The sequence below is a fragment of the Helianthus annuus genome, chromosome 9 (assembly GCF_002127325.2).
Source record: "Helianthus annuus cultivar XRQ/B chromosome 9, HanXRQr2.0-SUNRISE, whole genome shotgun sequence".
Taxonomy (NCBI): Eukaryota; Viridiplantae; Streptophyta; class Magnoliopsida; order Asterales; family Asteraceae; genus Helianthus; species Helianthus annuus.
The window spans coordinates 13,269,474-13,341,562 of record NC_035441.2 but is presented as its reverse complement, the minus strand read 5'-3'; the positions used below and the strand labels follow the sequence as shown (position 1 = coordinate 13,341,562).

Here is a 72,089-nt window from a genome sequence, read left to right as displayed (position 1 = left end):
TAAGAGTGTGTATGAAATGAATGGAGTGACTGTATGTAAAGGATGCACATGTATGTATGTAACATAAATCAGTAAGCAGTTTAAAACGTCATATGAAATCAAGCACAGTCATTAAGCACATAATTAGGGTTAATTAATTTTACAGTACCTGTAATTATGAGGGCTGTCACATTACGGGTGTGGGTGACATTGTTTCAAAGACTTGGGTTGGTTTGTGGACTTTAAGAGATGTCAGGGTTATTCAAGTTCTGAAGAGGTTGTTGATTTCAGTTGGCCAGTTGGATGATCAGGGACGTGAAGTTAAGTTCGGAATGGACAGTGGAAGGTTGCCAAAGGGAATATGGTCATGGCTCGTGGAAACAAAAGATGCTCCTTGTACATGGTTAATCAGAAGGAAGTGGTGTTCCAGTTGTAAAGAAAAAACAAAGTCGAGTTCAAAGAATCTCAGGAACAAATGCGGGTTTCCTTTGCAAGAGAGAAACCTAGAGTCACAAGGAAGATTCAGGATGAACGAGTTTTGAAGGTCAAACGAGTTAGGGGACATCGTGACTGTGGGAGCACAAGGCGTGTTTCAGGACGACAGTGGGTTAAAAAGACAAGAATTCCAAATTGAAAAGTCTCTCCAGTAAATCTCTTGCCAGTATTGGAGAGTGTGTGTTCTCGGGATTTCTCAGGATTCAACAATTCTTTTTAGTGGGAGCCGGAAGGATGTGGTATGTTGAATTGCAATGAAGTAGGACACTTTAGGAATAAGTGTTCGAAACAGAAGAAAGAATTAAACTCTGCAGGAGACCATAGTGATGATGATGATGATGATGATGATGATGATGATGATGATGATGATGATGTATTAGTCTGTAGTGTAGAGAACAGTGTGGATTCTTGGGTCATGGATTTTAGTGCTTCATTTCATGCTACCCATAACAGTGAAGCACTTCAGAATTTGAAAGAAGACGACTTTGGAAAGGTAAAATGGTGAATGATAGGATACTTGATGTTATGGGTGTGGGTGACATTGTTTTGAAGAGTTGAGTTGGTTTGTGGACTTTAAGAGATGTGGTTATTCAAGGTCTGAAGAGGTTGTTGATTTCAGTTGGCCAGTTGGATGATCAGGGACATGAAGTTAAGTTTGGAATGGACAGTGGAAGGTTGCCAAAGGGAATATGGTCATGGCTCGTGGAAACAAAAGAGGCTCCTTATACATGGTCAATCAGAAGGAAGTTGTGTTCCAGTTGTAAAGAAAAACAAAGTCGAGTTCAAAGAATCTCAGGAACAAAAGCGGGTATCCTTTGCAAGAGAGAAACCTAGAGTCACAAGGAAGATTAAGGATGAACGAGTTTTGATGGTCAAACGAGTTAGGGGACATGGTGACTGTGGGAGCACAAAGCGTGTTTCAGGACGACAGTGGGTTAAAAAGATAAGAGAATTCCAAATGGAAAAGTCTCTCCAGAAAATCTTTTGCCAGTATTTGAGAGTGTGTGTTCTTAGAATTTCTCAGGATTCAACAGTTCTTTTTAGTTCTTTTTAGTGGGAGCCGGCAGGGACAGAAACGAGTCACAGGTTGTGACTGATGAGTTGAGGCTCAGTGGCAGCTTCAACTTGCCTTCAGGTTAATTGTTGGGAAGGCTGCTGCAACTGGGTGGTAAAGGAAGATTATGAGATGTACTGTTCTTGAAGACTATTGGGCATTGTTCGAGCCTCCAATTGGGAGATTGTTAGGCGAATTGTTGGGCAGTTAAATTAGAGTTTTAATTTAGCCAGCCCTGTCTCTATGTGGGCTTGGGCCTAACTTGGGGATCAAGTTTTCTAACCCTATATTAGTCTCTATATATTGATATCATTGTACTTGTAATTCCTATAGCACCTAAATAATAAAGAAACCCTAGTTGCAGCATTGTCAGCTGACCGAACCACTTTAAATATTCGTGTCGTTTATTGCTTTCATGTGCGTGTTCAGTTTCGTGTGTGTGTTCAATCCTAGTGATCCTAACAGCATTGACCCATTTTATATTCCTGGGGATCTTTGGCAGTTAGAAAGTCTAGAAAAGCTTTCTTTGAATGATGCAGAGATTCCGCATCTTCCGGATGACATTTGGATGATGAAACATCTGAAATCACTTAAATTTTTACGTGTACGGATATTGAGTAGTTACCAGAAGATATATGCAGATTAGAGTGTTTAGAGGAGTTAGTCCTAGAGAATTGCACATCCTTACGGAGGGGGGGGGGGGGCTGAACTTTTCGTTCAGAAGTGTTAAATATGTAGTTTTCGTCGAAAACGTCAAGCTTCGCCACTGTTTACATCCTTCATAAAAACAACCTCAGTATTTGTTAAAAGCTACTACGTAGAGCTGTGAATGAGACAGGCACTCACAACATGGAGTATCCTTAAGGGGTGATTTGGATTCATAAACAAGTATCCAAGGTCCAGTCATAGAGTAAGTATTGAAGTTTGTTGTTTATAAGATGTATCACGACTTTCTTTCTGTTTGTAGTTTTACATCCATTTGTATTTTTTATTGTTTTCTTAGCCAAAACTTCTGGATCCTTATTGGAGTCAAGGCCAGCTATGACTTTGACGTTGTGTTCTCTTAATTTGAGCAGTTAGGTTTCTTTGTGATGTTTTAGGACTTAGACATTTACTTTCATCTTTTAAAGAACTAATTTTGGATTCCTTGCTGGTTTGGGTGTTCCCAGTTCCAAACTGAACCGCCCTTTTGACGTCCGTTTGAGAGATCTTCCATTAAAACCAGACCGGTTAAAACCTAACGGACACTTAAAAATCGGTTTAAAATTAAACTGATCCTATTTCAAATCATAAACCGGTTCCAAACCCGAACCAGTTTGACCATTATTGACCCAAACCGAACCGGTTTGAAAAGAAAAAGAAAACAAAGATGTGCACCTCTATTAATAACGCATCAAATTATCTAAGCTTAAAAAGAAATATGCACAATATCGTTAGATACTTTCTAGCAGAAAAACATGGGAATGATGTTGTGCAGCACCGGAACCTAACCAAACGTGTGAACTTGAAAACTTGGGAACTGAGAACTGAACCTCATTTGATACATGGGTCCTAACAGGTGTAGAGAATAGTTGTAGTCTCTATGTTTATTTTATATTAGCAACGCAAGTTGCATAAAAGTAATGCTTTTGTTGGATTTCTATTTGGGGTACCACACTTTTTGTGGTGATTTGGTTTTTGAATCGTGTTCAAAAGTTTCAACAGGTCCGACCCCGTGAACCAGTAGTGAACCTTGTTTGATAACCGGTCAGTTTTAAAGCATTGGTGTAGAACACAATCATGGAACTCGCAATGGTATTATCAGACAAGTTGTATGAGGAATAGTGTAAAGGTTTGAAGATGGAAGCTGTGCAGATCTTGAAAATGGGTTGTGTTGACGTTTGACATATTTCTGAGAAAAAAGATGAGAGAATTCTTATGCCCAATTTCTCATTAACCAAAGACTGAATTGTTTTGACTGTAAAATAAGAAAAGAAAGGTCAGGCTTTGACTCAATTATGACTTGAGAGTCAAAATTAACTAACTAGCAAACTAAAGAACTAATTAATATCAAAGAAATTAATTTAACTAACTGTGCAAGTTAACTTTGATCTATAATTTCAACACGGATATCCCCTTCGAGTTGGTGGTAGAAAAACCCCAACTTGCATAACAAAAAATGATAAACATGTCAGCAACTTGATCAAGAGTACGAATATGACAATGAGATAAATGGGCAAGACCTTCTTGTAACTTTTTAACGAACAAAGTAACAATTATCTCAATGTGCTTTTTGACTTCATGAAAAAAAAAAAACCTGTACATAGTTTTTATAACAGTTTAGAATATGATTAATATACTTATGCAATATAACACGACTTTAGTAAATTAAAAGAAATTAATTTTATATATGGATTTTAAATTCCTATTATATATATTGGTAAACTCGTAGGCCCAGCTTCACTATTCACGTCGTCGCATCAATATTTGTATACTATAAACAACATCCACCTTTCACTCGATTAATTTTAACAAATTTGATTTTTTAAAATAAAATGTAGGTTCGGCCTAAAATTTGGACCGTTGTCGACTACCTTCATTTACCTCGTGAACTGTAATGTCACTCAGGGCCCGATGTTTTCTTTAAACCAATTAGGGGCTAAATTATATGAGTGCAACTCACATAAAAACCTAGATAACAACTCTCAAAATCGATGTTTTCTTTATACCAATTCAAAGGGTCTCGACTTTGTTGTTCGCTTAGGGCCTCCAAAAATGTAGGAACGGCCCTGGGTAGAGCTCGTAAAGTAGCCTTAGTAAGCCATGCAAATTATGCGGTAACACAAAGAATGGAACGATACTCGGCTTCCACAATACTTTGGGACACTGTATTGTGGCTTCCTTCGTGGATTTTCAAGAAATGGGACTACCACCAAAAGAAATGAAATAACCACTAACCGATCTTCCTGATTGAAATTCAAATATTCATATAAAAACAAGCATTGGTAAGAAGTCCCTTTAGCATATATTTTTAGGCTATTGACATCATGAACAATGCGGTATTGATTAGACAACATCGTGTTCCGAAGCTGGTTCTTAAAGGTCTTGGGTGAGGTGTAAAATATATTTGTGTTATTTATGTTTATAAGATAATAATTTTCTAAATGAATTGTCTTGTATATTTCTCTTCCATTTATAATAAAAGATACAACGAATATATGGAAAACGAATAATTCTATTCCTAAATTAACGCTATACAATAATACAATTATATACGCTATTACACCCCCGCAGTCTTGACGTTCGGTGGACGAATGTTGAGACTGTTTAGAAAGTCATCAAAGAGAACGCGAGGGAGACCTTTAGTGAAGATATCTGCAATCTGGAACCGAGAGGGTACGTGTAAGATTCGAACGCACCCCCGTTGTACCTGCTCACGAATGAAATGGATGTCTAGCACAATGTTTTTAGTTCGTTTACCGGACAAATATATGGCGCTGACATTGTCACAGTAGACCAAGGTGGTAGGAGACATGGGACGGTTGAGCTCCAATAGAAGGTTGCGAAGCCAACAAATCTCAGCAACTACGTTAGCAACGCCTCGATATTCAGCTTCAGCACTTGATCGAAAGATAGTGGGCTGGCGTTTCGACGACCAAGAGAGAGGAGTGTCCCCAAGATAAACACAGTAACCAGAGGTGGAGCGTCTGGTGTCTGGATACAAATTTGCTGAACTGCATAGGAGATATTAGGACGGGTGAAAGTGAGGAACTGAAGAGCACCCGCTAAACTGCGATATGTAGTGGGGTCACTAAAGGGAGGCGCAGAAGTAGCACCTAATTTGGAATTTGTGTCAACAGGGGTAGCCACAGGTTTGCATGAATCCATAGCTGCCCGATGTATGATGTCTTTGGCATATGCTTGCTGAGACAGGAACATGCGGTTACCTGTGCGAGTGACAGAAATTCCCAGAAAATAAGTGAGAGGACCCAAGTCTTTCATAGCAAATTCTCCAGCAAGAGAAGTAATGAGGCGTTGGCGCAGGGAATCAGATGAGGTGGCCAGGATGATATCATCAACATAAATGAGAAGAAAAGTTGTATCCGCTCCTTGCCGATAAATAAACAAAGATGTGTCAGACTTACTTTGGAAGAACCCCTACAACAAGACAAAGTCAGTAAAACGTTGGACCACGCGTGTGGTGCCTGTTTAAGTCCATAGAGAGACTTTTTTCAGACGACACATGTGATCAGGGAACTTTGGGTTGCGAAACCCCATGGGCTGGTACATGTAAACGGCCTCAGCCACGTGCCCATGAAGAAATGCGTTAGCAGGGGCGGATCTAGAAGGGTGTGAGGGGTTGCACGGGATACCCCTCAACTTTCTTGGCGAAGTATAATTTTCTCTTTGATCTTCGTTTTATTTATCGGGGGTACATCTAAACAAATATTAGAATACCCCTTAGTGTAGATGAAGATGAAATGAAATGAAATTTTCTGGACGGAAACGGAAATTCCCCATTAACGGAAAGTTGCAGCGGAGCCGCACTGATAATATATTGTAGAAGATGATCTTATATTAATTAATATAAGCATCGGAAACAGAAACATGAGTGTAAAAGAAAACACACTTCTCCAAAAGTAAAAAGTAAGATCTGTCAATAGTCAAACTTTATATAATATATAATCGTTTATTTCATTTAATAGATTGTAAGTTTTTTTGTTTGTTTTATTGTTTTGATACTTTGTTTTGTTTGCTTATCATTTTATTAAATTCTTAATAACTTTTTGTTTTTTTTTCGTTGAAGATAATTTTTATTATAAACTAAGGGTGGAGATACAATAGGAAGTTTATTTGGCTAGGAAGGATAGGAAGTGATCTTGACCATCCATTAAGTTAATCAAGGGCTAAGATTAAATCAGGGAAATCGAAACGAAAAAAAGAGGCGCGTGAGTTTGTTCAAGGGCATTCTAGTCAATCCAAGTCAATAGTTTCTCTCTCCTCCAATTCCCCCCATCTTTTTAACGTTAATAACTCTTTCATACGACATTATTTTTTTATAAAAATTGCACAAAAAAAACAAGCGTTTTTTTATCTTTAAAACGAGTATACTATTGCTATATTTAAAAAAAAAATTAAAACCCAGTTGCGTAAAACGCAATAGAAAAACCACCAGCTACGTAAAACGCAATGAAAAAAAAAACCTAAAAAATGGCATTTTTCTAAAACGCAATGCACTAAAAACACAAAGAAATGACTTATTTGTAAAACGCAATGGCCAGAAAACACATAGAAATGTCTTATTTGTAAAACGCAATGGCCAGAAAACACATAAAATGTGTTTTACCTAAAACGCAATGCACCAAAAACACAAATAAAAATGACTTATTTGTAAAACGCAATGGCCAGAATAGACTTAAAATGTCTGTTTTCTAAAACGCAATGGACTGAAAACACATAAAAAAGTGTTTTACCTAAAACGCAATGCACCAAAAACACAAAGAAATGTCTTATATGTAAAACGCAATGGCCAGAAAATACTTAAAAATGACTCATTCTAAAACGCAATGGACTGAAAACACCTAAAAAATGTGTTTTACCTAAATGAGCCAATTTATGGAAAATTAATTTTTCTGATGCGTTTTTAGTACAACAATTCAACCCCAGCCAGGGGCTCTGCCCCGTGGACCCCGCCAGGGGCTGCCGCCCCTGGGACCCCGCTACCGGCGGCTGCCGCCCTCGGACCCCCGCAAAGATCGTAAAACGCAATGACTAAATCAAAAACCCAGATCATGAAAATGAAATTAAAGAATTTCTTACATGGATCGAAGCCGATTTCTTTATCAATTGACAAAAATTGAATGATAGAAACACTTATCAACGCTCGAATCGAACAAATCGAGTGATTATCTCCAAAGTCACTGGAAAAAACGAGATTTTTTTATGAAATTAAACTGGGTTTTCTTCAAAAAAAAAAAAAAGCTGAAGAACACGTTGATCTGGTTCTGAATCATTGATTGGTGATGAAAATCGCACTATAATGTAGTGATTATTGAGATAGAAAGTGAAGAAATAGTTGAAGATGGTGGGTTTTGAAAATGGTAGGTTTTTGAATTTACTGGGTTTTGAAAAAGGAAGAAGAAGGAGTTGGATTGACTAAAATACATTTTCTCTTTATTTTAAAATTTGCCACATGTTATAATCCTATGACTTCCTATCCTTCCTAGCGAAAATTAACTTTCTATTTGATCTTTTCCCTATAAACTAATATTAAGTTCTTAATAACTTTTTGGTTCTTTTTTTCGTTGAAGATATTTTTTATTATAAATTAATATTAAGTTCTTAATAACTATTTGATTCTTTTTTTCGTTGAAGATAAATTTTATTATAAACTAATTATTATTTACAAAACTTTTAAATAATAGTTAAATTTTTATAGAGAACTATTTGATAAGGTTCACGTGTGTGGTATGTCCATTAATAAAAAATAATAAGTAACAACACTTTAGAATTTAATAAATGAATTCATATTTGGATCCTATAATTAAGTTGTTATTACTCTCTAATTTTATTAAAAAGTGATACTATATTAAAAGTAGGACTTAAGGAAGGTTAATTAACAATTTTCCTTTTAAAATAGTTTCACAACACACACATATGTACAATTATTACTTAATTTCAATTATATGTTATCTCAAAATATCATGTATAATTTCTAAATCTTATTACTAATTGTTTAATATTTTTTTATTCAACCCGTGTAATACACATGTCTGTAAGTCTGTAACCTAGTAATAATATATATATATATAGTAGGCATACGGGGCTCCTAATGGCACTCGAATTCTCAAAGATGACCGTAGGTAAAAGAAAATTATTAGGGCCCATTTTTTACTAGCCGCACAGGGCCCTAAGTGCCCTCGAATTCTTAGTGGCGGTCATAGATAAAAAAGTTTGGGATACCCCTAAATTTTTCTTCTAGTTCTGCCACTGTGCGTTAGTGTCATCCAACTGGTGAATTGACCATGACTGAGAGAGAGCCAAGGTGAGAACCAAGCGTATGGTAGCCTGTTTAACAACTGGACTGAAGGTGTCACCACAATCTATGCCAGCCTACTGACTTCGGCCATCACAGACCAAACATGCCTTGTACCGTTCTAGAGGGCCGTCAGACTGAAACTTATGTTTAAACAACCACATACAATGAATAATATTGGGCGGAAGACAGAGGGAGGAGAACTAGGGCTGGCTAGATCAAAGGAAAAAACTTGATACCATATAAGATAATAATTTTTTGAATGAATTGTCTTGTATATTTCTCCTTCATTTATAATACAAGATACAACGAATATATGGAAAGCGAATAATTCTATTCCTAACTTAACGCTATACAATAATACAAATATATACGCTATTAGTGTTTATTTTATTCTAAAGGAAAATTGCATAACTTTGTTGTTCCACATTGGAAATAGATGAAAGAACTGAAAAGGGAATGAGAAAAAAAAAAAAAAAAACTACACACATATATATATATCAGTCATTAAGGTTTTTCCTCCATTCCCTATTAGACAAAAGTAGCTTTCACTTAGTTTTGCTTGTTTGGCTAATTGGCATTTCAACGATTTAACTATCCAATCGGTTGGAAAATCCACATAACCTACACCTTTGTCCATGGTTCGGTTGGAGTGGGTAAAACTAATACTTCACACCCGATGAGTCCCAATAGTATGTTCATACATACAACGATTATTTTATGATATGATAACAAACATATTGTCAAGCACCAGGGCCGTCTCTGAAAATCAAAAAAAAAAAAAAAAAAAAAAAAAACTAATTGGGCCCTGTGCGAGATAAAAAAGAATTGGAAGTAATGTCCTCGTTCAAGCATTTATAGTCCATACCGATTCTTCTCTATATTTCAATATATCACAATTATCCATGTTCATATATAGACTGACTACACAACTCAAATAAGTATCGATTAAAAACAATAAATCTTAGTTTTATGGTACAAATAAATTAATACACCTAGCATTAGTTTTAACACCCTCTAAACAAGCAAAAATAATTAACACTTAAATTCTTTCGTAAATATATGTAAACATATCCAAATTAGTTTTACAACACGAACCTTTTTATACAAATAAAATAAATAGAACTAGAAATTGAGTTCTACTAGGTTTATATTATAAATGGTTAAATAAGAAATAATAAACAAAAATTTACAAATTAAAACAAGATAATATAAAGTTTTTTTTTATGTAAATAGTTAAATGAGAAAAAAAAAATAACTTACAAATACATGGATTGTGAAAAATCAAATTTAAAGAAAAAATGTGAAAAAATAAATTTAAAGACTAAAAATAAGCTTGTCATTCGTGTGTGTGTGTGAGAATACAGGTCTTTCAATGAATAAGCCCCTTAGGCCCAATCCAAAACAAAGGATACGAAAAAAAAAAAAAAAAAAAACCGAATGTGAGAGTCGAACACGGAATAATTAGTTACATAATAAGTTCAACAGCCATTGAGGCAAAGAGTGAATCTGAATGTATTTTTCTACGATACGTTTATATAATACTCTACATTTTTTAAACAACTTTGGGCCTCTTGATCTTTTGGGCCCTATGCGGTTGCACCTCTCGCATAGGCCCAAGGCCGGCCCTGTCAAGCACCTTCTCAAGGAGGTAGGCTATTTGACAATTTTGTTGTATATACCAATTAGTAGAGGTGGTAAATGGTAGCAGGTTAGCTAATGAGCTAATATGGAATATTTCTTACCAGTCAAAACCGAGCTTATTTTTTTTTTTTCCTTTGGGAAAAGGATGTTGCCTTGGCAAATTCTATTAAAAAGAATAAAAAATACAAACAAGCTCACTAAAGGGGTCGAATACACAATCTAAGAAACATACTGACTCGTTCCCCAGCAGTACTAGCCGTCAACCCAATCTCATAATTGGGTTTATTTCCTCCACATTTCTAGAGTTCAAGGAACTAAGCAAGAACCTAGATGCATATATGTGATGTTCAACAAGCCCAACACAAAGCCTAACAATCTCACAATAATTCAATCTAATCCCTAATATCAACCTCACACCCAAGTCATCCATACACGCAAACAATATTACATCCCCAAATGAGTGATCCATACCATCAAATAAAGTTCACGGCTACACTTATGTCACCATAGGTCTCACATAAGCCCAATAGATAAATGAAACAAGTCCAACAGTTGGTTTACTCAAGAAAGATCTAATGCCCATTTAGCTCCCCACTTAAAGCAGGCCCAACCCAAAACATTAAAATAGAACTGGAAGCCCAAATTCCTTGTTGGACCCAAAATGAGAAGTTAACATAGGCCTCATTATTCCATTCCCTCACTTTGGATTCCCATGCAACATTAATCACCAAGCCCATGCAACCTACGGCCTCACCATGAAGGCGCATTACCCAACAACCACATACCAATCCCAAGGCAAACATATGGTTATTTCAAAGCCCTACTATAAAAATCCATGCAAACCCAACACCAAAATTAAATCAATCAATCTTTTTTTAAAAAAACAATCCCAAGAACACTAACCATGAACGTTGGCGAAGATTGAGATTTCCGACCGGGGGGTCGAAAACGTATATACCCAGAAATTTCTATACGAAAACTACATACTCCCCACTGAGCGAAAAGTTCGGGGAGTCGGCCGCCCCCTCCCGCCCCTACTATGTTGCGCCCCTGACCATCAATCAAGAACGTCAACCCAGTTTAAACCGCATGAACGAATCAGGACTTGGATAACCAAACAACCTAATCGGAAACATGATTAGTCTTGGAGTGTGATCTAATGCCTCAGGGGCTACGGACCTCCAATCCTTATGCCCCGATGAACTCGAACATGGATTCAAATCGTATGTTTCAAAGAACAAACCAAATGTTATCATCCAAGATTCCTACCAACTGTTGGCCAACCAAAACTACAAACAAAACACGCGAACAACACAAGTAACTATCGACCGAAAAACATATGTCTAATCTAGCCGATCAGAAGGTCCGTCAAAAAAGTTCCAACTGTTTTGGCAAAAACAAATGAGTATATATCATTTTATGGCCTCGGGACATATGGCAAACTTGGTGATGATGGTCCCATTGCTACTGTTAGTTAATCTTGACGGTTCAAAGCGGGTTTTAATTCGGGTTTTCAGGTATAGAAAATGGAGCTACGGGATAGGAAACGGATCAATAGAAAAGTTGGTATTTAGTCACATGTTTTATGTGTTTGAATGAGTCTAGGTAGTGGAGCCCAAATTTTTAGGATTAGTTATTTTATAGTGGGTCAAAACATGGGTGTATTTCCTTCATTTACGTTGCATGAGTTTGTATATATATGAAACTTTCAGAATGAAGAAAGTGTGGATATTGAAGCAGTAAACAAAAGTCTCTTCGTGAGTTTATCTTTGAGTGTCTTGTGAGTGTTATAAGCTTTGAAATCCCAACAATTGGTATCAGAGCCTAGGGCTCGTACCGTGAGTTTGAGAGTCGTCTTTCCAAGAAGGGAGCAGTCCCTCTAAACTACGGGGGTCAGAAGATAGAGAGATCGAGAGCAGCGGGTTTTGTGGCAGTGATTACCGTCGACAGAAAGAAGGAGAGGAGAGGTTCTTAGTGAACCGAGTATGGTTCTGAGTGAGCCGCGTGGAGACAATGAAGAAGACGATATTAGTGATCGAAGAAGGGTTCTTTGTGAGCCGTATGAAGAAGAGTTCTGCGTGAACCAATCGGTTCTTAGTGAGCCGGTAGAAGACGAGAAAACAAAGAAGATGATCTGTATGATCAAGATTGTTCTATGTGAACCGAGATTAGCGAGATCTGTGTGATCGGAGAGGAAACGAAATCGAGCCAGAAAGGGTTCTGGGTGAACTGGCAGGAGTGGTGATCTGTGTGACCAGGAAGAAATCTTTGTGAGTAGTGCAACGGTTCTGAGTGAATCGACTGAGAGGTGTTCTACGTGAACAATTTCTGTGTGAAAAAAGGGAGAAGAATTTGAGTGATTCATGGTGGTGATTCTTTGTGAGTCTAATCAAGAACGAAATCTATGTGATTTTATGGTTCAGCCGAAAAATGTGTGGAGACATGTGGCGAACAGAAAGACATGTGTGGTTCAGTGATTGGAGTCGAGAAAGACATGTGTGGTTCAGTGATTGGAGTCGAGAAAGACATGTGTGGTTCAGCGATTCAAGTAGGGAAAAATGTGTGTGGTGCGACTATGTGGAAGAAACCCGATTATAACCTACTGTGTGTGGGTGTTGTATGTTTTTTTCGAAAAAAAAGCAAGAAAAAGAGGCGCTGACATAGAAGATATGGAATGTGAGGATGTTTGTTTTTTTTGTGGCTGAAAAGTCAAAGGAACTTTTTGGCTGTGAAGAACTATACAAGAAAAAAAAAACAAGGGAAACATTGTTTGTGCTATTTTGTCTCTTTGTTTTTGGCAGGTGTGAGTAAACACATAATATGTCGGAATCGAAAACCGGGAGAAGGTAATGCAATATTGAGTAGCATGGTTACCAAGAGGCAAGCAAGAAGCAATATTATGTGTGAATCTAAATGCAAGACAGAAAGTGCGGTTCATAGCAAGAAGCAAGATGAAAGATTCTGGATAGCATGTGACGGAAACAAGAGCAAGAGTCGAATCAGATCTTTGTGAACCGATCTAGCAAGAGGGCGGGAAAGAAAGGAGAAACGGGTCAAGATTAAGGGGGTGAATGTTAGTTAATCTTGACGGTTCAAAGCGGGTTTTAATTCGGGTTTTCAGGTATAGAAAATGGAGCTACGGGATAGGAAACGGATCAATAGAAAAGTTGGTATTTAGTCACATGTTTTATGTGTTTGAATGAGTCTAGGTAGTGGAGCCCAAATTTTTAGGATTAGTTATTTTATAGTGGGTCAAAACATGGGTGTATTTCCTTCATTTACGTTGCATGAGTTTGTATATATATGAAACTTTCAGAATGAAGAAAGTGTGGATATTGAAGCAGTAAACAAAAGTCTCTTCGTGAGTTTATCTTTGAGTGTCTTGTGAGTGTTATAAGCTTTGAAATCCCAACAGCTACAACTCAGGTAATGCAGTGTTTTTTTTTTTTTTTTTTTTGTTGTTTAGTAATTAATTCATGCAGCGTGGATGAAATAACAATATCTTCCATTTTTTTGCATGCAGGTGTATGTGCATAGTAAAGTGATGATAGTTGATGACCGTATCATCTTGGAATTCAAATCTGGGCTTTATCAAAGTTTTGAATTCATGCAATTGGTACAGAAAACATGTTTATTACTTGTAAGAAAAAATGGAACCAAAAGCCAGCCAAGTATAGTGGTTCAAAATGTAAATTACTCGATGAATTTAAGTAACTGACTTGAGTGTTTTTACTTTACACAGGCTCCACAAGTAGATGACAAAAAATACACAACCACAGGGAGTGGACGATTTTTCTTTTATTTTACACAGGCAACACAAGTAGAAGACTGAAACACAACCAAAGTGTGTAAACGATTTTCCAAGTGCTAAAAGATTGCTGAAAAAGTCGACTTTACTTCTGTTTTTATTTCACACGAAGGTGGAAATTTGGACCCGCTTAGACCAGACGGTATGGGGGCCGGTTGAGGCCCGGCTTGGCCCGGCGCCGGTCCCCCACACCACCCCTATAGGGTCGGCCCGTCAACTTCGTACTCCACCAGCCGATCTCAATGCCCTTCTCTCCTCTCTCCTAACACACACACACACACATCTATATATATATATATATATATATATATAGGGGAAGTATCTATGCAGAACACTAAATATCACGAGAACACGCAGAACAAAATGAATCACTCATATTTTGAATCCTAAAAACCTAAAAATTAAATGAAAATGTTATAAATGTAAGATTTATTGTTTCTCACACTAGAATTTAAAACAATAAATGAAAAATCTTCAATTTTTATATAACCTACACACATGTAGGTTATGTGTAGGCTAAATTACCTACATGTATGTAGACTATGTGTAGGGAAAAATATATGATTTTTTTATATTTATATAATACACATATAAATGTAAGAAACATAAAATTCAAAAAATATGAACCTTAAATCCTAAAATTTAGTGATTTAGAGTTGTTCTTTTTGTTCTCGCAATAACTAGTGTTCTGTAATGATCCTTATCCTATATATATATATATATTTATATATATATATATATATATATATATATATATATATATATATATATAGAGTAGGGTTCGCACGGAAAGTGTGTTTTTCCTAGAAAGTCTAGGAAGTGATCTGGTCCATCCGATTGGTGTGTTTAAGGGTTGAGATTAAATCAATGGCAATCTTGTAATATTTGAGTTTAATTAATTGATTGTTTTAAATGAGTAGGGGCAATTTTATCAATGGCCGTGTTTTAAATCAATTAGATAACCGCCCAGTTCCTAAATTCAAGCGATTTTCCCTCTCTCTCTCTCTCTCTCCAAACCCATCTTGGAAACCCCAATCCCTACCAAAAATAACTACAATCATGGAAGAAGATAACTTTAGAAACGATGGAGACACCGGATCAAATTAAAACACTTCTCCATCTCCACCATCTCCGACTTCATCATCACCATTTAAATATTGTTCTTATCATCTCCGTTTTCTTGACGATGTGTTTTAACAACAAGCAAATTAATACAGTTGTGTTTTAGCAGTAAGCGGATTCATACAGTTGTGGTTTAGCATCCAGATTCATACAGATGTGTTTTAACAGCAACCAGATTCATACAGTTGTGTTTTAGCATTCAGATTCATACAGATGTGTTTTAACAGCAAACAGATTCATACAGTTGTGTTTTAACAGCAAACAGATTCATACAGATGTGTTTTAACAGCAAACAGATTCATACAGTTGTGTTTTAGCATTCAGATTCATAAAGTTGTGTTTTAGCATCCAGATTCATACAGATGTGTTTTAACAGCAAGCAGATTCATACAGTTGTGTTTTAACAGCAAACAGATTCATACAGTTATGTTTTAACAGCAAGCAGATTCATACACTTGTGTTTTAGCATTCAGATTCATACAGTTGTGTTTTAACATCAATCAGATTCATACAGTTGTGTTTTAGCATTCAGATTCATACAGTTGTGTTTAACAGCAATCAGATTCATACACTGTGTTTTACCATCTTTATATTGTGGGATCTATAAAAAAATTGACTTTAGCCCTGTAAACTGTTAAAACACAGCACCAAGAACATGCTGATAAATTCCAGTAATCTTCTGAACAATGGAATATGCGATGTAATGTGACATGGAATTTTAGTTAATGAACACATTGACTTTCGGATTTGAATTCGAAAATAATAAAAATTCCGAAAATCATGGAATTTTAGTTAATGAAGATACATTCCAAAAATAAAATTAAAATGTGAAATTACATGATAGCCCTTCTACTTAAAATCCCTCAATGACACATGTCCAATTCTTATTCCTTCCTAGACTTTCTAGGAAAAATAGACTTTTCACCCAACTCCTACTATATATATATATATATATATATATATATATAAAGCGGTTCATCCCCCACCCCCTAGGTCCATCCCCTCCAAGCCGAGTCTACGTGGCGGCCCATCCCCTTGGGGATGAGGCTCTCCATACCCACTAGCCTTAATGTTTATCCAGGGTTTTACATTGTCTCTAAAATGGGTCAAACCCTTTTTGTATTATTATTATTATTACTGTGATAATGGTAAAACCTTGATGATTACTATGGAACATTGTACAAGGTTATATACAAGAAGATGTTACAACATAGATGGAGAGAATATCTCTCTTTACTAAAATTATACAAATCACAATAAATGAAAATGAAGGAGGCAATTGACTAGGAGGGAATCAAGGAGAAGAGATGATTCTAAGGCTTGTGTTATGGGATATGTTGACACCACCCGTCAATGCGAGATGGCGGTTGTCCTAAACGAAGCATTGTGCGAAATCGCTCAAATAAAGGTTTTGGAAGACTTTTTGTGAAGATATCCGCAACTTGCTTGTCGGTGGAGATAAACTTGGTGTGAAGACGACCCGCGGCAACTAGTTCCCGAACGAAATGATAGTCTATGTCGATGTGCTTAGCTCTTTTGTGAGAGATCGGATTTTGAGTTAGGAACAAAGCACTCTTGTTATCACACAATAATGTCGGACGTCCTTGTGGTAAAGCTTTAAGTTCCTGTAGGAGATTTGTGAGCCAAATGATTTCTGCTGCCGTGTTTGCCATAGCCCTATATTCGGATTCACAACTAGACCGTGAGACTGTAGGTTGCTTCTTTGCACTCCAAGAGACCAAGTTTCTACCTAAGTAGATACAGTAGCCATAGGTGGATCTTCTAGTGTCGATACATCAAGCCCAATCTGCATCTGAAAAACCTAGTAAAGTAGTGTTAGGAGGTTATCAAAATGTAAACCATGAGTCAAAGTGCCTTTAACATATCTAAGAATTCGCTTAACCAACTGAAAATGGGTGGTGGTGGGTTGTTGAAGGAATTGACTGGCTTGGTTTACGGCATAGGAAAGGTCGGGTCGAGTGATAGTGAGGTATTGAAGGGCACCGACAAGATAGCGATAGAGAGTAGGATCATGAAAGGGGTGACCCTGTGAGTGGAACACATCTTTAGATGTGAGAGGAGTAGCAACGGGTTTGGAATCAAGAAGACCGGCTCGAGTTAATATGTCATGGGCATATTTGGATTGATTTAGGAATAAACCCGAGTCAGTGTGCGTCACCTCCAAGCCGAGAAAAAATTGAAGGAATCCAAGGCCTTTAATTTTGAATTCCTTGTCAAGACGTGTGGTGAAGTTGGTAATAAATGTGTCATTATTACCGGTGATAATGATGTCGTCCATATAAACAAGGAGATAAATTAAAATACCGTTGGTAGGTGAATAGAGAAGGGTCGGATCTACTATTTTCAAATCTGAGAGTAAGCAAGAAGTTGCTTAGGCGTTGAAACTATTGATGCATTTTTGTGTCTTTCACTAGTCTTGTACGTTACGTTGTATTATGTACGGTCTTTTATCAATTATCGTGTCTGTATTCGCAGTCGACCAAGTCGAATATCCTCCTATCCGCTTGTGTCCGACTTATTTGTCTCCTTTGTTATGTAATGGTCGTAAAACAATGCATGTTGCATGTTAAGGGTAATTCTGTCATTATGTAAATGTTGTTTGTGCCTTTCTGTTTGCTGTCTGTTTGCAGCAAACAGATCATCTTTTGCAGCCTTCGACGAAACAAGTCTGTTTCGTCGAACTCATGTCGACGAAACAGACCTTTGATAGTTTGTTTCTGTTTCGTCAAAGTCAACGACGAATCATATGTGATTCGTCGACTGTTGGGCTTAATTCTTGGGCTTTGTTCTGTTTCGTCGGCCCAAGACTTGTTTCGTTGAGATCTTAGCCCAGCTGCTATAAATAGGCACATTCTGTCACAAGTTAGAACTTAGAGATGAGAGAATACCCTGCAAGTCTGTGAACTGTGTTTGTATCAGTTTGTTCATTCTCATCCAGTTAATCAAACGAGTGTGTTTCTTTGGTTAACCATTGTGTGTTACTTTATTCTATGTTTGATTTGGCTTAGTTAAGTGGATTCCGCACACTTAACTTTGTTTGTTATAAAAAAGGCTTTGGTAGTGAAAATAGATCCTTCGATTTCGGGACCTACAAGTGGTATCAGAGCAGTGGCTCTTATCCTTGTTTAAAATCAAACATAGTTCGGTTGTTTAACTAGTGTTTGTGTGTTTTTCTCAGAAATTTGTTCTTAAAAGTTAATATTTTTCTGGAAAAAGGCTCTTAAAACTGTTGAATGTTGTGTGTTTATTAAAAGTTTTACCAACCATGCTTGTTTAAGTGTTTACATGCAAACAGTTGGTTTTTGTTGAAAATTTTAGACAAAAGTGTGTTCGGAGATTTGTTAGGTTCACCGGTTGTTCTTGTGTTCTTCATATCTTCATACAATATTCAAACTTGTTCTTGAAAAGTACACTTTTTAATCCTTATCATTCAAACAGATAAGGTGTTGTTGCTTTGAAATTTGTAATAAATTAATCTATTATCCACCATACTTTTAAGTTGGTAGAAGCATGGGTTAAAAGTCGTGTTGAGTTGACAGCTTGGGTATAAACAATTCACCTACTTTACCAACCCCTGACAACCTTTTTGACGAATCAGACCTCCACGAATCAAACTTCCGACGAAACAAAAGTGAACGAAACAGAAAAGCATTTCGCCAAAGGTCTCTTCGACGAAACAGAAAAGTGTTTCGCCAAAGATCCCTTCGACGAATCAAAAGCATTTCGCCAAAGGTCCCTTCGACGAATCAAAGGTTGTTTCGCCAAAGGTCCCTTTGACAAATCAGAAATCTGTTTCACCAAACTACTTTGACGAAACGAAATCTGTTTCGTCATCAGTCGTTTCGTCAAAACAACATTCTGTTTCGTAGAAAGTGTTTCGTCGTAAGTGTTGTCATTTTTCAACAGAAGGTTTGCAAGTTCATCATAACAGTGTGTTTTCAAGTGTTTGATCAGGTATTCCACCAGTATACATAAAAAATGAGTTGCACGAGTCCATGGGACTGGAGTACGGACCCACAGCCCGGTCAAGATCAAACTTCCGCAGCCACATGGGCAAGAAGTATGTTTCCTCAGCCAGCGATCAGTGCAAGTCAATGGGCGTTGGTATCCAATCAGAATCAGAGTATTCAAAATCTTCTACTCAGCGAAAGTGAAACGGGCAGCAACAATCGCCCACCAAAGTTGAATCATATGAACGATTTTCCATCATGGAAAAGCCGCTTTCACACATATGTTCAAGGGCAAAGCACTGAACTTTGGACGTGTTTCATCAATGCATTCAACTCTAATCTCGAAGTTGCAGCATCCACTTCAGCGGGTTATGCTAGTATGCTTGAAGATGACAAGAAAGCCTATGACTTGGAGAAAAAGGCTTTTGCTATTCTCGCCTTGGTAGCGAGAGGAGAAGGCAATGCAGCTACTCGAAAGTCTCGCCATGATCTGTTGAAGAAAGAGTTTGAATCTTTTCAGTTTTTGAAAAATGAAACCCTTAATGATATGACTACACGTTTTTATCATTTGATTAGTGAAATGTTTGCTTATGGGGTTTTGGCCACTCAACAGGATATGGTGAATAGGTTTGCTGATGCTTTACCTCCAAAGTGGAGTTCGTTTATTAAGTTGTTGAAACATACGGGTACTCTAGATACAGTTAACATCTATGAGTTCATTCAGAAGCCGGAACACAAGAATGATGAAGAAATCAGGAAAGCTAAACGAGTTCCCGCACCTCAAAATACAGAAATGTACCTTCTAGGTTTCGACTCGTTGGCTAGATCCAGTGCAGCTCAGCAACCAAAATTGCAAACTGCATTTGTGTCCAATACAAGTTCCTTTCCGTTTCCTCAGTCAGCTACTGCTCCAGCTTTCGATCCAAGGGCTTATATTCCAACACCACAACCCCCACCTCAAGTTAATTCTGCACAACCTCAATTCGATCCGAGGGCTTACATTCCTGTTCCATCACAACCACAAGTCCAACCACAACAACAAGCTCATTATACCAACAATCCTCAACCTCAAAACCCTAACACTGTCCGAGTCAGCACTTCAAACCTTTCACAAGTTAGCATTGAAGTAGCAAAGGAGCATATGGAACTTATCAATACAATGGTCAGTGCTTACTGCGGTTTGGTAGCAGGTCATATTGGAAACATCAACATGACCCACGAAGATTATCAACAGATCGACAAAGATGAAATGGAGTTGATGGATATCAAATGGGCTTTTGCTAGTGCAGTTAGAAGGGCAAAAGACTTCATGGCTCGAATTGGAAGAACTTCGTTGGAAGGCAAGAAGGATACGAAGTACGGGTTTGATATAAATGCTGTCACATGCTTCAATTGTGGCGAGAAGGGTCACTTCAAACGTGAGTGCACCCGACCAACCAAACAAGGAAATCATAACCCATTCAGAAACCAGACGAGTACTTCAAATGTGAATGCCCAGCAAGAGAATCGTGACAGGAGGATTGTAGCAGTCAACAACAATCAGAGCCAGTCTGGACCATCAAATCCCAATCGGGCTTTGACTGTTCAAGCTAATGAAGGATGTGACTGGTCTGTACAGTTTGGGGAAGGTGATCAAGGAGGAGGAACAGCATGTTATGCAAAGATCATCAATCACATTAAGCATGTTCATAAGGAAGAGTTTTCTGAAAGTGATGACAGTTCTGGTTATTCTAGGAGTTCTGATGAAGAAGGTTCTATTTCTGGGGATAATCACTCTGAATCTAAGTCTGATGTGAAGGAGGAAGCAAGTTCTGATGTTGAAGACTTGTTAAATGAAGCTGAGGACTTAAAATGTCAGAAACCAGTTCTGATCAAGAAGGCTGCTGCTGCATCTAGGGAAATGGAGAAGTTCTTTTCTGAAGATGGATCTTTTTCTTTTCAAACTACCTTTATGGCAAATGTCTCAGCCTCTTCGAGTCAGGTAAATTCTGAAACTCCTGCTCCTAGTGTTTGTAAATCTTGTGCAGATATGAAGCTTGAATCAGAAAAGCTTCATAGTCATAACCAAAGTTTGGTTATTGAACTATCAAAGTGCAAAGAGGCTAATATGGCTTTAGTTCGAAACGAAAAAGAATTTAAATCTGTAATTGAAACCCTAAAGAAAAGTGTTTCCGAAGTTAACAAAGTGGTTTATCACAAACAAGTTAGCATAAACGATTACATAAATATTGTTGAGGAAACCAAAAAGGAACTAGCCATAGCCAAATGCGAGCATGATGCTATCAAGCAAAAGTTGGGAAGTTATTCTAACTCCCGATTTGTGCTTGATCACATCATTGATGTTCAACAACTGAAGGGAAACAAGAAAGGCGTAGGGTATGAGAAATGTCCGCCCCCTTTGAGACATAACTATACCAAAATGCCTGATGAAGAAGATATGCCACGGTATGAACCCAGTGTGCCTCTTGATTATGAAGAATTTTCCACTGGCCTAGGGTTCAAACCGGACAGTTCTTCAAACACATCATCTGAACAACCAGAAGCCTCGACATGTACGAAACAAAGTCCTCCGATCATTGAGGACTATGAGTCGTCAGATGATGAATCAGAAACAGATGTAATTGATCAGGATAAATCACTCAACAAGATGAAAGGAGTAGAAATTCCACTTGAAAATCATATTCTTTGTAATCCTGATACTCCTGTGGTCAAACAAGTGATAGATCCTGTCAAGAATGACAAGACATCTGTGTCTACCATTAAGAGCAGTAATGTGTTGTACACTTTGGTTGGTGATTCAAGAATCTATTCAGACCATGATTTTCCAATTAAAAATGTCAAACCATCTTTGATTGATAAAGTTTTTGAAGATAACACCAACAAGTTTTTGGGAAAAACACTCCCAGGAGTTGTTGTAACTCAATGTGATCCAGTTCCTAAGGCTGAAATTAGAAAACAATTTGGAAATCAAAAACCACCAACAAAACAACAACCTATTGCTTCTAAGGGTAAACAACCAGAAAGGCGAGCTCAAAAGCCTAATGTATCTCAATCAAAATCTGAAACAAAAGGAGCTCGTTTTCAAAAGAAAGCGAAAGATGTCAAATTCGTGTCATCAAAGGGTACTGATAAGATTGAGACTTTTGAGAACAAATCAAACACCGATTTTGTACAACAAGTCACGATCTTAAAACGTAACAGTGATAACAATTACACTCAACATACAAACGGTTGTGATGAAAAGGCAAGTACCTCAGGCTCCACGGGTTCGACATCTGTTGGTCAATCGAATTCTCCTAAGTTTGTGGAAAGGAGAACATGCTTTAAATGTGGGGAGTTTGGGCATATCTAAAAATTGCCCAAACGCTCCAAAGGATAAATTCGTTGAAAAAGCACCACCTGAAAAGGTTCACCCTCAACGTCGTTCAGTTTCACCAAAACATGATAAAAGAACAATTAAAGAACAAGAAACGAAACAACGACGTAAGAACATAAAAACTGTTGAAAAAGCTTTAAAACCTGAAGTTAAAACAGTTAAAAGGGAACCAAGTGTTTCACAACCAGTAAAACCAGAAGCTTCAAAAGTTGTTTACAACACTCAATCTGGTAGGCAAAAACAAACTTGGAAACCTAAGACGGGTGATAGTTCAGGGGGAGCTACTGTTTTTGAGAATTATCAACAAATTGAGATCACTTTTCGTGATGCTCAGGGACGACCCAAGACCACTAAGGCTTGGGTCCCCATCCTCAACTGATCTTTGAACGACATGTGCAGGGTGTTCCAGGAGGAACTATTAATAGTCATTGGATTGCTGATAGTGGAGCATCCAGGCACATGACTGGTGACTTACGGCTTCTATATGACGTGAGAAATATTAGAGGAGGCTATGTCGCATTTGCGGGAGACAAAGGCGGATACATCACTGGAGAGGGAAGTATCTCCAATGGTATTGTGTGCTTCGATAAGATCAATTATGTTCGTCAAATTGATCATAATCTTCTCAGTGTGTCGCAAATCTGCGATAAAAAGTTCACCGTGCATTTTGATGATGCCGGTTGTTATGTGCTTAAACCTGGTTTCAAGATTCCTAAAGAATGGATTCTCTTATCGGCTCCAAGAGTTAATGATCTTTATATTCTTGATATGAGCCATGCGATTACAACATCTGCACAAGTCACTTGCTTTGTCTCTAAAGCCATAGAAAAGGAGTCTATATCTTGGCACAGAAGAATGGGGCACATTCACTTGAGGAAAATGAACCATTTGGTGAAAAACAATCTTGTGAATGGTGTGCCTGTGAGAAGTTTTCACTTACAAGATATCTGTGTTTCGTGTCAGAAAGGGAAGCAAACATAGAAGTCTCACCCTTTGAAGAAAATCAATACTGTTAGCATGCCTCTCGAACGTCTTCATATGGACCTATTTGGACCGATGAAACACAAGACAACTTTCGAGGATGCTTACTGTCTGGTGGTTACTGACGACTATTCTAGATTTTCTTGGGTATCTTTTATGGCACACAAGAGTGATACTCCTGGCATCCTCAAAGATCTTCTTACAATGTTGGAGAATCTCTACACGTTGGAAGTTAAGAGGATCAGAAGCGACAATGGAACGGAGTTCAAGAATCAAGTGATGGATGAGTTCTGTACTTCGAAAGGCATCCTTCATGAATACAGTTCTCGTTACACTCCACAACAAAATGGTGTCGCGGAGAGGAAGAATCGGACGATAATTGAAACTGCAAGAACAATGTTAGTAGAGTCGGAACTCCCTGTTCAATTCTGGGGGGAGGCTGTGTCGACTGCGTGCTACACATTAAACCGAGTTCTTACAGTTAAGAGACATGGCAAAACTTATTTCGAACTTCTGCAGAAAAGGAAACCGGATCTTTCTTACTTAGAACCGTTTAGCGCTCCATGTACTATGATTGAGCCGGATGGAAAGCTTGGCGCGAAAGCTATCGATGGTTTCTTCCTTGGATATGCAACTCCAAATTTTCGTGTATGGAATCTCTCAACCAAAAAGATTGAACTATGGATTGAAGTAAGGGTTCAAAGATACACAAGTCCTGTTAGGGCTCCGGGTGATCCTTGGATGTTCGATTACGATGGACTGTTTGACTCCTTTAATCTGCCAACCTTTGACGAGGAATCTGCAGCCGCTAGAATGTTATTTGACAGTGACAACGCTGCTGTCTCGCCATTGGTGAGACCTGTTATTGTTAACCCACAAGGTTCTTCATCGGTTAGCAATGCGGTACAAAATGAGGTATTTGAAGATGCGGCTGATTACAATGAGTCCTCGGAAGATGATGAATATCATGATGCAGCAGAAGGATCTTCAGCTCCAGTTGCTCCTGTTCAAGGTGCCTCTGTTGATACATCTTATGTGCAGAATGTAGATACTGCTGAAGAGAATGCATCCACCTCTACACACATTCCTGGTGTGGATCTGGTTGTTGATCTTAATCTTAACAATTTGGGTATCAATACTCGTGTTTCTGAAAATCCTAAAATGAGGATTCACGATATCCATCCACAGCAGAACATTATAGGAGATGTCCAACGCGGTGTGCAGACGCGTAATCAGCTGAGAAACAACCAGAATGCTGGTTTGTATTCAGCCATTAGAGAATCTGGTCTTCAAAATGATTGGTCCTTCGCGTGTTACGTTTCACAAGAAGAACCAAAATCGTGGAAAGAAGCTTTAAAGGATAATGCTTGGGTTGAAGCCATGCAAGAGGAACTGCAGCAATTTCAAAAGCTTGGTGTTTGGAAGCTTGTTGAAAGACCGGAGAACTACAAGAAAATTGGCACTCGATGGGTTTTCAAATGCAAGAAGGACGATCGTGGAGTGGTTATACGTAACAAGGCAAGATTGGTCATTCAGGGATTCCGTCAGATCGAGGGGATTGACTACAATGAAGTTTATGCACCAGTTGCACGTCTAGAAGCTATTCGGAGCTTTCTTGCTTGTGCTTCATTTAAAGGATTCAAAGTCTACCAGATGGATGTCAAAAGTGCTTTTCTTCATGGGATAGTTCAAGAAGAGGTGTATGTCGAACAGCCTCCAGGTTTCGAAGATCCTGTCCATCCCGATCGGGTTTGGTTGCTCAACAAAGCTCTTTATGGTTTACATCAGGCACCTAGAGCTTGGTACGTAACCCTATCCAAATATCTTCTGGAGAATGGATTTCGACGAGGTCTTATTGATTGCACTCTCTTTATCAAGGAACAAAATGGAGATCTTCTGCTGGTGCAAGTATACGTTGATGATATCACATTTGGTTCTACTAACGATTCTTTGTGCAGGCAATTCGAATGTATTATGCAGGAAAAATTTGAGATGAGCGCTATGGGGGAGATGAGTTTCTTTTTGGGCCTACAAGTTCAGCAAACAGAGTCTGGGATATTCATTCATCAGACTAAATATGTTGGTGACATCTTGAGCCGGTTCCAGATGTCAGATTGATGTGTGTAAAATGCAACATATAAATTACATCAAATAAGGCATAAAACTAACCCTTTTTAAGTACTAATGTTGGAAAAAGAGTGTTTTTGTCTTCCTTTTGTATTTTCAGGATGAAATGAGCTCAAATTTACAAAAGAAGCAAAAAGACAGCTAATTCTAACATAAATACAAGAAAAGGAGTAAAAGTAGACTGCCCGAACCCCCAACGGCATCCTCCAAAGCAAAGAAGAGAAAACAGAAGCCTGAACACGCCCCGTGCTCAGCTTGCACGGGGCCGTGCCCAAGAAGCAGCAGAAAAGACAAACCTGTAGAAGCTTCTATTGCCCACCACGGGGCCGTGTCCAGTGAGCACGGGGGCGTGGCGAAAGTACAGCAGGCGCATTAATTGTAATTGCGAATTACAATTAATGAAGAGAGAGAGTGTCAGACGGGCACGGGGGCGTGTCCAGCGGACACGGGGCCGTGCCCAGCCTTCTGTTCAGCCTATAAATAGGAGTGCTTGGTTTCATTCCAACTCATCCCTTGGCACACCACCTCTCTCACACTTCATCCACCACCCACCACCACCATAACACCATCATCCACCACCATCATCCATTGTCCATCGTAGAGTTTGTGAGTCGTCTCGGGATCCAAGATTGATAGTAAGAGTTCTTGACAATCAAGGCCATGTTCGCCTAAGTCTCTTACATCACTTGGTGAAGACAAGTGTTTAGTATAATACTTTTTATTTTTAATCTTTTGCACTTTTTATTTGGTTTTGTATTAATGACTTTAATAACTAGTTGCTTATGTTGAAGGTGATCTTTCCTTATCGTTTGTCCGTGGTGTCTTGGCATTATTTTACTGTCTATATAAAATAAAAGATTTTCACCATTCATATCTCCATGGTCTATATGGAGGTATGTTGGCTACCTGGTCGGGGGTTAAGGGAACGGTTTGGTAAGGGTCTTGCTCTTGTTCAGCGTTTAGAGGTCCTGCAAGGGACCTGGGTCAAATTTAGTAGGATCTCCTTCAATGCCCATAGGTATTGGATGGCGGGGATCCAAACTCTTTGACCCCCTCATAAGTTAACTACTATTAATACTATAACCCGGCTATTTAGGACTGTATCCCTGCTGACTCAGACTACTTAGCCGAGGGTAACGTCACCGCCAAAAGCGGGGCCTACCATAATTCGCATTAATAACTTAATTCATTATCTTCCAATAATCCAACCCTTTAGGATTGTATCCTTGCTGACTCAAACTACTGGGTTGAGGGTAACGTCGCCTTCAAAAGAGGGGCCTACTACAATAACTAAGATAATCTCTTAAACAAGTGCAAAAGTGCGAAAATAATCAAAGGTTATACTAATACACGAGTCGGATCCAAGTGATTCATCTTGTCTATCTGTTTTTATTTTATTTTTATTTTTCAGCATTTAGTTAGTTTTTATTTTCTTAGTTTAAAAACATTTTTCTAACTTTTTGATTTGATTAGACGTTGAGGATAAACCGGTACTAAAAGCTCTTGTGTCCTTGGACGACCTCGGTATCTTACCAACACTATACTACGTCCACGATGGGTGCACTTGCCCATATGTGTGTTTAGTGTTAGTGAATATCGTGTTTTATAAATTTAAAACTTGGCTAAAGGTGTAAAAAAGGGCTTAATTATACATTAAAAATATATTACACTACACACGCATCAAGTTTTTGGCGCCGTTGCTGGGGACACAAGGATTTTAAGAAAGCTTAAAATCAACGGCCTAATCAGTTTTTCAAAACCTTTTCAAAACGCGCGCACATTTTTCTGCATTTTAGTTTAGTTTGCATTTACAGTAGTCTGAACACGGGGCCGTGCTCACTGAACACGCCCCCGTGCTGCATATTTTTAGTTAGATACCCAGATACAGAGTCTGACCACGGGGTCGTGCTCACTGAACACGCCCCCGTGCTCAACGTGACCAGTAACTTTAATTAAAACTCCCAGATACAGATCCTGAACACGGGGCCGTGTTCACCCAACACGGGGCCGTGCCCAGCTTCTGTTTCCATCTTTATTTTTGTTTTCTGGTCCCGAGACTCAGTTGTGGTCAGTTGAGTGATTCTTATGGATCAATACTCAAGAGGTTACAACTACACCTATGATGAGGATGATTATCGGGGTAATTATTGCACTAATTGTCGTAACACACGCTCGGTTCAATATAATAACTCATATCAACCATCCAATTCATACAACTACTATGAGGAGCCCAGGTACGAGCCGTCAACTTCATATACATCCTATGAAGACCAAAGGTATGAACCTCCTCCCTCATACTCATATTTTGATGAACCAAGGTATGAGCCTTCATACTCATACTTTGAAAATTCAAGATATGAGCCACCACCTTCATACTCTTATTATGAGGAACCATGGCGCGAACAACCCACCTCATATGAGTACTATGAAGAACAAAGTTTCGACCCTTATCCATCATATACTTACAATAAAGAACAATGGTGTGAACCATCTACTTCATATGAGTACTATGAGGAGCCAAGGATCGAACAACCGGATTCAAGCTTTGAGGATCCAAATTCTTTTTCTCTCACCGAAGTGACCAATAGGATATTAGAACACAATAAAACTATCGAACGTTACATGAAAGAATCTCGCGCAAGGGAAGAGGAATCCCGCGCAAGAGAAGAATTAACTTGTAATAATAACGAAGAGATAGTTGAAAATGTAAAAATGGAAGAACAAGAAAGTGAAAAACTGACACATGAGTTAAACAACGAAAAAGGTGAGTCCGATAACGTTAAATTACAGGAAGAGTCTAATTTTGAAGAAATTAATCTCTTGTCACCTACTTTCGAAAATCATTGTTTAGTAACCCCTCATGCCAAGTTTTTAAAAGAGTTAAACACTAGTGCTAAAATCAAAGAAATAGTGAGTGTTAAGTTAACTAATGATCAAACTTCGCTAATAAAAGAAGATCCTTTTGAAATTAACATTACACCGGTTCCATGTTTCTTTCAAAATTCATTTATTAGTAATATCACCATTGATAAAGATCTTTGTGTTAACATAATGCCTAACTACATTTTTGAAAAATTAAGTATTAGTGACTTTACTCCACTTCAAATACCCATTTTTCTATCCGATCGAAAAGTGATAAAATCAATCGGTGTAGTTGAAGATGTTTTGGTTCAAACAAATCAAATGGTAATCCCAACCGACTTTGTCATCCTTGATGACGCTCCGCTAGTCTTGGGAAAACCTTTTGTACAAACTCATAAAGCTTTGAAAAACCGGAAATTCAAGAATCTACCTCTTCAGTTAGGGGCATTCAAAAGGAGCATAGATCTTGAGCGTTCAATGAAATATCCTTTTGGCAATAATGACCCCCTAATTGAAGATGAAGCTGAACCACCCGATACAACTAAAGAAGATGACCACTTTGCTGAAGAAGAGATCGCCATAGAACAAACCTTTAAGGTTCTTGATCTGGATGGGCCACAAAATAAGGTGTCTTCTAAAGACCCACCCATTGAGGTCAAAGAACTTCCTAAAGGTTTGGAATATGCTTTTCTAGGCAAAGATGGTAGTTTACCTGTAATTATTTCTTCTAAATTAAGTAACACAGAAAAAGAGAAATTAGTTAATCTCCTTAAAAAACACAAAAACGCGATCGCTTAGAAGCTTGTAGATATTAAAGGAATAAGTCCTTCCATGTGCACGCACAAAATTTTAATGAATGATGACTACAAAACAGTAATTCAACCACAACGAAGATTGAATCCTAATGTTCAAGAAGTGGTTAAAAATTAAGCCATCAAGCTACTTGACGCCGGACTAATCTACCATATCTCCGATAGTCTGTGGGTAAGTCCCGTCCAAGTAGTCCCAAAGAAAGGAGGTATGACGGTAATAACTAATGAGAAAAATGAATTAATACCAACAAGAACCGTCACAGGATGGAGAGTTTGTATAGACTATAGGCGATTAAATGAAGCGACAAAGAAAGACCACTTTCCTTTGCCTTTCATTAATCAAATGTTAGAACGACTATCCGGCCATAAATTTTATTGTTTCTTAGATGGTTTTTCAGGTTACTTTCAAATACCGATAGCACCAGAAGACCAAGAGAAAACAACTTTCACATGCCCCTACAGAACTTTCGCATATCGACGCATGCCATTCGGTCTATGTAATGCACCTGCAACATTCCACCGTTGTATGGTAGCCATTTTCCATGATATGATAGAAAAGACAATGGAAGTCTTCATGGACGACTTTTCCATCTTTGGAGACTCATATGACCAATGCCTCGATAATCTTGAACGAATGCTATCCCGATGTGAGGAAACTAACCTTGCCCTTAACTGGGAAAAATGCCATTTCATGGTAACAGAGGGAATAGTACTCGGTCACAAAATCTCAAGCGAAGGAATGGAAGTTGATCGAGCAAAAATAGAAACTATTTCTCGATTACCTCCACCATCCTCCGTAAGAGCAATCAGAAGTTTCTTAGGCCATGCCGGATTTTATAGAAGGTTTATCAAGGACTTTTCAAAAATTTCAAGACCTCTAACAAAATTACTTGAAAAAGATGCACCTTTCATCTTTGACAAGGAATGCAATCAAGCATTTCTAACCCTCAAAGAAATGCTAGTCAATGCACCTATCATGATAGCGCCCGATTGGAAATTTCCTTTGAAAATCATGTGTGATGCAAGTGACTTTGCCGTTGGAGCAGTCTTGGGACAAAGAAAAGAAAAGCATTTCCACCCAATCTATTATGCTAGTAAAACGCTTAATGATGCACAAGAAAATTATACAACTACAGAAAAAGAATTACTAGCAGTGGTATTTGCTTTTGATAAATTCCGTTCTTACCTTGTTCTTTCTAAAACTGTAGTCTATACAGACCATGCAGCCATCAGGTACCTCTTCAAGAAACAAGACGCAAAACCCCGTTTGATCAGATGGATTCTACTCCTCCAAGAATTCGACATCGAAATCAAGGACAAAAGAGGAGCAGAAAACACTGCTGCAGATCATCTCTCACGCCTAGAAGACCCAGCTTTAGAAGCAACCAGGGACGAGCAAATCAACGAGAAATTTCCCACAGAATCCTTGGAAATGATGGAGAGTAGACAAGAGCCATGGTATGCCGACTATGCTAATTATCTAGCTAGCGGTATAGTCACCAAAGGATGGCCGCATCATCAAAGAAAAAATTCTTTGCTGATGTAAAGCATTACTTTTGGGAAGACCCTTATCTTTTCAAAATGTGTGCCGACCAGCTCATCCGAAGGTGTGTCCATGGTAATGAAGCACGAAGAATTCTCCGTCACTGTCATGAAGGTCCATACGGAGGACATCATGGTGCCGCGAGTACCGCACGAAAGGTATTTGATTCAGGGTTTTACTGGCCAACCATTTACAAGGATGCACAAAACATTGTAAAGACATGTGATGCCTGCCAAAGATCAGGTAATATTTCTTCCAAAAACGAAATGCCTCAAAATGGCATTCTCGTTTGTGAAATCTTTGATGTGTGGGGACTCGATTTCATGGGTCCTTTCCCACCGTCAAAAGGAAACAAATATATACTTGTGGCAGTCGATTATTTGTCTAAATGGGGGGAGGCCGAAGCTCTTCCAACAAATGATGGAAGAGTAGTGGTAAAATTTCTGAAAAAATTATTTTCTCGTTTCGGGACACCAAAAGCTTCGATAAGTGATAGAGGTACTCATTTTTGCAATCATCAACTCGAAAAAATATTAACAAGGTATGGGGTCTATCACCGGGTCTCAACAGCGTATCACCCTCAAACAAATGGGCAAGCCGAAGTGACTAATCGAGGTTTAAAACGAATACTTGAAAAAACCGTAGGACTAAATAAAAAGGAATGGGCCGACAAATTAGACGATGCTTTATGGGCCTTTCGAACCGCTTATAAAACCACTATAGGCACGACCCCATACAAGCTCGTCTATGGAAAAAGTTGTCACTTGCCAGTAGAAATAGCTCACAGAGTCTACTGGGCAATAAAAAGTGTAAACTTAGACTTAGAAACTGCCGGTAAAAATCGATTTTGTCAAATGAATGAATTAGACGAACTAAGGAATTATGCATATTCTAACTCCGAAATTTATAAGGAAAGAATGAAAAATTTACATGATAAATATATTAAGTCTAATGAATTTCGGGTAGGAGATCAAGTTCTATTATTTAATTCACGACTTCGATTATTTCCTGGTAAACTAAAATCTAGGTGGTCAGGACCTTTTTCCGTCACCCATGTTTTTCCTCACGGTGCAGTAGAAATTAAAGCTCGAAATGAGATACCATTTAAAGTCAATGGCCAACGGCTAAAACTCTACCGAGGATCCATTGAGGATGAGGAAGAGGAGATCTCGCTTCAAACGGTTAACGAATAAACTCAACATCATACCCGACATGTTACGAACAGGCGAGTGTACGTCAAAAACCGGTAAGTCTTCTAACCATTTTCGGAAAAAGGGGCATGCACACGAGCACAAAAAAAAAAATTTAAACTTTGCTCGGCATGGGGCCGTGTCGAGGCAACTGTCGGGATAAAACCCTCTTTTCATAACAGTTACCTCATTCCACACGCCCCGAGTGCCAAAAACGCTCTGGTTCCAGGCGATTTTCCGCAGATTTCCGACGTCACTACCACGTTTAACAACATCAAGGTATGATTCTATCATCTTTAGTAGTTAGATTAGTTACTTGCATGTAGTTAAAACATCAAAAAATTGCGGCAAAATCTAGGGTTCTTCGTGTTCATCCGGATCGAACTTCAAATTTTTGATGCAATCTGTTAGTAGTAGTTTAGATTAGTGTAGTAAAAAGTAAATAAACATGTATTGCTGATAGATTCGTTCGATTTCCTACTAAAACCTCAAACCCTTGTTTTTGAACCGAAAAAGACGAAATTGGAAGGGTAAACGGTTTGTTTTGGGAAAAACGACACTTAGGGTTTCATTTTCGGGGGAAACCGCAACTATTTGGCTAAAAATTTTCAGGTTTTCAGAACCGGGACGAAAAATGAAGTTTTTGGGTTACAGACGCCTGGACACGGGGCCGTGTCCGCTGAACATGGGGCCGTGTCCAGCCCACTGTTTGCAGTTTCTTTAAAAAAAAATTTGTTTCGTACTGACTTTTGGTGTATTCTTTCAGATGTCAAAGTTCACAAGGTTCAATGCAAGCGAACTCGATGCTAGGGCGCGATATGAGATACTCCAAACAAGACCCGAGGAGTACCCTAGGCGAGCATGTACAGACTTGTTAACCATGGTGAACCAACTAGACCGATTCAACAACATCGTGACAGGGCCACTAGCAGTTGCATTGAACACGCGGCTTCGGTCGGTGCATCAATGCACAATGGAGTTTTACAGTACTTTTGCTTTCAATTCGAGGTGTGACCCGTTTGACAACGAAGGGGTCGCATTTCGGTGTGGCGGGACAAAGTACTCAATCTCCATGGCACAGTTTGGATCTATAATAGGACTATACGGTGAAGAGGAATCGGGAAATGAGGAGAACACTGGGGGATTACGAGACTTGGATGAGACCGAACGTCAAGCCGCATGGGCTCAAATCGGTGAAGGAATCTACAACCCTAGCAGCACTAAGAGCACCAAACTGAGGGACCCGCTATACCGCTACATTCACAGGCTCCTCACCTACTCGCTGAACCAGCGTCATGACAGTAGTGGCGTTGTGGGGTTGAAAGATTTGGTTGTCCTTCACTGCATCCACAACCGAAAGCCTCTCGATGTTCCATATCTCCTGTTGCGAAACATGCATCTCAATCGCCTTGCTCGAGCTCCAACACCTATCTTCTTTGGGGGATGGGTGTATCGTCTTTTCAAGCACTTCACGAACATTCCAAGGTCCTTTGAAAGAAGTCCATGGTCGGGACGAGTTGACTACCACATTTGCCGAGCCATGAACTTGCTTTATGAGGCGGAAGACGGGACGGTGAGCTTCCAAAGAACACAAGGCTATGCATGGAACCCACAGGAGGCCCTAGTTCTTCATGCACCACCTACCCAATACCAGTATCAACCCCATGGCGATCCGGGTCAATCCTCCTCACAAGGAGGCGGTTTTCCTAACTTTCAAAGTTTACATGATCTTTTGTAGGAAAACCTCATGTGTACCAGGAACACCTACAATCTCGCCAACAACACATACCACCGGGTCGGAGCTATTGAGCGCAACATCAACGATATACAAGATAATATCGGTAGCATCCGGGAGTATATGGCGGGGCATGGGGGTGGAGGTGAGGATAGCGATGAAGACATGGAGTAGGAGGCTTGAAGGAACAAGGAGCAGGTTGGTGGTGAGCCCACAGGTTTAAGTACCCTTTTCTATCGAACAATTTATGGCCTGCGTGCCACTTGTTGAACAATTTACTTTCCTTGACTACTTTTTATTTCCGTTTTATTTTTCTTTTACTTTATGCTTGGATACAATTAACTATGGTAATGTAGGATGTTTTATGTTTGCTTGGTGTGGTATTGAGTGATGAAACAGGTACAAATCAAGGGTTAGAGTGCTAAACCTTAGCACTTACAGGCCCAAAATGGAGAAACCGGGAGACGAAACCTGTTTTTCAGGCTCACAGACTGTCCACACGGGGACGTGTCCAGCCGACACGCCCCCGTGTTCATCTCCCAGACCTGCTGTTTGGTTACTGTCCAGCAATTATTTGCCAGACACGGGGCCATGTCTAACCAACACGCCCCCGTGTTCACCTTTTGTATGTTTTCGATACTGGCAGTTCACCACGGGGTCGTGTCCAGCGAACACGGGGCCGTGTCCAGACTACCAGTAACATAAATCTTTGCTTTTTAACGCCACATTACACATCCAATCAACCTAAAAATTTATTTTTGGGACACATTGAGGACAATGTGTAATTTAATTGTGGGGGGGAAGCTAACACTTTGAAATTTTGCAAGTCCTAACAACAAGCCTTACACAAAACTCTATTGGAACCGCTAAACACCCCAAATTTTTTACAAAAATTTTCAATTTTTTTTACTTGTCTAAAGTTCAAGTTCGGAATCCCAAGATTAATAAGGTTATATTTTTATAAAATTTACAACCGAGAGCGTCGTGATAACAAGAACCAACATAAGAAAATTATGAAACGGCATAACAAGTCTAGTTAAAATTTGATTATATATACTTGATCACATTAAAAACCCATTCCCACAAAAGTGAGCTTTTAGCCTTTATTGAGCATACAAATTTACATCTTTAGACTAAATGCTCATTTTTCGTTTCTTGTGTGAATAGCCGCTTGGTTCTTACAATTCTAGAACTTGCCACGACGATTCATTCCCGGTTCTTACCAACTTAAACCCAAGTAAGTAAATGATGGAGGCATTAGGACTAACCATTTTTCTTTCTACACCATTCTTTTTTCATTTTTTTTACCACCTACCCAAAATCCCCCTAGTTAACCCCTTTGAGCCTAAACCTTTCGTTTCCTTACCCTAAACCCTTTTTACCCACCAAAACCCCTTTTTATTTTCCACCCTTTATTTTAGTAACAAGCTCGGTTTTTCGCAAGCTCGTTCTTTTATGTGACTAAAAAAAAAATTTATATATATATATATATGATGATGAAGTTAAAAACAAACAAGGTATGCAAACGAAAGCTTGTTTGGAGAAATACTTCAAAATAAAAAGTCACTAAAAACAAAGTGTGTTACGAAAACCGACGCTTTTTACGCCTTTCGCCCTTTTACTAACCACTAACCCAACCACCCACCTTTAGCCCAAGCCTAACCCTTCACCCAAAAAGTCTTCTTGATATTTACAAAGGTATAAAGTTAAAAAGGAGGAGGATTGATTGCTTGGCAAGCCTATGGAAGGCATAAGTTCCATGCCGCTCTCGAGTGATTCACTAAAAAAAATACACCTTCGGCCGAGTGTTGAGTGATTTCTCCCGTGAGGCATGTGAACTTGTATATAAATGAAATTTTAAAAAAGGCATGTTATGCCCAAATAAGTAATTTATCCTATGAAACGTTCTAAATAAATCATAACGAATAGGATTGTAGATAAATAAAAATAAAACCCAAAAAGATCTTGGATTCCCGACACTCTATGACAAGCCAAAAACCTTCTCTTCTACCCATTCCATTTGGGAGTGTAAGCCACATTTAAAGAGTTTTGCTTGAGGACAAGCAAAAGTTCAAGTGTGGGGGTATTTGATGTGTGTAAAATGCAACATATAAATTACATCAAATAAGGCATAAAACTAACCCTTTTTAAGTACTAATGTTGGAAAAAGAGTGTTTTTGTCTTCCTTTTGTATTTTCAGGATGAAATGAGCTCAAATTCACAAAAGAAGCAAAAAGACAGCTAATTCTAACATAAATACAAGAAAAGGAGTAAAAGTAGACTGCCCGAACCCCCAACGGCATCCTCCAAAGCAAAGAAGAGAAAACAGAAGCCTGAACACGCCCCGTGCTCAGCCAGCACGGGGCCGTGCCCAAGAAGCAGCAGAAAAGACAAACCTGTAGAAGCTTCTATTGCCCACCACGGGGCCGTGTCTAGTGAGCACGGGGGCGTGGCGAAAGTACAGCAGGCGCATTAATTGTAATTGCGAATTACAATTAGTGAAGAGAGAGAGTGTCAGACGGGCACGGGGGCGTGTCCAGCGGACACGGGGCCGTGCCCAGCCTTCTGTTCAGCCTATAAATAGAAGTGCTTGGTTTCATTCCAACTCATCCCTTGGCACACCACCTCTCTCACACTTCATCCACAACCCACCACCACCATAACACCATCATCCACCACCATCATCCATTGTCCATCGTAGAGTGTGTGAGTCGTCTCGGGATCCAAGATTGATAGTAAGAGTTCTTGACAATCAAGGCCATGTTTGCCAAAGTCTCCTACATCACTAGGTGAAGACAAGTGTTTAGTATAATACTTTTTATTTTTAATCTTTTGCACTTTTTATTTGGTTTTGTATTAATGACTTTAATAACTAGTTGCTTATGTTGAAGGTGATCTTTCCTTATCGTTTGTCCGTGGTGTCTTGGCATTATTTTACTGTCTATATAAAATAAAAGATTTTCACCATTCATATCTCCACGGTCTATATGGAGGTATGTTGGCTACCTGGTCGGGGGTTATGGGAACGGTTTGGTAAGGGTCTTGCCCTTGTTCAGCGTTTAGAGGTCCTGCAAGGGACCTGGGTCAAATTTAGTAGGATCTCCTTCAATGCCCATAGGTATTGGATGGCGGAAATCCAAACTCTTTGACCCCCTCATAAGTTAACTACTATTAATACTATAACCCGGCTATTTAGGACTGTATCCCTGCTGACTCAGACTACTTAGCCGAGGGTAATGTCACCGCCAAAAGCGGGGCCTACCATAATTCGCATTAATAACTTAATTCATTATCTTCCAATAATCCAACCCTTTAGGATTGTATCCTTGCTGACTCAAACTACTGGGTTGAGGGTAACGTCGCCTTCAAAAGAGGGGCCTACTACAATAACTAAGATAATCTCTTAAACAAGTGCAAAAGTGCGAAAATAATCAAAGGTTATACTAATACACGAGTCGGATCCAAGTGATTCATCTTGTCTATCTGTTTTTATTTTATTTTTATTTTTCAGCATTTAGTTAGTTTTTATTTTCTTAGTTTAAAAACATTTTTCTAACTTTTTGATTTGATTAGACGTTGAGGATAAACCGGTACTAAAAGCTCTTGTGTCCTTGGACGACCTCGGTATCTTACCAACACTATACTACGTCCACGATGGGTGCACTTGCCCATATGTGTGTTTAGTGTTAGTGAATATCGTGTTTTATAAATTTAAAACTTGGCTAAAGGTGTAAAAAAGGGTTTAATTATACATTAAAAATATATTACACTACACACGCATCACAGATGCAACGCCCATTGGTACCCCACTTCCGCAGAATCACGGGATTACTCCGGATTTGAAGGGTGAAAGCGTCAACTCCTCCTATTATCGTGCCATGATCGGATCTCTCATGTATCTTACTGCTTCAAGGCCTGACATCATGTATCCAACGTGCCTGCTTGCAAGATATCAAGCCAATCCAAAGGCCTCTCATTTGTCAGCTGCTAAAAGGATTTTTCGCTATTTGAAGGGATGCCCAGACACCGGTCTTTGGTACCCTAGGGATGATAGCTTTGATTTGACTGCATACAGTGATTCTGATTTCGGCGGTTGCAAAATTGACGGCAAATCAACAACAGCAGGATGTCAATTCTTAGGAAATCGCCTAGTTACGTGGCAGTGCAAGAAGCAAACGTGTGTTTCTACATCAACCTGTGAAGCAGAATACATTGCTGCCTCCAGTTGTTGCTCCCAAGTCTTGTGGATACAACAACAAATGCGCGACTATGGTTTTGAATTCCTATCTACTCCTATTTTTGTTGATAACAATGCTACCTTACAGATCACTAGAAATCCTGTGCAGCATTCCAAGACCAAACACATCGAAATTAAATATCACTTCATACGCGATGTTGTTCATATCCCCATCGATCACCAACGTGCCGACCTGTTTACAAAAGCATTTGATAAATCACGGTTTGATTATCTACTTTTGGTCAATGGCATTAAGGTGATACCCGAGTAAACCTCTTTGGCTAATCGTTTTTGTAAATATTTTCTTTCAAAAATTCTAAAAAAAATACAAAAAATACAAAAAGATTTTCACTTTCGTAATCTTTTAGCATTTTAGGGGGAGAAAATTTCAAGAAAATACAAAAACATTGGAAAAACTCAAAAATCCAAAAAGATGTCTTTATGTTCTTTCCTTTTGTTTGAAAAATTCAAAAATAAAACAAAAAAATAGAAAACCCAAAAATGAGTTTCTTGGAAAATGGAAGGTGATGATATTCACTGGTGTGGTCGGTCAACATGGTTAAAAACGTTAAACAAATGATAAGTATCTCTTCTAACGATGTATCGGTAGGCTCACAATCAAACTAAAATGTGCAGGATGATACAAACCTAACAGACTTCAAGTCAGGTGGGCACCATTCATTGGCATATGGTCTTGGTACCGAAATTTCGTTTGATAGATTGCCGAGGTTCTGTGATATTCGGTCTTTATGCTGCTTATCATCTGGCTATCATGGTTGTATCTTTTACCGAAAAAAAAAACAGGGACGCAAGTCTAGATCTTCCATGATACCATACATACGTGTACATATTGCATTCGACCTCAATAAGTGATCAACAATCACATCTCCAACAAAATAAGTGATAAAATATCACATCTATTCGGGAGTCAAGTTCGTCTCTCTACTGTACGAAAGTACTGACCTGTTCACGGACATGCTCCTGTGCCCTCATGCATATGAAAATCAAGTTCCTCATCAATAAGTGATTCTATCACATAGGGCTTGTTTTCAAATCAAAATAAGTGAGTATCTCACATCTTTATACGGTCAAACAGATGATAATCGGTATACTCACCGGTAAGATGAATTCTCGTGCATACCTTGATACGGGAATGTGTCGTGAAGTGGATTCACATCGACTTGTAAGTATAATCCTTACCGTAAAGCGTATCTCCTAAGTGTGATTACGTTTGATAAGCATGAGTTTATGTGGACAACAATACCGATAATCGAGGTAGTATACTTATCAAGAACTTTAAACAGAAATCAAATCATGTTGACTAAGACCGTAAGCTGGTATGATTCCTTATCCTTGAAACTCGCAAAAGTTGCACTTGTACAGTTGTTTATCATTTCCAATTACATTTAGTTTAGTTTTCCGCATTTTAACCTTGCTTGTAGTGTAGTGTGTAAGTTTGGTTTTGATTATGCCAAAGTTGTTGCTTGGTGTTTATGACCGGAAGCCTGAAACCTACTTCATAAAACGTCCTTGTAATTTGAAAACTCAAACTGGATGTCAAAATGGTAAATTGATAAAACCTGTGTTCAGTATGAAAAATGTTTCATGCCTTGGTGATTTTGAAAAGGATGTCGACGAATCAAAACATAGTCGACGAAACAGATCCTTATCGACGAAACAGAATTTGGTCAAACTCAATGTGTAAGCTTTGGTCAACCTTTGGTCAACCTGTTGTGTTCGACGAAACAGACTGTCTCGTCGAGGTGATGACGAAACGGAAGAGCCCACTTCTGTTTCGCCATGGGCTAAATTGACAGGCCCAGTACCAGGCCCAAGTCTCAGGTTCGTCGAAGCCCAAAAATTCCGTTTCGTCGAGATCTGTTTCGCCGATAAAGTGGGTCGGTGTATATAAGTCAAATCTGTCAGTTCCTTCTTCACTTTTTCAAACCACTTGAGTTTAACTGTTCATCTTCTCTCCAAACACTCAAAACCCCATACTTTCGGTTACCCCATTTCTCACTAAAATCATCCGATTTTCATCAACATCTCATAAAACTCAAAGGTGCAAACATGTTCACACTTTTATTTTACATATTATTGAACCGTCGATTTTTCTTTGGAAACCATCGGAGACCCTCTGTGACCATGTGTTCTTTGATACTTCATGTTTAAATGTTGATCTTGTTGTGTTTTGCTTCTATATATGGTAACTCTAAGTGCTTGTATGTTTGTTTTGCCTCTGATTCGGGTTTGGGTTTGTATTGAAAAATAGGGGATTAAGGTTTGTAGTGGGTTTACCATATCGAACGAGTTTTTAACAGAAAGTCACATCCCTATTTGTTTTTGGGCATGATTTGTACTTGGTTTGGGATAAACAAGTAACTGTTGATAAGTTATTGTGATCTGCACTTCGTTTAAACCCCATACGGCGAAACACCCAAATTTCAAACCCTAACTCTGGCGAATCAGATAGTCGGCGAATCAGATGATTGGCGAAACAGACTGTCTGCGAATCAGAATAGTCAACGAAACGGAGATGGTCAAACATCCTTCTGTTTCGTCGATGATATGATTGGCGAAACAGAATGGTCAACGAATCAGAACTGGTCAACTACCAAATTCTGTTTCGTCAAGCTTATCTCTGTTTCGTCGAAGACCTAATCGACGAAACGCAGAAGGGTCAACGAATTAGAACTGGTCAACTGTAAATCTCTGTTTCGTCGAGCCAACTTCTGTTTCGTCGAGTGAATCCTGTTTCGTCGTCCATGCCTTAGAAAATTTCACAGTTGGCAGTGTGTTCACAGTAGACATGGTTTGACAGTTAACCTGTCAAGTGGATACATGAATTTGTATCCATACATGTCTATATGCATATGTAAGTGATTGTTGCTTATTGTGGACGTTTTCAAATTGCAGATGGCACCGAAAGAAGGAAAAAGGAAGCATGCAACAAAGAAGGAAAACAAAACTGAGGAGGAGATAATGTCCGAAAAACGCCATAATCAGATTGCCTACTTGGACCCGGATGAAAAACTTGATGAATTGAAAGAAATCACTAGGTGGATCAGGGAGTCTCGAATAAACTATGTCGTTACGTTCTCGACGCCTGTGTACAAGTCACTTATCAAGGCGTTCTGGGATTCAGCGAACGTTGTGCAAATATATGGGAAAGACGTTATCAGAGGACGTGTGAACAATGTGGATGTGATCGTATCTCTGGATATTCTGAATGAAGTTCTTCAATTACAAGATAGTCCGGACGCTCCAGATTCTGTTTCGATTGTGTGTACGCGAGGCTGCTTGCTACGCATGAAATGTACCGGAGACATCTTTAGCGCGCAAATCAATAAAGGTGATCTGCCGTTACGATACAAATTTCTGCTACACATTCTCATCCAGTGCCTCAGCAATAGACGTGCCGGTTATGACATGGCTGGCAACGATCTAGTCGGTGTGATCGTGGCCTTGGTGCTAAACAAACCATTTAGCATCTCAAGGTACATCTTTGGCAAAATGAAAGAAAACTTGACAAGAACTGGGAGGAACAGAACAATTGGGAACAAGTTCTGGATGTATCCTTGAGTCCTTCAAATGGTTATGAATGTTCAACATCCAGATCTTCCTAAAGCCGACAACGATGTTCTGAAGAGAGGCAATGAACTTCAATTCTTTAAGGATTATTAAGAATCTTGCGCACAAAAGATACACGGAAAGCAATCCTCCAAGAAAGTTGTTTGGTGCTCTGGGTGATACTGCATACGTTGCTCCTGAAGAGAACAAATGGCGTCACAATGATAGTGAATCAGATGATGAAGAACCTGAGTTGAAGAGGAGAATGAGTGAAAAGTTTGGTCCTGAACCAGATGTGTCTGGTGAATCGGAAAGTGATAGTGGTGATGAAGGTGGTGATGGTGGTGATGCTGGTGCCGTTGGTGCATCAAGTGTTGGAACTACTGGTGGCACATCAGCTGGTGGTACATCTGTGGGTGGTACCTCAGCAGGGGGAGTGTCAGCAGGTGACACATCAGCCGGTGGTGATGATGAGGCTGATTCTGACTCTGATGATGATCTTTTGCTCGAACCGGGATACGAGATGTATCTGGATGAACGCGGTGTAAAAAGATACAGGAAGATCAGACAAGAAGATGATCCGGAATATGTTCCTTCTGATCCTGAAACGAAACGTGCAAGGAAAAGGAAAGCAGAAAAGTCTGCAGAACATCACAAAAGGAAGAAGTCTCGAAGATACTTAAGTACCTCCTCACGAGGATCTGTGCCACAAACTCCTGTTCCAGAACCACCAGTGATATCATCACCTCCTGCAGCTCAAACTGTATCTCCTCAAGTTATTCCACAACGATCCATGGCTGAAGCGATTAGAGCAACAACCTCTCAGCCGAGTGGTGAACGTCAGAGGATCTTCCTGGAAATGACTCAAGAGGAGAAGAATAACTTTCTATTCTCTCATCTTGAAGCAGCGGCAGGTCGTATCCAAAGGCAAACAGACTTTATCAGGATCACGAAAAAGGATCAAATCACTCATCAGGTGGACATTGATAGGTTGAAGTCCACGGTTGGCGAACAACAAGCTACAATCCAACGCCAACAAGCAGAGATCGATTTTCTTAAGGCTGAAAATGTATGGTTGAAAGCTGCCGAAGCAGAAAGAGATAGAAGGAGTTCGGTTCTCCAAAAGCTGGCTGAAGACCTGAAAGGTCGATGTGACTACATGAAGGAATGGTATGAGTCACAAAACACAACTATAGCTGAAGGTGTGAAAAAGATAACTGGTGGGTATGACTTCCTTCGAAAGCGAGTTGCGACTCTGTGGGAAGACAGGTGTAAACAGCAAGAAATTATGCGAAAGAGGGATGAGGATCCAGAAGATCAAGGAAACCCAGATCCTTCTGCTACAACACAACAGCCCCCAGCTACTACATCCTCTGCTATAATCGTTTATCAACCGCCAGTGATAGGGTCATCTCATACAACATCCAGCGGAACAGTTGGTGAAGAACAACTACTTGAAGCTTTGGCTAGTACATCCCCTGTCCCTAGTTCAGCTGATCTGGCGTTGCAGGTTGTGCATCCGGTTACCGGAGAATCTCTTGAAGAGGGTGAGATTGTTGAAGATCTCTCGCATCGACAGATGATTACTTTGAAAGCAATGCGAGACGTTAATGATGATGAAATTGAAAAGATGCCGAGTGAGCCGGAATCTACAAATGTGGAGAACATCGATGAGATTGTCTTCGAGGGTGATGTGAAGAAGTCGTCGTATGTTAGACAAGATGGTACTGAGTTCGCCCCGTTTGACGAAGACTGGTTGAAAGACAATGTAGAAGACATTGACGAGCATCTGAAGAACCGCGATTCATCAGAAAATGCCACCGATGCATTCTCCCTGTGGCGTCAACGGTTCTTGTCAAAAGCTGCCAAACCTATGCCTGAGGCTACTCAAGTTGACTACTTATGGTTTGAGAAGGTGAAGCCCAACGGGAGAATCCTGTGTTGGATGTTTGTTAAGGAGATACATTGTGTTGCAATCAAGCGGGAGTTTGGGATCCAGTACTTTCGATCTTTACTGAGCATTCTATCTTTGCCATTTTATGATGTGGCCGCTTTGGCAAAGATAGATCTCATAAATCGTTCAAAATATGATGGTGCGACGTTATTTGAACGATTGATTAGAATGAACAAGAAATCGGGGTGGAAAGACAAGTCTTACAAGCCTCAGTTCCCCAGGCATCAACAGATAAAGTTCACTCTTGATCCGGAAACCAACACCGGTAGATAAAGCTTGTGTACGAGCCGGTGAAAGTGGTAGAAAAGATTCCATTGATGCCAATGAAGCAAGATTTTCTTGGTGATATGCGCTTATGGTGCTATGATTCCGACACTCATGAGGCAGTTATCGTGTTTAATGGTGATCAGGAGATCTTCAGGATGCTGGATCCAATGTGGTTGGTCAATATGTCTGCATCCGACATCAACAAGTTGTACCGGCATGATATATTTTATGAAGACAAGGACGCACACCAGGCGTTAAAGTTTCAGCGCGTCGCTTGTTACTGTTGCTACAGGGGAATACATTCGGGCAGTTCCTGGTCCGAACGTCACTGAAGAAGGTAGATATGAAGACCGAAGACGAGTAACAGACAAGGGGGAGTTTGTTGATGCATTTTTGTGTCTGTCACTAGTCTTGTACGTTACGTTGTATTTTGTACGGTCTTTTATCAATTATCGAGTCTGTATTCGCAGTCGACCAAGTCGGATATCCTCCTATCCGCTTGTGTCCGACTTATTTGTCTCCTTTGTAATGTAATGGTCGTAAAACAATGCATGTTGCATGTTAAGGGTAATTCTGTCATTATGTAAATGTTGTTTGTGCCTTTCTGTTTGATGTCTGTTTGCAGCAAACAGATCATCTTTTGCAGCCTTCGACGAAACAGGTCTGTTTCGTCGAACTCATGTCGACGAAACAGACCTTTGATAGTTTGTTTCTGTTTCGTCAAAGTCAACGACGAATCATATGTGATTCGCCGACTGTTGGGCTTAATTCTTGGGCTTTGTTCTGTTTCGTCGGCCCAAGACTTGTTTCGTCGAGATCTTAGCCCAGCTGCTATAAATAGGCACATTCTGTCACAAGTTAGAACTTAGAGATGAGAGAATACCCTGCAAGTCTGTGAACTGTGTTTGTATCAGTTTGTTCATTCTCATCCAGTTAATCAAACGAGTGTGTTTCTTTGGTTAACCATTGTGTGTTACTTTGTTCTATGTTTGATTTGGCTTAGTTAAGTGGATTCCGCACACTTAACTTTGTTTGTTATAAACAAGGCTTTGGTAGTGAAAATCGATCCTTCGATTTCGGGACCTACAAAAACCAAGCACGAGGTGCTTGTTTTAGACCATAGAGAGCACGATTGAGTTTGCACACATGATTGGGTTTGTTTGGATCTTCAAAGCCGGGAGGTTGTTCCATGAAAACCGTTTCGGTTAAGTGGCCATTTAGGAAAGCATTGTTTACGTCTAACTGACGTAGTTTCCACTTGTTGATTGTGGCAAGGGTTAGGACAACACGGATGGTAGCGGATTTGACTACCGGACTAAAGGTATGTGAAAAGTCGAGTCCCGGTATTTGAGTGAAGCCTTGAGCTACAAGACGGGCTTTGTAGCGATCAAGAGAGCCGTCAGATTTATATTTGATCCTATAAATCCATTTGGAACCAATGATGTTGGTGTGTGATGGTCGAGGAACAAGATGCCATGTGATATGTTTATAATTACACATATTTTTCGTATCAAATTCCTTACATTCTTATGATTTTGGATGTGGTTTTCTCGCGATTTGGATACTTAATTGTTTAAATTATGGATTTGCAGGAATTGATGATGAACCTGCTAATTTCGCGGTGAAAACGGAAGAAAAATGGTGCAGCGAAAGGAACACGGAAAGACGTGTCGGAAAAGCAAGAAAAAAATAAAATAATGCTGTACAGGACCCTTTACGGACCGTAAGACCTGGTCTTTACGGTCCGCAAAGGGTGGGCGCGCTCCCGATTAACCTAAAAGCCTTACGGACCATAAAGCCTTATCCATACGGTTCGTAAGCGAGTCGGTTTTCGCAAAAAAAATTATAAATCAAGGCAGCCGACTAGGGTTTAATCATTCACGCAACACGGGCGACATTGGAGCATTCTTGGACGATTGTGAGGCATCTTGAAGCTGTGCAAGAGTCTTGGAAGCTTTTCGGTTCGAGTTTGGAGCGTTTCGGGTTCGTTAAACATTAGTTTTTCGGTTTCTTTTCGTCTTGAACTATGAATTCAGTTGTTTCCAGACCTTGTTTTGTTGATTTATTGAATATTATGAGTAGCTAAACTTCACAACTACCTAGGTTTTGATGAACTAGAAGATTGTAATGCGTTTGTGACATGTTTTCGGTTAATTGATGTGATTTACATAACTTGGCTTTGATATTAATCTTGATATTGCATGTTGGTATATTTTGATTGTTTTATTAGTCAATAAATTCAGCGGTTTAGGCACGAAGAAATTCCCCCTAGACTTAGGATTTAATTTAATTCGGTTATCTTAGGATTTTCGGGTTGAATATTGTGTTGAGAAATTGACCAAGTTGATTAATAATTAAAATCACGATATTAAAACTTGCATCCTCATCTTGTGACTCGAAAGACGATTAGGGTGAGCTAGGTTATTAGCTAATTATTGGTGGGTAGATTGGGTGACCGATAGCTCGGGCTCATTTATTGCATCGTAATTAGGGTTTCCTAGGATTTTAATTATCAACGTTGGGTTTGCTTTGCGATTGTGGGATTCTCTCTCAACATTATTGTCTCTGGGGTCAAAAGGATTATGTTTACGTAGGATTTGGTATCGATAGCTCGAGCCTGTTCGTTCTAGCACTTCACATTTAGTCTTGCTTTCTTGTTTGGGACATCTCTAGCGGGGGGTCAATCGAGGGAAATAGATATTTAACCATTATCATTGTCACGTTAGCATTGCATGATTCTAGGGATTCGACACCTAGGTAGCCTTTATCTCATATATATTTGATCACAATTTGCTCACGTGTTTGCTTCGTTTGCTCGTTTTGTTTCCTATGTTTTCTTGCTTATTTTAGTTGTTAAATAATTATTCAAAATCACTCAAAACAAATCTAAAAATTTGACTACTTATTCGATAGAGGTTCAGTATCTAGAGTTTGCATATAGTGTCCACGGATTGATATCCGGTCTTGCCATCTACACTACACTGCGACCGGTGCACTTGCCGATTGTGTGTGGTTTAGGTTGTGATTCCATTTTTAAAACTTGTTCGAATTTAATATACACATTTTCACACATCAAGTTTTTGGCGCCGTTGTCGGGGACACTGGCATTTTAGAGAACGACCCGAGTCGTCTATTTAGTTGTTTATTTACTTTCATAGATTTCCATTGCCTTTAGGTGCCTTTTGCTTGCAATTTGTGCCTTTAGGGTTAGATTTGCTTTAGTACTTTGATTAGATTTCTTCTCATTGTATGCACCACACTCGTTCACAGGGGCCACCTTCGTTTGCTGCTTCGTCTGAGCCCGAGCGAGATTTCCACGAGCGCCTTCGCATTTCCCGAGCTAGTCAGGTACACACTTCATCTTCTGCTTCTACTATGGGTGACAACGAAGCCCCAGCTAGGAGAGTCGTCACAGACTACGCCAGGCCGAACGCGGCCAATGCTCGTTCCAGCATTACCCGACCCGCTATCGGGGTTAATCGCTGGTAGATTCCACCCCAGATCATCACGATGGTTACGAACACCATCCAATTCCATGGACTACCTTCTGAGGACCCGAATGTCCATCTCTCGCGCTTTTCAGCTATCTGCGATACGTTCCAGGACCAAGGTGTCACCGAGGATGCCTGCAAGCTGCGCCTATTTCCATTCTCGCTCGCTGACCGCGCCCATGCTTGGTTGGAATCCCTTCCTGCGGGATCCATTACTACTTGGGCCGGTATGAAAGAAAAATTCTTAGGTAAGTATTTCCCTCCTTCCAAAACCGCTCGTGTGAGGAGCATGATCCAAGAGTTTCGTCAAAAGGAGGGAGATTCATTCTACGAGACATGGGAGCGTTTCAAGGAGTTATTACTCAAGTGTCCTCATCAGGGATTTGAGGATTGGGCTTTAGTTGAGAGGTTCTATCATGGAGTGATGCCCACTACGAGGAATATGCTGAACACTACTGCCGGTGGCAATCTTCTGACCGCCAGGACACCTGATGAGTGCATGGATATGTTCGAGGATATAGCGATGAGTAGCTACGAGTTTCCTGAGTCTAGAGATTCATCCACTACACATAGAGGAGTGCACAAGGTCGATGAGGTCACCAGGATGCAAGCACAGATTGATGCTTTGAAGCAGCAGGTGAGAGATATGAAGGTACAGAAGGAGCAACTATGCGAGATATGCACTGGTAGGCATGACACGACCGCGTGTCCTATTGCCCCTACTGAGACACTAGAGCAGGTAGAGTTTGTGGGAAATCGAAATCAGGGAAATTTTGGGGAGCGTTACAATTCGAATTGGAGGAACCACCCGAATTTCAGTTGGAAGAACAACCACCCACCGGGGTTTCAGCAGCGTCAGAACTTGTTTCAGGACGCAGGAGCAGGATCGAGTTCGGGTACGAATAAAAGCCCCACGTTGGAGGAGATGCTGAGGCAGAACCAGGAGACAATGAAGCAGCATCAAGAGACCCTGGTTCAGCAGACACAGTTACTGACTCAGTTCTTGACCAGAGAGGAGGCACGACATAAGGAGAACCAGTCGCGATTCTTGGAGCATGAGACTTTCATGAAGAATCAGAGCATGGCTTTCCAGAATCTTGAGAGGACTGTAGGTGCGATGTCAGAGAAGTTGAGTCAGAGACCCCTGGTGGTCTCCCTAGTAGCACTGAGGGTAATCCAAATGCCACTGCAAAGGGTGTTACTACGAGGAGCGGTCGAGGAGCTGTAGAGGTCGAGCCGGTAGTCGATGAGGACCCGGAGGTCGACGAGGTGATTGAGATGGAGACCCCTGCTGGCAAAGTGCACCCTAGGCTGCGCCCAACAAGTACAGCACAGTCCAGCGGGTCTCTAGTAGAGAAGAAGGATGCAGAGAAGGAGCCGATGAGGGTGTACAAGCCGACACCCCCTTACCCTGGTTGGTTAGTGAAGGGTAAGGACGCGGAGCAGTATGGTCGTTTCATGGAGATGCTGAAGAAGTTACACGTGAACATCCCGCTCGTCGAGGCTTTGGCGAAGATGCCAAAGTATGCGAAGTTTTTGAAGGATCTTCTTACGAATAAGAAGAAATTAGAGGATCTTTTGACTGTCACCCTGAGTGAGGAGTGTTCTGCTGTCGTGCAGAACAAGCTGCCAAAGAAAATGACTGATCCTGGTAGCTTTACCATCCCATGTCTGATTGGGAATCTTACTGTCAGCAATGCGCTTGCTGACCTAGGTGCTAGCATAAATCTCATGCCCTATTCCATTTTTGCTAAGCTTGACCTAGGAGAGCCTTCCCCTACGCGCATGAGTATTCAGCTCGCCGATCGATCGGTGAAGTTTCCTAGGGGCATCGTGGAGAACATGTTGGTGAAGGTCGACAAATTCGTGTTTCCAGTTGACTTCGTCATCCTTGACATGGAGGAGGACTCTGAGGTCCCACTAATATTAGGAGGTCCATTCCTTGCCACGGCACGAGCACTCATTGACGTGTACGACGGCAAGTTGACTCTTCGAGTAGACGAGGATGAGGTCACATTCGACATTCAACGTTCTATGAGGCATACCCAGCAGCATGATGACACTCTATACTTTATCGATACTCTTATGTCACATGTGGGTGGCCTTCTCAGCGAGATTTGTGGGAGAGATGCGTCTGATACGCATGATGCTAGTATGGATGATCAGGGGAGTGAGGTCACTGAGTTAGATGTTGAGCAGGACCCTCTGTTGCAGGCTACCGAGCCTTCCCCTAGATTCGAGGTGTTTGAGGTTATCGAGGAGGAGGAGATTCCGAAGGAGAGACCGTCTGTTGAGGCACCCCCGCCCCTGGAGTTGAAGGAGTTGCCGTCTCATCTGGAGTACGCATTCTTGGGCAAGGGATCGCAGTTACCCGTCCTCATTTCTGCTGGATTGACGGAGGAGGAGAAGAAGAAGCTGATGAGTGTTTTGAGAGAGCACAAGCAGGCTATTGCGTGGAAGCTGATGGACATCAAGGGTATTAACCCTTCGTTTTGCACGCACAGGATTTTGATGGAAGAGGAGTTCAAGCCGGTGGTTCAGCCTCAGAGAAGGCTAAACCCTAATATGCAGGAGGTTGTGAAGAAAGAGGTGATTAAGTTGCTGGATGCAGGACTGATTTACCGGATTTCGGACTCTGCATGGGTGAGTCCCGTCCAGGTGGTCCCCAAGAAGGGGGGTATGACAGTGGTCGTCAATGATAGGAATGAGTTGATACCCACCCGGACCGTCACCGGCTGGCGAGTTTGCATAGTTTATCGCAGACTCAATGATGCCACGCGCAAGGATCACTTTCCTTTGCCATTCATTGATCAGATGCTGGAGCGACTGTCAGGACAGCAGTTTTATTGCTTTCTTGATGGATTCTCAGGTTATTTCTAGATCCCTATTGCACCAGAGGATCAGGAAAAGACCACATTTACATGCCCTTTTGGCACCTTCGCGTATCGACGCATGCCATTTGGGTTATGTAACGCTCCAGCCACATTTCAGCGCTGTATGGTGGCGATCTTTCACGAGTTGATCGAGGACTCCATGGAGGTGTTCATGGATGACTTTTCTGTGTTTGGGAGTTCCTTCGATCATTGTCTGCGTAATCTCGAGCGTGTGCTTACTCGATGTGAGGAGACGAACCTGATGCTTAACTGGGAGAAGTGTCATTTTATGGTTCGAGAGGGGATTGTGCTAGGGCACAAGATTTCACAGGCGGGGCTTGAGGTTGATCAAGCCAAGGTTGATGTTATTTCCAAGCTCCCGCCGCCTACTTCTGTGAAGTCGATTAGGAGTTTCTTGGGTCATGTGGGATTCTACCGCCGTTTCATCCGCGACTTTTCAAAAATTGCTCGCCCGATGACCCAGCTGCTAGAGAAGGATAGGCCATTCGTATTCGACGATGAGTGTTTGAGGGCCTTTGAGTTGATTAGGGAGAGGTTAGTGAGTGCTCCCATACTGATTGCTCCCGATTGGAGCCTCCTATTTGAGTTCATGTGCGATGCCAGCGACTTTGCTGTTGGGGCCGTTCTAGGGCAGTGTAGGGAGAAACACTTTCATCCTATTTACTACGCTAGCAAGACCCTAAACGACGCCCAAGAAAATTATACCACGATGGAGAAGGAGTTGCTGGCAGTCGTATTCGCGTGCGACAAATTCCGTTCCTATCTTGTGCTGTCAAAGACTATTATTTTCACGGATCATGCGGCTCTTCGGTACTTGTTTGCGAAGAAGGATGCGAAGCCTATGCTTATTCGATGGATTTTGCTGCTTCAGGAGTTTGATCTAGAGATTAGGGACAAGAAGGGGGCTGAGAATGTTGCTGCTGATCACCTGTCGAGATTAGAGAGCCCCGAGATAGAGAAGACTCGGGAGGATAGGATTGGGGATGAGTTTCCCCATGAGGCGTTGATGTTTTTGAAAGCCCACGAGGAAGGCTTTCCCTGGTTCGCTGATCTGGCGAATTACTTGTCTACAGGTGACCTTGTGGAGGGCATGACATATCAGCAAAAGAAGAAATTCTTTGCGGATGTCAAGCACTACATTTGGGAGGATCCGTACTTGTTTAGGATCGGTGCGGACCAGGTTATTAGGAGATGCGTGTTTGGGTCCGAGTCGCGCAGCATTATGCGACATTGTCATGAGGGACCGACTGGTGGCCATTATGGTGCTGCTTATACCGACAAACGTGTGTTTGATGCGGGTTTTTATTGGCCGACCATCTTTAGGGACGCACATGAGTTTGTGCGAAGTTGTGATGCCTGTCAGAGGACAGGAAATATCTCATCCCGTAATGAGATGCCCCAGAACCCCATTCAGGTGGTTGAGGTCTTTGATATTTGGGGTATCGATTTTATAGGTCCGTTCCCCATGTCGAGGGGGAACCGATACATCCTAGTCGCAGTGGATTATGTTTCTAAGTGGGTGGAGGTAGAGGCCTTGCCTACGAATGACGCGAGGGTTGTTGTGAGATTCTTGAGGAGGTTGTTTGCTAGGTTTGGGACACCGAAGTCCTTGATATCTGATCGAGGTACCCACTTCTGCAATTCACAGATGGAGAAGGTCTTGAAACGCTATGGGGTCACCCATCGGCTTTCGACGGCCTATCATCCACAAACAAGTGGGCAGGTGGAAAATTCGAATAGGGGGATTAAGAGGATCTTGGAGAAAACTGTCGGAAACAGTCGTATTGATTGGTCCGAGAAGTTAAGATGACGCTCTGTGGGCTTTCCGTACTGCTTATAGGACACCTATTGGGACCACACCCTTTAGGATAGTTTATGGGAAAGCGTGTCATCTACCGGTGGAGCTAGAGCATCGTGCATACTGGGCATTGAAGGCAGTCAATCTTGACTTGCCAGCTGCGGGCAAGAACCGGTTTCTTCAACTTCACGAGTTAGAGGAGTTACGTGATGAGGCGTATGAGAAGTCGTGGGCATATAAAGAGCGTACAAAGGTGTTGCACGACAAACACTTGAAGCAGGTGAAAGAGTTCAAGTGTGGGGAGAAAGTGTTGCTATACAATTCCCGGTTGAAGCTGTTCCCGGGAAAGTTGAGATCGCGTTGGCACGGACCGTTTGTGGTCAAACAGGTGTTCCCGTACGGAACGATAGAGGTTGAGAATGAAGACGGTCAAAGGTTCAAGGTCAATGGGCATCGATTGAAGCATTTTGTCAAGGGACCGACAGAGGATCGAGAGGAGGAGGTGATTGACCTCCCCGTTATGAGCACGTGAGAGTTGTTTTGCACACTCGGGTCTCCCGAGTTGTATACTTTGTACTGTTTTGTGTGTAAGTTATATTTTATGTATCTTGAGTCTTGTAGAGTTTGTTTTGTTTTGAGCGTACTGATCTGTTTGTCGAGACGTGCAGTTCACAGGTAGAGAAAAACTGAGCCAAGGCGTGCGGGTGTAACGTCGGAGACGAGGTGAGTTAAGGGTTTAATAATAATAATAACCACTAATAATAATAAATCATTAATAATAAATTAATTTAAAAAAAATAAATTAAAAAAAAAATCTGTTTGGCACATTTACGAATCGCAAAGAGGGTCATATACGATCCGTAAGAATGGGGCGGTCAGAAAAAAAATTGAAACATTTACGGACCGCAAAGGGTTAGCAATATGGTCCGTAAGACTGTTACCAGTTCAAAAAAAATTACAAAACCCCAAATCGGGGTCGTCTTCCCCATTTTCACCCAAAGACCACCACGTCCGCCGTTAATCAACCCAAAACCTCCATCTTCACCGTCCCCCACGTACAACCGCCACCATCTTCACCGGCGTCCCACCTTCACCACCGTTCACCTCCGCCACCACCGCCGTCCCTCCTTCACCATCCACCCCATCCGACCGCCATCACCACCACCGCCTCGCCATAAACCACCGTCTCCACCACTCCATTCAACCACCACACCCTTACCGCCTCAACCACCATCGCCACTCACCACTGTTCACCGCCTTCACACCACCAACCGCCGCCCGATCTCCACCGAACCGCCACCACAGCCTGTTCACCACTTCCACCTCGATTTTCGCGCACTATCGACACTCAGGTATGTATCGGGTATATTTTTGTTGAATCATTTGTATAGTTTGAGTCTGTAGATGTTAACCAGGGTGTATAAGCGTCGGTTTCAGTTGGGTCGGGTCAGTTAGTCGAGTCTAGTGTCGGGTCGGTTTGGTTGTTTGGCGAGTCAGGACCGTCAAGTCCTGTGTCATGGTTATTGTCGAGTCATTTAGTCATGCCGTTCGGAGTTGTAGCTTACGTCGTATATTAATGTTGTAAAATGTATTAATGTTTCGTCGGGTCGATCAGTTGTCGAGTCGTATTGGTTGTAGTAATTTTGTCTTGAAAAAAAAAAGAGCCGTTTAGTGTCGAGCCTTTAGGATAGGCGTCTTTTGTGTTGTTGTTGCTGTTATATAGTCTATTTCGGATGTCTATAGCATGATGATGTTGCGCTTTGAATTGATATATGTCTAGTGTTATTGCGCTTTATTTGCAGGATTGCGACCGCCTCGCTCGTACTCAATCTCCATTCGGGCGAGGACGGTTGGTTTCTTGTAATTACGTCGGGGGCATGCCGAAATTTTTAATTTTTGTTGTTGTATGTTTATTCGTTGCGGCCGCGAACGAAATGCTATACGGCCGCAACTGCCACCCCCAGCACACCAAAAATATATCTTTTCGCTTTCCGTTTCATTCATTTATTTCGTTTCAGTTAAATTAAAAAAAAATAAAAAAAATAAAAAAATAAAAAAATAAAATAAAAAAGAAATTAAAAATGCATCGAAAAACGTGTTGGGGGCGGTGTCTTGTATTATTTGTCTTGTATTTCTCACTGTTGTAAATGAGTGCAGGTATGGCATCTTCGTCGTCAGCACAGCCGTCTCGCAAGCGAGGACGTCCTTCATGCACTCCAGCACCACAGCCGCCACCTGAGCGTCCTGCTAGAGTGATCCGATATTCTGAGGATCCACAGATGCCTGATCCGCTTGCAGCGATACCACCACCAGCTGACCTCCCACCGGAGGAGGGACACACACTGCTGCAGTTTCACCCAGATTCAGATGAGTACGCAGCTTTACAGAGGTATCTCGGTTTGTGTATCACCGAGCTAGAGTACTGGATTGGGGTTTGATGGATCGCATGGGCGCTCGTGCTAGGTTTGAGGGGTTGATCACGCCTCGCTGGAGGAGGTTGTTAGACGAGAGGAGAGAGTATCATCATGAGCTTGTACTGGAGTTCCACGCTACTTTCAGGCTACATCATGTTCGCATAGCTGAGCCTGCTGCAGTCAGTTTCGCCCTTGGACGACGGACACACATACTGTCCCTCGCTCAGTTCGCCGTCCATGCGGGTTTGTATACATTGGAGGAGACCACGCAGCCTATCTTCACTGAGAGTTTGATGGGATGGACAGATGAGACATTACCTCAGTGTGTCACCACGACACAGCTGACGGCATTTTGGTCCACCATAGGAGATGGTGTGTGGGCTTCAGGGATTCCAGCCTCGCAGATCAGAGATCCGGTCATTCGCTTTCTACATCGGATTCTAGCTTGCACCGTACTTTCTCGATACATGAGTCTCGAGAAAGTTACATATCATGATCTGTTCGCGTTGTATTGCATGGTGGAGGGCCAGGAGGCCAATTTAGCAGTGTTCTTACTTCACTCCTTTGACAGGGCTCGAGGACGCGGTACAGACTCCAGGATCTGTATGGGATCATACATCAGTGTACTTGCTGAGAGCTTGGGAGCCTGTCGGATCACTGTATAGGTTGAGTGACATGAGACAGATGACAGAGACAGATGACAGAGTTGTTGGCACCGGGCGATCCGCCTAGATTTCTTGAGCCGAGGGCCGTGCAGTTGGGTCCTGCGGCCGGAGGTGAGGCGCAGGAGGAGGTCCCGGTGGTAGCACCACGTTTCAGGCATGGTGATAGGGAGAGAGCTCGGGTTAGGGGTGCTGGAGACCCTAGAGCAGCGAGGACAGTGGAGGAGAGGTTGGATGGTTTAGAGCAGTCTGTAGATGGGGTGGTAGATACACTGGCAGAGGTCAAGACGATGCTTCAGCGCGTCATTGATCATTTTCACATCCCTCCACAGGATCAGCAGCCACCACCAGGCCAGCAGTAGTCAGCATCAGTAGGGATTTTGGGTTACCTTTGTACTTTTTCCCTTTATTTTTGTTTTTATGATCATGGTCTGTACTTGATATATATATTCGGGGGAAATGTAAGGGTAAGCGGTTGGGTCTTTTGTTGTACTTGTACGTTGTATATTTATTGTATATTATGGTTGTGTTTGATATATTGCTTCTAGCCGTGCAGTTCATTATACAGGTTATACTATGATACGGAGTCGCGTAAGCTGAACGGTTTCGTCATCTTGAGCAGTGTATCGAGCATATCAGGGGAGTTTCAGTTTCACTCTTCCTGATTATTGTTGTTGTATATTCTTTGTTTATTTCCTTTTTGTTCACATTGAGGACAATGTGTCTTTCAAGTGTGGGGATGGGGGAATTTTGTAAATTGAGTCTGTAAATACTTATAAAAAAAATTAATAAATAAATAAATAAAAATAAAAGAAAAAAAGAGTTGGTTTGCGAGTCCCGGTCCATTAGCGCGTAGAAAACGAAAACCTTTTCAACACGTCGGTCAAAAATGGTTTAATTGTCGAAGTTACGAGTTGGAAAGCACGTGTTTCTTTAAGTTGCGGGATAGTAGGTTGATTGAATCGGTTTTTGGGAGTAAAAGGTTTTGGGATGCCTAGGATAGTGGATTGAGCCGGAGAGTTGATTGATTGTGCATTGTCAATATCGGTAGCCCTTATTTACCACATGATAGTGAGATTTGAGCCTTTATATGTTTCATATATATATGATCACTATTTTCGTTTCATGTGTGTTTAGCGACTTTGTTGCATTACTTTAGAACTTGTGCGTTTTGATACAGTTTGAGACCTTCGGTTAGGATTTGGCATGGATATGATAGAGGCATTAGGATCACCTTGTTTGTGTTACCTTTATGTTTGACCTGTTTCATCATTACCCTTAGATACACCACTTTGAGCCTAGCCATTCGTTCGTTTGTTACCCGTTTGTGATTTGATAGCCGGATCGTGTTAAGTGATTATTATATGTGAAAAAAAAAATGAATGAAAAGCAAAAAAAAAAAAAATCGAAAAAAGAGGAAAAGAAAAAAATAGAATAAAGTGTGGGTCAAAATGACCAATGTGTTAGTATTTGTTTCGTATATGCCCGGTTTATCTTGTGTTTATGTGTTTAGCCCATTATGTCCGAAAAAATGAAAAATATATATATATATATATATATATATATATATACAATACCTACCCTTAGCCCTTACCTACCCAATAAAGTCCTTTTGATCCATGTCGAGTTTTAACAAATAGGTGGAAATCTGATTGACGTACAAGCTTATGACAGTGTTGCTTCAAAGTTTGGTTTTGAGAGTTCACTCAAAATTACATATTTATTAGCCGAGAGATGAGTGAAATTGTGAGGGGTATTGACATTGCATAATTGATTGCTCGAAGGTAAGAAAAGCTTGATTAGGTAGGCCCGTTTTCAGTTAAAATGTTATGATTCGTCACCTTTTGAACGTTGTAAGTCTTGCGAAACTTTTGTGGTGGATGACTTCGTGGTTCGCGTTATAACTTGTTCGAATTTGCGTTCTTGTTAAAGTGTTTAAGTTAGACATGCTGCTTGGGATTTTGCTTAGGGACAAGCAAAAGGTTAAGTGTGGGGATGTTTGATATGTTTATAATTACACATATTTTTCGTATCAAATTCCTTACATTCTTATGATTTTGGATGTGGTTTTCTCGCGATTTGGATACTTAATTGTTTAAATTATGGATTTGCAGGAATTGATGATGAACATGCTAATTTCGCGGTGAAAACGGAAGAAAAATGGTGCAGCGAAAGGAACACGGAAAGACGTGTCGGAAAAGCAAGAAAAAACTAAAATAATGCTGTACAGGACCCTTTACGGACCGTAAGACCTGGTCTTTACAGTCTGCAAAGGGTGGGCGCGCTCCGGATTAACCTAAAAGCCTTACGGACCGTAAAGCCTTATCCATACGGTCCGTAAGCGAGTCGGTTTTTGCAAAAAAAATTATAAATCAAGGCAGCCGACTAGGGTTTAATCATTCACGCAACACAGGCGGCATTAGAGCATTCTTGGACGATTGTGAGGCATCTTGAAGCTGTGCAAGAGTCTTGGAAGCTTTTCGGTTCGAGTTTGGAGCGTTTCGGGTTCGTCAAACATTAGTTTTTCGGTTTCTTTTCGTCTTGAACTATGAATTTAGTTGTTTCCAGACCTTGTTTTGTTGATTTATTGAATATTATGAGTAGCTAAACTTCACAACTACCTAGGTTTTGATGAACTAGAAGATTGTAATGCGTTTGTGACATGTTTTCGGTTAATTGATGTGATTTACATAACTTGGCTTTGATATTAATCTTGATATTGCATGTTGGTATATTTTGATTGTTTTATTAGTCAATAAATTCAGCGGTTTAGGCACGAAGAAATTCCCCCTAGACTTAGGATTTAATTTAATTCGGTTATCTTAGGATTTTCGGGTTGAATATTGTGTTGAGAAATTGACCAAGTTGATTAATAATTAAAATCACGATATTAAAACTTGCATCCTCATCTTGTGACTTGAAAGACGATTAGGGTGAGCTAGGTTATTAGCTAATTATTGGTGGGTAGATTGGGTGACCGATAGCTCGGGCTCGTTTATTGCATCGTAATTAGTGTTTCCTAGGATTTTAATTATCAAAGTTGGGTTTGCTTTGCGATTGTGGGATTCTCTCTCAACATTATTGTCTCTGAGGTCAAAAGGATTCTGTTTTCGTAGGATTTGGTATCGATAGCTCGAGCCTGTTCGTTCTAGCACTTCACATTTAGTCTTGCTTTCTTGTTTAGGACATCTCTAGTGGGGGGTCAATCGAGGGAAATAGATATTTAACCATTATCATTGTCACGTTAGCATTGCATGATTCTAGGGATTCGACACCTAGGTAGCCTTTATCTCATATATATTTGATCACAATTTGCTCGCGTGTTTGCTTCGTTTGCTCTTTTTGTTTCCTACGTTTTCTTGCTTATTTTAGTTGTTAATTAATTATTCAAAATCACTCAAAACAAATCTAAAAATTTGACTACTTATTCGATAGAGGTTCAGTATCTAGAGTTTGCATATAGTGTCCATGGATTGATATCCGGTCTTGCCATCTACACTACACTACGACCGGTGCACTTGCCGATTGTGTGTGGTTTAGGTTGTGATTCCATTTTTAAAAATTGTTCGAATTTAATATACACATTTTCACACATCACCATGTGTTGTTTGTACGCAATGCATGTAATTCCTCGTTCATCGCTTGAATCCATTTGGGGTGTTTAAGAGCCGTTTTCATTCCCTTGGGAACATGTGACGAGAAAAAAGAGCTGTGAGTTTCCAAAGTTTTTGATTTGAAAATGCCATCTTTTGCTCGAGTGATCATGGGATGAATGTTATGCGGCGGGTGTGATGAAGATAAGTTTGGAGAATCCGAACCAGAGGTGGCGGGTTGATGCGGAAGGGTGGTAGGGGGGTTGAGGACTGAAGTGGGCTTGAGTGAGGAGGTGTGATTGGGCTGTGAGGAGCAGAGGGAGTTGGCTGGAGTGTTGGGCCGGTGAGGATGGTTCGGTTTGGTTGGTCATGGAAGGGGTCGATGTTGGGCTGGAAGGGTGAGGTGAAAGTGGGCTGATCAGGGTGGTTGTGGTGATTTGGGCCGGCTGTGAAAGGGAAAATTAAAGGGTCATCGAAAACAGAAGGGTGGGGTTGAGTGGTTGGTGAGGTTGTGTTGTTTTGGTTTGGTTTGTGAGAGGTGGGTCGAGAGAGGTGGGTCGAGAAGTGGGTTTGTCATGGGGTTTTTGGCTATTTTGGGAGGGTGAGGGTAAATGGTCATCAAAGTTTGTAATAGGTAAGTTTGTAACATCCGAAGATGTTGAGGCGGTTTGGAATGGTAGGTTATCCTCATCAAATCTAGTGTGTCGTGTGGTGTATACTCGTCCGGTTGTGGTGTCAAGACATCGGAAGCCTTTGTAACGTGGGCTATAACCGATGAATATGCAAGGTGTGCTTCTAGGAAGTAGTTTATTTTTTGTGTAGTCGCGTAGATATGGGTATACACGACAACCAAAAACACGAAGATTTGAATAGGTGGGTGGTTGATGAAAAAGGATTTCAAACGGAGATTTGTTGTTTAAAATGGGTGTGGGGAGGCAATTTATGATGAAGGTAGCGGAGGCAAAGGCGTCAAACCAAAGATTTGAAGGAGCATGAGCGTTGAACATCATGGCTAACCCCGTTTCGGTTATGTGACGGTGTTTGCGTTCCGCACGCCTATTTTGTTCGGGTGTGTGGGGACACGACAATTGATGATGTATGCCATTTTGTTTAAATTTTTTTTGCACTTGATGATTTGTAAATTCGGTTTCACCATCGCTTTGGAAAACTTTGATGGTTGTTGAAAATTGGTTTTGTACTCAAGGTAAAAAAAGTTGTAAGAACATTGTAGAAATCCGATTTTGCCTTTAAAGGATAAAACCAAGTGAACCGAGAATAATCATCTATAAATATGACATAGTATCGATAACCATCGATAGATGGAACGGGGGCGGGTCCCCATAGATCGCAATGAATGAGATCTAAAACATGTTGTGCGCGTTTAGAATTTTCAATAAATGGTAAATGCTTATCTTTTGATAATTCTCAAGAATTGCATAGACCCGGTTTAGGTAACAAAGATGTAACCAAAACATGTCCAAGTCTATTTAATTTAGAAATTGTATCAAAAGAAACATGGCCAAGGCGACTATGCCATTTATTGAAAGAAGCACGGAGGTGCATAGCAGAAAGCGCGGCAACAAGGGACTTGTGACTTTGAGTGAGGACATAAAAGCCGTTTTCACATATGCCTCTAGCTAGAACTTCCGATGTTTTTCGGTCCTGTATATGAAAATAATCATTAGAAAACAAAACATCAACCGGCGAGTCATTTGTTAATCTACTAATGGAAAGTAGATTTTTTGTGAGGTTTGGAACAACTAGCACATTTTTTAATGAAATCGAATTATTTAAATTAGTTTTTCCAATGTGAGTTACAGGTAATGATTCCCCGTTACCAAATGTGACACGAATGTTTTTGGTTTGAGGTTGTGAATGAGTGAGACCAAAAGTAGTAGGAAGCATATGTGTGGTAGCACCTGAATCGGCGGTCCAATCCGGAGTATCCGTTGCGACGTTGCATTGAGCAAGGAAGGCATCTGCTAGATTAGCATCAAGAGATTTTTTAGCAAAAGAACCAAGATTTGGACAAGTAGTGGCGTAGTGCCCCTCTTTTCGGCATAACTGACATAAGGGTGGTCGTTTGGTGTATGAACCTGTGCGACCACGATTATTGTTTGAGTGCCGTCCTCTTCCACGGGATGAGCCGGTACGATTTTTGGTTAGATTCACGTAGAAAGCGGCTTGGGGAGGTTGAGACCCGTGGAGTTTTTGGAGAAACATTTCTTGGTTTTCGGCATTAGCTAAGAGGTCACGAAAAGAAGGTGCGGGATGAATGGTTCGTTGAGATGTGGAGAAATTTTCAAAGGAGGCGCCTAGTCCACAAAGGAACCAATGACGCTTATCCTCATCATCACTTATGGGATGCCCAATAGCGGCTAGTTGGTTGGATAGGGACTTGAATTTTCGACCAAATTCGGACACAGAGGAGTCTCCTTTTTGAAGGGTTTGAAGAGTATCCTTTAGATTGTGAATGCGTTCGATCGAATAATGGCTATAGGCATTGGCTAGTGCTTTCAAAACGCTAGCAGCCGTGGTGTGGCAGATGGTCTCTGCCATGGCCTCTTCGGTTAGAGTGGAATTTATCAAAAGGAGGACCTTTTGATCATTTGCTTTCCAAGATAGGTATGCAGGATTGTCCAAGGTTTTATTTTCAGAAGTTATTGTTTCCGGTGGGAAAGTGGTCGAGCCATTGACATGACCGAGTAAGTTGAGACAGGCCAAAACCGGTGTGAATTGTTTCTCCCATGGGAGATAGTTGGTGGAGTTTAGCTTAATGTTGATGAGATGGCTAAGGAAATGGAGAGGCATGGAGGAGAGATCGGAGGTATTGTTGGTTGTCATTTGTAGCAAACGGTTGGTTAGAAGAGAAAAAAAAAACCAGGAAGAAAAAGGAGAGAAGGTCAGCGAATTCAAAGAAGAAAAAGAATTTGATCTTGGCTGGCTGATACCATGTGATAATGGTAAAACCTTGATGATTACTATGGAACATTGTACAAGGTTATATACAAGAAGATGTTACAACATAGATGGAGAGAATATCTCTCTTTACTAGTGTTATACAAATCACAATAAATGAAAATGAAGGAGGCAATTGACTAGAAGGGAATCAAGGAGAAGAGATGATTCTAAGGCTTGTGTTATGGGATATGTTGACAATTACTATGTTAAATATGATCATAAAAAGCATGTTATTGGCAGCTTAAATTATTGCTTATTGTTGACAAAATGCCTAACATGAAAATGTGCATGGTATGTAGACTGTAGCCCAATTTTTTTTTTTTTTTTTTTTTAACCATGTAAGCAAGCTGTCAAATAGTATGTGTACAAAATATATAGATTAGATAATTTCATTGATTTATCATGTATGACAACAAACATGATAGATTAACAAATAAAGAAATGAACATTTGAACGAGTCAAAACTTAGGAAGGAGATGTCATTGATTGAGAGAATATGCATATAAAGGGCTAGAAGCAGGTATTTTTAGATCTTTGTTAAAGAGGTATGCAAAGGTGAGAATGAATAGTATATATTTTCAGCCCACTGAAAAACATTTTTTTTTTTCGAACGCCACTGAAAAACAATTGTATACAGTTCATTTTTAGTATGGGGAGCACGCAGTTCACTGTAAAGAGCTCTCTGGGTTTAAATATCGGCATGACTGGGTGCGAGATGTTTTGGGAGACATCCTAAGAAGAGCTGGGATTTCTGCTAAGAAAGAGTCCCCTGTGAATTTCCTCACGGGCCCTATGGAAGGGATATCTACTCTGCGACCAGCGGATCTGCTCGTCTTTGGCTGGGCTGGGGGGAAACATGCTTGTGTAGACCTCACGGGGGTTTCCCCTTTGGTTGGTTTAAGGGAAAACAGGTTTGTAGCTGGACTAGCAGCAAGAAAGGCAGAATCAAAGAAAGTGGATAAGCACGCTAAAGCTTGCGCAGAGAACCAACATGTCTTTATCCCTTTTGCCTCTGATACTTTTGGCTCCCTAGCGCCAGAAGCCATCAACTTCTTGACGAGGGTTCAACGGGTTATCCATAGCAATTGTTCGACCCCAAGGGGGCAGGGGTTTGTGTTCGGGAGGTTGGGGTTTACAATTCAGAAAGGGGGTTGGCGGCGCAGCTTGTTGCCCGTCTACCTTCTGTTTTGATGTAACTTAACAAGTTTTCTGGTTATATTTAAATAAATGAAAAAAAATATATATACACTCAAAAAAAAATTAGTAAAATAATTGTAATTACTTATATCAATGACAATATTTATGCTGGATCTACACCTTAACAGTTAACAGCCACAAAGTCAACTATAATGGTGAAAGCGTGTGATCAATAATTTTAAACAATGGTTAGGTATACGTCTTTATCTTTAGTCCCCAACCCATCATAAAAATAATTTTAAACAATGGTTAGGTATATGTCTTTATCTTTTTAAGACAAAATATGAATTTTTAATTAGTCCCCAACCATCATATAGGTTTTCCAAACAATTGTCTTCTGACTATTAATCTCTTATTAGACCATATAATCTCTCCTAATCAAGAAATCATTTTATTTGATCCTTCAAGCAATGGCATCTACTTCGGCATCATCCGTTCAAAAGAGCTTCAAGTATGATGTCTTTTTGAGCTTCCGGGGTGAAGACGTCCGCAGGAACTTTGTTGATCATCTCTATCATGCTCTTCAGGAGAAAGGCATTACCACGTACAAAGATGATGAATGTATCGAGAAAGGGAAAAGGATCAATGATCAGCTCATCACATCCATTGAAGAATCCAGATTTCACATCATTGTATTCTCCAAGAACTATGCATCTTCGTCGTGGTGCTTAGACGAGCTTGTCAAGATTATGGAGTGTCAGAATACCAAGGAGCAGACTGCTTACCCGATCTTCTATGATGTGGAACCCACTGAAGTCCGCAACCAAACTGGGGCAGTTAAAAAAGCCTTTGCAAAACATGTAGGGGGCAGCCGGAGCTCTGTTCTATCTCTTGACCGTCTTTGCTCTATTGTACCATCTGCATCGAACGGATTCACAGCAAATTTGGTAACATCTTTATCACTGCATTTGTATATGTTGTATTTGTACTATTCAGTAAAAAAATTGCGTTAAATCTTGTTGAAACTAAGAAAGTTTTACACTTTGGCAAACAGGAAAATAAAGATGATGTTGGAAGATGGAGAAATGCTCTAAAAGAATCAGCCGGCCTGGCTGGGATGGAGTTGAAGAACACTTTTAATGGGTAATATCTTCATCTTATGTTCTTCACTTCTTTGATTCTGCTCTTTCTGATATGTGGTTAATTGGGAAATTCATGTGATCTAATGTTTAATGTGGGATTCTGAGTAATATAATTGAATCTTTTTGAACAAACAGGCATGAAGCTAAATTTATCCGACAAATTGTTCAATACATTTCACTAAAGCTACGTCTCATTAACTTGAGCATTGATGGGAAGTTAGTAGGCATGGAGACCCGGGTTAAGAATGTAGTTTCATCTTTAGAAATTGGTTCTGATGATGTTCGCATGATAGGGATCAAAGGGATTGGAGGTGGTGGAAAGACCACTTTGGCAAGAGCTGTTTATGATCATATATCCTTTTGGTTTGAGGGTAAAAGCTTTATTGAGAATATCAGAGAAGTTTCTAAAGGCTCACCGTCTGGTTTGAAGAAATTGCAAAAACAGCTCCTTAAAGATCTTTCAAATGAAAAAAACGTTTATCTAACAAGTGGTTCCGATGAAAAAAATCTGATGAAAAAGGTGATGCGTAGTAGAAAGGTACTTGTTGTTCTAGATGATGTGGATGACATAGACCAACTTGAGGCTTTAGCAAGTGAGCTTCCTTGGTTTAAGAAAGGAAGTAGAATCGTCATCACAACAAGAGATGAGCAAGTGTTGATAGCACAACGAGTGAACTTTATTCATGATGTAAACCTGTTATCAAATGAGGAAGCAATTTGCCTGTTCAGTAGGTATGCATTTGGGAGAGAGATTCCGGTTCAAGGGTATGAAGAGCTATCAGGAAAAGTTGTACATTACGCTGCTGGTCTTCCCTTAACAATCAAAGTTTTAGGTTCACATCTTTGTGGTAGAAGTAAAAGTGAATGGGAAGACGCCTTGGAAAGACTAAAAACAATTCCGTTGAAGGAAACTTTGGAGAAATTGGAACTAAGCTATAACGGTCTAGAGAATGATCAGAAGGAAATACTCCTCGATGTTGTATGCATATTGAAAGGTGAAATGAAAGACGAAGCAATTCGAATACTTGAAAGCTGTGGATTTAGTGCTCAAATAGGCTTAAGAGTACTTGAGCAGAAATCTTTAATAACTATTTCTAGTATTGACGGCTTGCGCTTCCATGACCATATAGAAGAAATGGCCTGGAATATTGTTCGTCATTTTCACCCGAATGAGCCTAGTAGACATAATCGATTATGGATTAAAGAGGAAATTGAAGATATGCTCGTTAATGGATTGGTAAGGTCCAAGTTTATATGAAAGGTTGAAAAGTTGAACTTTTTTATCTATTATGACAAGAACTTCATATCAACTTTTTTTTTTTCATTTACAGGGTACTAAAGCAACAAAGAGTATAAAACTGAAGAATACAGATCTCCATCCTGCAATTATTATGAAAGGTCTAAGAAAGATGAAAGAACTTAGATTTCTTTTCGTGAATCCTACATGTATAACATGGAATCTTGATGGAGCTAGCCCATACTTACCAGATTCTTTACAATCTCTAAATTGGCGTGGATACCCTCACTACAAAAAAAATACCATGTAGTGGCACACGTTTTTAATGGTATTTATTATTTGTGCCACAAATATAAGTTTTAATGGCACTTTTAGGTATGTCACCAAGAAGTTTTTCCTTCCACCTAAAATTTCCCTCTTATTCAGAAAAGTTCTAGCGCTTTTTATGCCATTAAAATTTGAAACCACTACAATTTCCCTCCACAATATTACTAAAATTTGGAACGGTTCTTCCTCTAAACCCTAAATTTTAAGACTAATTCAACTTTATCAGTATACATTCCTTTTTCACATTCGTCTCTTTTCCTCAACAAAATCCTTCAGACGGTAATTACGTGATTGCCACCGGTGACTATTCACATTGTTGGTCCTCCACGCCACCACTGCCTCCCCGCTGATGTGCCGCAGGTTTTGATATTTCACTCTGACCTTGTTAGGGTTTCTAATTTATAAACTATCTTTTTTTAGGGTTTAGTTTTCTATTATTGATTTTGTTAAAAGAGTCTCGTAGATAACACATCCTTTGATCAATTGCTTCCTCGGACACACTTTACTTTGTTATTATTTGCAGCTTCATGAATGTATGGTGTCGGATTGATTGGATATGTTAAAATATTCAGAAAAAGTTCTTTGGGTGTTCTGATTATCCATGTATTTTAGCTTACGGTTGTTAATAATGGTTGATTTGAAAGTCTAATAATATTGGATTTGTTTGTATTAACTATTAGTTGTGTAAGAATGAAGATAACTAACTAAAGTTATAAGGTAGCGTTCGTTTCATGGAATGGAAAGGAATGGAATTAGGAAGTTTTTCTTTGTAAAATTGATCTTGGTTGGGGGAGGGAGGAATTTGAAATCCCATGAATTTCTTTAATCAATGAAATTTGTGACTATTTCAACATTCCTTAGAAATCCTTCACTCAAATGAAGGAATGGAATGGAATGTTGAAATAGTCACAAATTTCATTGATTAAAGAAATTCATGGGATTTCAAATTCCTCCCTCCCCCAACCAAGATCAATTTTACAAAGAAAAACTTCCTAATTCCATTCCATTCCATTCCATGAAGCGAACGCTACCTAAGTGTAATGATGAATGTTGGTCGTTGATGGCCTGTTTTCGTTTTGACAACCCCAATTGAAAGCTCTAAATTCATATCTATGATCATACAGGAGAAATAGAGAGATCTTAAAAGGGGAAATAATGGCTCAAATTCCCAATTTACAAAATGGACCAGTCAATTTCACTTACCAGGTTAGTTTTTTTTAACAATTGAACAATTCATCTTCTTCATTTTGTGAAAATGTGTTTCTATTCACATCATTTTTGTTTATTATTTGTTTGAATCACAGAGATTGGTCTCAAAAGGAGGTCTTAACAATCCTAAAAAATGTACGTTTGCTTCTCAATAGGGGTGTAGATGAGCAGGGCCGAGCCCAAGCTCGACTGGGCTGGAGCTCGGCTCCTCATGTTTTTATGAAGCTCGAGCTCGACTTGGCTCAAGCTATTTTAAGAACAACCACATACGAGCTAAAAACTCGGCTCGAGCTTGTTTCAATATCTCTTAAACGAGGCAAAGCTCGGCTAGAGCTCGGCTCGTCGATGTCATCGTCATTATTATATTATATATAAAACGAGTTGACGCTAACCCGTGCGTTGCGAAGGGATATTGTTTATATAAATTTTTGTTTGGGCTCGTGTAGGCTCTTTTTCAGGCTCGAGCTCTGGCTCAGGCTTGTTAAAGCTCGGCTCGTTCGAGCTTTTAATCGAGCCGATAACGAGTAGCTCTTGAGCCTCTGGGCTTGTTTACACCCCTACTTCTCATTGTTTAAATTTACTTAGTTTGATCCTTATTATGCGCATTCGTTTAAGCAGTAAATTATATTAAATCATTAAACTAAATATATTACTAAAAATTGAATGTCAATTTGTTTAATTTTGATTTTGATGAAATATCTACAGTTTCGAGGGAGAAAGTGTGTGGTCATTAGTTTGATGGTAGGCGGTTCATTGTCATTAATTACCCCAGACTTCACTTCTCAATGCAAGCAGCTCATCTTCTTAAAAGCAACTCTTTCTTATCTTTTATCTGCAGTCTAAGAACAAAACAGGTATAAAGTTCTTTAACTTTTGATTAGAATTTAATAACCACATAGTATTTAGTCTTAAAGGGGGCATACCATGAGGTATCTATGTGCTAACTGCAAAAATGCTATGGAGCTGAATTACATCATTTTAATTACACTCCAATTGAGACTAACTATCTAAAAGCTGTCTACCTTGTACAAAGTCAGCTTCATTTGACCATATTTGTTTCATCTCATATCTATAATGACACATCCAAAGGGCTTCAAAGAGGGTATTTTCTTTTTTCTGTTGTTAGTAGTAATCATTATTGCTATTATATTTGTAAAATAGAAATTATCCTTACTGTTTTAGAAAATATAGATGTGTGTCCCTGAGATATATACCCTTATTATGCTTGTCAGAGAGGTACTTCATTTGATTTTCTAGGATTATGGTTTACAACTTGTTGGATCAGCTCATTTACTCCATTTATTCATAAAATTAAAATAAATAAACTACTAAAGATCCAGATGATTCGGGTCAAGGTCTTGACCTGCTAACCATGACCTGTCTGGCCGCTCAAGATTATTCAACACAATTAACTGATTAGTGATTACAAGTAGTTATCTAAATGATGTAGGACATAAATGATATATGTATGTTTATAGTTTCTAGCCAAGATTTTTGGACGAATAACAACAGATGACGATTTATAAATGAGCAGTTGACAAGAGTACATGAAAGTTAAAGCATCTCGGTTTATATTCAGTGAGATAGGTCAGAATTTTCTAATCTTGGCATTTTCAGCTAGGTACCCCGTACCCTCTCATATTCAGAATGTTGTTGTTTTAAAGAAGATTCCTAATAGAAATGGGTGTGTTTGGCTTGTATTGCTGATAGGGCTTGGGAAGAGAAGGGTGCTCAAAGAGGTTTGGCGGAATGTGTTTGCCATTAGCTTTTGCAGCCGTACACTGTTCTAACCGTTGCAGATGCGAAGATGTGGTTACTTTCTTTCCTAATGGCCGCCTGAAGTATGTAGTCATGAATAACCTCGGTTTAGCTGGTATCCAGGTACGCATCTGTTTAAGTGCCATTACTTATGATTATATAAAAACTTCCCTTGTCTTATTGGAAAAAATGTTATCGGTTTATCCCCTTGATTTTCTTTACCATCTCTCCAACATCTACCAAACAAGCTTGTGTTAATTAGTTCCTTGGTTCACTACTCGGCACTATCCAACAAAGTTGCCACAAATATCATAAATTTTGCAACAAAAAAATACATTAATAGAAATTACATGATACGGATATTACTTTGAGTGTGGAGCAAAGCTTTTTCATGTAGTTATCCCGCTCACTAACGTATTCGATAAAAGCATCACCTGCAACGGCTTCTATACGTCTTACTCCTGAGGATATCCCTTGTTCTGAAATTATCTTGAAGCCACGAATCTCTGAAGTATTACTAACATGTGTGCCACCACATAGTTCCATTGATACACTTGGAACATTTACAACACGTACCTAAAAGGAGCAGGTCAATATGGGTAATTATGAACTTTAATATGCTTCCTAGAAAACTTGCTTTATGAAGTTTGTCTATTTATTGTTAATGGGTCATGTTCTATTTTGTTACAGCTTTTATGCACTGGATCAAGACTACAAGAACCGTTCAGTTGGACAGCCTTTGTGATTTTAGTCAAACTGAAACATCCTACAATGTACCGTCTAAGGCAACAACTTCATCTATTTCTATGAAGAACACTACTCTCAAACCAGAATGGAATAACGGAGGTCAGCACATCATTATCATGCCCATCTTTAATTTCTTCAGTTTTCTTTCTTAGAGTTCCCGTTATACTCTAGTATCATGCCCATCTTTAATTTCTTCAGTTTTCTTTCTTAGAGTTCCCAACTTCCCAATATACTTTAGTATCATGCCCATCTTTAATTTCTTCAGTTTTCTTTCTTAGAGTTCCTATTTTACTTTAGTTTTTAGGTTTTAACTGAATGTTATCTTTTAATATAACAAAATTAGTGCAAAACTATGCATGAATCTGCTGAAGAAGGTAGATGTAACTTCAAAAGATGGACAAAATGAAAGCCTTCCAAATTGGGCAATTTATCTTCGATTTTATTTGTAGTCACCCAATCCATTATAGTCATTACATATCTAGTTAGTTATATTATGTGGCTAGTGGATGGATCTTCATGTGACAAACATGTATTTGGTATTTGTCTTTCTTTATTTTCTAAATCACAGATGTCATTACATTTTGGGCACTTTTGATCCATCTGAGCATGTTTTTAGTTTTCAATATACATGTATATGACACAAAAGAGTTGCTCACATGACACCTTTGTTAGGATGCTACATATGGTTTCTATGCTAATCTATATATTTGAGCTTAAGGCATGCATCTATTCTTTTTCTAGTTTCATATATTTTGCATTGCTAATGCTTGATTATATGGTTGATCATGGCAGAGTTGACATCATGTAAAGCATGGGAGGAAATGAGATAACAAGATTCATGGATCGCTTAGAGCTAATTTTTTATAGTAATATTCCTACCTGAAGACTTATGTTGTAAACATTTGGAATAATGTTATGTATTGAACTTATAGTTGAAATTATGATATTATAATTTCTACAGTTGTATATATTATTTTATTCGAACTGATTTAGTGGGTATTTAATTAGAAAGAATTGCTACCCATAATTTGTGCTACAAAAGACATTTTTTATAGTGGCACAAACTAAAGTGCCACAAAAAGTAGAATAGATATATAACTAGGAAAAGTTTTTACTAGCACACAATTTGTGCCACTGAAAACCAAAAACTTTACAGTGGCAGATTAAAAAGTGCTACTAAATGGCTTTAGTGTCAGTGCTTCTAATGGCACTTTTTTTGTGTGCCGCTCATTCCAACATGGGCCTTTAGTGACATTTATTTGGCTTTTTGTGGCACTTTTTGTATGCCACAAAATGGCAATTTTTTTGTAGTGCCTTTTCGGTCTTTACCTAACACGTTTCGCGCAAGTAAGCTCGTTAACCTAGAAATGGCTGGGAGCAATATCTCTGAACTCTGGGAAGGGAGAGAAAAGGTAGAATAATGGTTGAACAGTTGTTTTGCATAATGCATTACAATGTTCTTTTTTGTCATTATACTTATATATGTTTTTTTTCTTGTAATAGGTACTGAGTAAGATTAGATTCCTGGACCTCACATGTTCAAAGTTGAGAATCTTCGACTTTAGGTTAACTCCACGTCTCGAGAAGTTAGATCTTCAAGGATGTTACGACTTTTTTGAACTTTACATGCCTGTTGAATGTCCAAAGCTCAAATTCCTAAACCTCTATGGCTCTAAGGTGAGGAACCTTAACCTTGGTTTGACTCCAAATCTAGAGACCTTAGGTCTTCAGGGATGTAAAGCATTTGAAAAGCTCCACTTACCCATTACATGTTTGAACCTCAAATCCCTTGATCTTGCTATGACTAAGGTGACTAAGCTTAACCTTGGCAGGACTCCACGTCTTGAAAGGTTAGATCTTTCTAAATGTAAAGAATTTGTTGAACTCCACTTGCCCATTGAATGTCCGAACCTCAGATACCTCAATCTTAGTTGTTCTAAGGTGAAGAGCCTTAACCTTAGGATGGCTCCACATCTCGAGGAGTTACTTCTTGAAGGATGTAATGAATTAAAAGTACTGCACTTGCCTATTGAATGTCCAAACCTTAGGACAACTCCACATCTCATGGTGTTACTTTATAACGGATGTGATGTACATAAAGAATTCCCTCTTGGGTTTTCAGATTTCCAAGGATGTGATGACTCTGTGTGGCACATGCTCAATGAATATATCCGTAGCACTAATTCGTGAACCTAAGTGGTTCTAAAGTGAGTAACCTTAACCTTTTGATGACTTCCCATCGATGTCTAAAAGAGCTTGTCAACTTAAACTTAATTGGCAGCAAGAGGTTTAAATATTCTTTGTTTGACAAACAATATTGGTCGCATGTTCTTGATTCTTGGCTATATTAGAACTCACTGATGAGTTCCTCATATATGCTCACAGCATCTCAACAATGATTTGCCAATGTTTAGAATGTTTTTATCTCCCTAATTGTATTCTTATTGAGGGATTGCAAGAGGAACTTAGACGTATAGCATGTTTGAAATAGTTGAATAAATAGACTGCACGACCATAAGTCGTCTTCTGCGGAGCATTTATCAATTTAAAGGTCCGCGTGTATTGGGCCTAGGGGCAGCTTGAGTTGATCGGTTTTTACAGAACCCTGTGAATAACATAAGCACTCACAACATCAATATCCTATTTGAACTCAAAATCCAACATAATCATAAATCGATTAAGAGATCAATCCAATTTCAAGCAATGGATCAGAGTTCAGGTGATTTCAACAAGTGTCATACTATCATTTCCCTAAATCGATAGTGGTGGTGATTTCAAGGTAGGTTTATATAGGAATGAATGCATTGCATAATTTGATGTTCTAGCAACGGATGTTTTTATGTATGTGTAGTTTTTGAATATGTAAGTTTGTGATGTATATGTTACATGGACTTTCTGTTAATAATTTTACATTAATTTAAAATTTTATTGTTTTTATGCCAAAAATTGGTTTAGTGATAGTTTGTTATGGATCCTT

The 72,089-nt window shown here is 39.9% G+C and overlaps 2 protein-coding genes and 1 pseudogene across 2 annotated transcripts; 2 read left to right on the top strand and 1 right to left on the bottom strand.

Annotated features, from left to right (window-relative positions):
* Nucleotides 1-47,522: 47,522 nt before the first annotated feature.
* LOC118482458 lies at nucleotides 47,523-47,617 on the bottom strand (annotated as a pseudogene).
* Nucleotides 47,618-52,846: 5,229 nt separating this feature from the next.
* LOC110875295 (leucine-rich repeat extensin-like protein 3) lies at nucleotides 52,847-54,363 on the top strand. Its single transcript, XM_022123491.1, has 3 exons — nucleotides 52,847-53,277; nucleotides 53,728-53,774; nucleotides 54,083-54,363. The coding sequence occupies exons 1-3, from the start codon at nucleotides 52,847-52,849 to the stop codon at nucleotides 54,361-54,363; spliced, it is 759 nt and encodes a 252-aa protein (XP_021979183.1).
* An 8,760-nt stretch (nucleotides 54,364-63,123) lies between these two features.
* Nucleotides 63,124-70,098, top strand: LOC110877202 (TMV resistance protein N). Its single transcript, XM_035977435.1, has 9 exons — nucleotides 63,124-63,639; nucleotides 63,747-63,835; nucleotides 63,970-65,071; nucleotides 65,166-65,232; nucleotides 66,523-66,604; nucleotides 66,703-66,742; nucleotides 67,313-68,964; nucleotides 69,056-69,211; nucleotides 69,905-70,098. Exons 1-5 carry the CDS (start codon nucleotides 63,163-63,165, stop codon nucleotides 66,540-66,542), a joined length of 1,755 nt encoding a protein of 584 aa, XP_035833328.1. The 5' UTR covers nucleotides 63,124-63,162; the 3' UTR covers nucleotides 66,543-66,604; nucleotides 66,703-66,742; nucleotides 67,313-68,964; nucleotides 69,056-69,211; nucleotides 69,905-70,098.
* Nucleotides 70,099-72,089: the final 1,991 nt, after the last annotated feature.

Bases quoted from the DNA above. Each gene is read 5' to 3' on its own strand.
- LOC110875295 (XM_022123491.1), top strand. From the start codon at position 52,847: ATGGTCCGTAAGACTGTTACCAGTTCAAAAAAAATTACAAAACCCCAA. The intron at 53,278-53,727 runs GTATGTATCGGG...CTTTATTTGCAG, and splicing joins CGCGCACTATCGACACTCAG to GATTGCGACCGCCTCGCTCG. The intron at 53,775-54,082 runs GTTGGTTTCTTG...AAATGAGTGCAG, and splicing joins TCTCCATTCGGGCGAGGACG to GTATGGCATCTTCGTCGTCA.
- LOC110877202 (XM_035977435.1), top strand. From the start codon at position 63,163: ATGGCATCTACTTCGGCATCATCCGTTCAAAAGAGCTTCAAGTATGAT. The intron at 65,072-65,165 runs GTAAGGTCCAAG...TTTCATTTACAG, and splicing joins ATATGCTCGTTAATGGATTG to GGTACTAAAGCAACAAAGAG. The intron at 65,233-66,522 runs GTCTAAGAAAGA...ATGATCATACAG, and splicing joins TCCTGCAATTATTATGAAAG to GAGAAATAGAGAGATCTTAA.